Consider the following 72,089-nt stretch of genomic DNA (forward strand, 5'->3'; position numbering starts at 1 on the left):
TGCACGAAAACAAGACAGAGGAAAACAAAGCAACAGTATACAACCAGACAACAAAACAACAAAAACAAACCACTGACAAAGAACAGAACAAAACAGTTCACAAGAGAAAAGCTTGTAGTTAGTTCAGGGATCCTTTGCTGGCCCTTAGGAGCACTTTCCAGTCCAGTCTGTTGGGGCACCACGCCCTGGCCCCAAAGTCCACTTTCAGCATTCCCTGGGGACCTTGCCACTCCATTCCCTTGCTGTTCCGCTGCACTCCCCCAGTGATTTGCCTCGGTGTGGTGGGATCAGGTCAGGTGCAATTCCCACACTGTGTCTCCGGTGCTGTCCCCTGTATCGCCCTTATTCACTGAGGGGCATCATGTCTCATAGTAGGCACAGCCATGTTGTTCTCTCTGTGGACTGGCTGCTCTACTCAGGAACATCATCATCACGGCCTGGTGGGCCAGGCTGTGCTCCACTCTCCCCTCCTGCCCCTTCGTCTGCTCCCGTGTGCTCTGATCAGATATGTCCATCTCCCGGAGCTGCAGAGTCAATGTCGTCCTTTGGAACAAATTCTTTTCGGGGGAGGGGCAGGAATCCACTTAATTTATGGTGCTGGGGCCAGCCTCCCAGACCTCTCCACTGGTTCCCTCCTCCACACCGGGATATTGCATTCACACCTTGCAACACTGGGTTGAAGTCTGGTCCCACTTTCCCTGTGGAGATATAAACAATACCCTCCCTTCTTCATGAAACTTTGATAATTTATAATTATTTTTTTCAGGTCTTACACCGAGCACTGTCTCCCTTCACCTAATTTTCTATTGTCTAATGCCAGGAAGGGGGATTTTATGTAGATCATTGTGATTGGTGCCCTCTTTGTTTACCCACCTTACCCTTACCCTCCTGAAATCACTACTCTCATTATTGGTCCTGAGAGGTTTGTCTGGCCTGGATTCACCGTGTTTCCAGATTTCATCTGTACCCATGTCCATTCTCTGCTGTAACCGGGTTTGTAAGGTAGAATTGGGATCATCATACTTGTGGGTGGTGTGTGTGTGTGTGTGTGAGGGGTAGGTAGGGGAAGCATTAAAAAACTAGAGGAAAGTTGTATGTTTTGTCAGTGCTCTACTGCACCCTGACTGGCTTGTCTCTTCCTTATGATCCTTATGTAATGGAAGGTCCAATTGTATACAGATGGGATTTGGATCTTCATTCTGCACTCCCACTCATTCACATTGATATGATTTTTTGTTCTGGGTCTTTGATGCCTGATACCTGATCCCAGGATACCTTATGGTCACTCTGGTTGGTTTGCTTCTACCATGTGCACTTTGTTTTTTCTCGGCTCTATGGCTGCTTATTTGTCTTCAAGCCTTTAAGACTCCAGACGCTATATCTTTTGATAGCCCAGTACCATCAGCTTTCTTCACCATATTTGCTATGCACCCATTTTGTCTTCAGCAATCATGTAGGGAAGGTGAGCATCATGAAATGCCAGGTTATTAGAACAAAGTGCTTTTGCGTTGAGGGAGCACTTGAGTAGAGGCCGAATGTCCATCTGCTACCTTGAATCATAGCATATAAATATATGTACATGGAGCTATTTCCCTATCATTATATATAACTATATTTACATATGTACATGTCTCTATTTAAACCTCTATAAATGCCCGTTACTTCCTAGTTCTTTCCTCTATATCCTTTTACTTTCCTCTTGTGCCACTATCATGTTTTGCCTTCATTCAGACTTCAGGAATTTCTCTCGGTTACATTGCCCTTGATCAAGCCCTACCAAATATCCTATACCCTCCTCATCATTGATTTTTGATCACTTGTTTTTCCCTCGTACATGAGTTTAACACCTATTTCCTTTCCCTGCTTCTCCTCTCCCATGTCTCCCGGGAACTGCTATTCCCAGTGTTTTCTTCTCCAGATTGTTTATCCCGCCTATCTTATCTACATAGACATAGAGAGACAATAATAACCACAAAAAGAAGGCACAGGAAAACAAAACAACAAAAGAAAACCAAAATCCAAATAACCACAACCAAAATTATAACGGAAAAGAAAAGACTATAAATAGTTCCAAGTCTATTTATTTTCCTGTAGAGTCTGATGAAGTGCCACACCCTGGACCCATAGTCTATTTTTTGTATTCCCTGGTATTTTTCTTCATTATATCACACTTGTCAATTTGTGCCTCATCTACATTTGTGTCCTTCCAAATTTCCAATAACCTATGGATTCCCTGTGCCAACTTTCTTAGGTTTATCCAAATTCCCTCATTGGTGGCCTTAATAGTTTTACTTCATGGTCTGTGATCAACCTTGAGTTTATTCTCCTGTGTGGAGTGAGGTAAGGCTACTGCCTCAATTGTCTGCAGGTAGCTACCCATTTTTTTTAACCACCATTTTGTTGAAGAGGGCATCTGCTTCACATCTGATATTCCTTTTGGCCCTTCTCAAAATCAGTTGTCTGTATGCTGATTATTTTATTTCTGGGTTTCCAGTCTTTTTCCATTGTTCTGAGTATCCGTCATTATAACAATACCACACACTTTTGACAACTGTGGCTGTATAATATGTGCTAAAATTAGGTAAAGCAAGCCCTCCCACTCTGTCCTTCTTGTGGAGTTCTCTGCTAATTCTGGGCATCTTTGTTCTCCATATGAATTAGGTAATCAGTTTTTCCAATTATTTGTAGAAAAATGATGATTTTTGCATTAGTATAGCATTAACCTTATATAGTTCCTTGGGTAGAACTGACATTTTTACTATATTGAGTCTTCTGATCCACCAGCATAGGACATTCTTCTATTTGTTGAGGTCAGTTGTGGTTTCATGAAATAGTGTTCTGTAATTTCCATTGTACAGAAAGATATTTTTAGTGAATTATATCCCTAGCTACTTCGCTTTGTGATTCGCTATTGTGAAGGGTACAATCTTTGTGATCCCCTCTTTCGTGGTCTTATCTGATGCGTATGGCAGTCTGATTGACTTCTGATTGATGATCTTGTATACTGCCACCATGCCATTTTCCTCTATTGTTCCCTTGAAAAATTCTTGGGCTTTTTCCATATATAAAATTATATCATCTGTGAATAAGAATTGTTTCACCTCTTCCATCCCCAGTTGAACGAACGCCTTTGATATCCTTTCTTTGCCTTATGTTTCTAGCTAGGACTTCCAGTAGGATGTTAAATAAGTGTGGGGATAAGGGGCATCCTTGTCTGGTCACCATTTTCAGTGGCATTGTTTTTGTCTTTTCTCCATTGACTACCCCATTGACTGTTCCTTTTCCATATATAGCTTGTATTACATTGAGTAATTTTCATTCCATTCCTTTCTTCTTGTGTGTCTTAAACAGGAATTGGTGTAGAATGTTGTCGTTTGACTTTTCTGCATCTATCAATATTATCATGTGGCTCTTATAATTTTTCCTGCCAATGTGGCAAATTATACTGATGATTTTTCTTTTGTTGAACCATCCCTGCATCGCTGGTAGAAATCCCACTTGGTCATAGTGAATTACATGTTTTACATACTTTTGTAGTCTATTGTCCAGTATTTTGTTAAGAATTTTTGCATAGATGTTTGTTAGGGATATGGATCTGTAGTTCTTGATTTTTGTAGGATCCTTGTCGAGTTTTTGGTATCAGAGTTATATGAGCTGCATAAAATAGGCTTTGGGAGTTTTCTGTCTTTTTCTATGTTTTGGAATAGTTTATGTAGGATTGGTGTCAGTTCTTCCCTGACTTTATAGAATTCTCCTGTGAAGCCACCTGGCCCAGGGCATTTTTTTGTTGGTAATCCCCTGATAAACTTCTCTATTTCTTATATTGCTATGGGTCTATTGAAATTCTTGACTTCCATGTGGGTTAGTCTAAGGGGGGATTGTTTTTCAAGTATTTGTCCAGATCTTCCAAGTTGTTGCTTTCATTGGATTAAAGTCCTTCATTGTACAGTGTAATTATCATTTGATTTCATTTGGGTCCATTGTAATGTTCCCTGGTTCATCCTTCATCCTTGCTATTGAAATTTGATTAAGTTTGCCAGTGGTCTGTCGATTCTATTAATCCTTTCAAAGAACCAACTTTTAGCAGCATTATTTTTTTTCATAGTTTTCTTGTTTTCCCTTTATGAATCTCACCCCTGACTTTTATTATTTCTTTACTTTTGTTATTAGTAGGATTGTCCTTTCGACTCTGTTCTAATTCCTTTCAGTTTTGTGTCAGCAGATCAATCATAACCCTCTCTTGCTTTTCCATGTGTGCATGTATTGTTGCCAGATTCCTCTGATAACCGCCTTTGCTGTGTCCCAAAGGTTTTGGTCTGTCATATTCTCATTCTTGGTGGTTTCTAGAAAATTACTGATTGCATCTCTGATCTGGGCCAAAACCCACTCCTTTAACAATATAGAGTTATTCATCCTTCAATTGTTTTCTTTCATTTTCTTAGTAGTGCTTTTGTTATTTACGGCCATATGGCATAGTGATCAGAGAGAAGTCTTTACGATCTCTATGTGCTTGAATTTACACAGATTCCGCTTGTGTCTTATTATGTGGTCTATCTCCAAGTATGTTCCATGTGGACTTGAAATGTCTGTGAATTTGTTTGCCTTTGCGTCGTGAGCTTTGAAAATATCTATCAGGTCAATTCGTCTAATCATAATATTCAGATCTATAGCCTCCTTGTTAAGCTACTTACACTGTGATCTCTTTCTCAGACAGTGGTGCATTCAAGTCACCTATTATAATTGTGGAACCCGTAATTTCTTTTGTCATCTTTTAAAGTGTTTGATAGATGAATTTCAAGGGTCTCTTTTTGGGTGCGTATATATTTATTATGCTCACTGGTTATTGGTCTACTGGTTCCTTGAGCATCAAAGAGAGCCACTCATTATTTCTTGTTAGGGCTTGCACCTTGAGATCAATTTTGTCCAAGATTAGGATTGCAACTCCTGCTTTTTTATGTATTGCCATTTGCTTGGGTTATTTTTCTCCAGCCTTTGATTCTCAGCCTATTTTGTCTGTAATCTTGAGAAATGTCCTCCTGGTGGCAGCAGATTGACAAGGTTGTGTTTTCTAAGCCAGTGTGTTAGCCTCTGCCTTTAAACCTGCATTCAGTCCATTGATATTTATAGTTAGTACAACTACCTGTGGACTCTGATGTCACCTTGTACCTTTTGCGTTGGGTGTTTTCTTAACTCCCTTTCTTATCAGTGTGTTGTGCAGGTGTATGTGTGATTGATTTTTGCATTCTTTCCACCCTTGAGCCAATGCTGTCTTAGGGGCTGTTTTCTCCTTGGTGACCTCTGGGTGGGGTGTTCTTTGTAGTGATGTCTTATTTAGCCTCAACAAGTGCTATTCTTCTGCCCATTCTTAGTTGGCAAGGATCTTTTGCAAGGCTGGGTCTCTTTGATCATATTCTTTGAGATTTTTGTTGTCTGGGAAGACTTATTTCTTCACATAGATTGATACATAATTTTGTTGGATAGAGTATTCTTGGTTTTGCATTATTCTCACCCAATTTTTTGAATAAGTTACTCCACTCTCTCTTCTTCTTCATAGTGTCCTCTGATAGGTCTGAGCCCATTCTGATTTGGGTGCCTTTATAAGTTACTGCTTCTTTTTTCTTAGCTGCTCTTATGAGTTTCTCCTTTGCCTCAAAGTTGGGTAGCTTAACTATTATAGATGTTTGTGGCTTCTTCTTCAGATTCAGTATAGCTGGTATTCTCTCAGCCTCTTTAATGATTGGCTGTCATGCATTAAGTTGGGGAAGCTTGCCTCTAAGCATTTCCTCCCTATTTCCACTGTTCACTAATTTGTTGTGTCTTGTTCGGGTAGTCAAATTATTCTAATATTTTTCCTGTTCATAGCATCAGGCATGGCTCTCAGGTTTTCTTCAGTTTCTCTGTCTTACTTGATTGCTTTCCCCATTTGCTGAAGTATGCTTCATTATTCTCTAGGTCACTGGTGTGATTCTCTGACTCTTGAATTCTTTTGGCAAAGCCTGTGAATTTGCTACTGGCTTTGCTATCTTGTCCCTTCAGTCTTTTATTTCCCTTTGATGTGTGGTCTTTGTATTTTCTATCATTCCATCCTTTTTCTGTATTGTTTCCCTTATATCCTGTATGACTCCAGAAATCATTCTAAAGAGATCTTTCTGTGGCACATCAATAACTACTTCTTCTATGCATATCATCGGTTCAGGATTTCTTCCAACATTGCCTTTTGTTTCTCCTGGATTTTTGTTTGTTGTTGAGGTTGTTGGGGCTAATTGAAGTTTGCATTGTGTTGTTTTAGAGGAGCATTGCTCCATTCTCCAGAGAGCCATAGAACACTTGGTTGACTCTTTGCGATACTCATAGAAATGCTTCTTCAAATTGCTTGCAACAAATTACACTTTGGGATTGGGCTACTTATCTATCTTCCTGTGGGTTCACTCCTTCCCTAGCCAACCTGTATCCTGTTATTTGCAAGACAAATTGGATGGTCCTCCAAGGGGTGGTTGGGCTATTGGGTGTTGGCTGGTGAGGTGGTTGTAGCCCCAGGAGGCTACTTCTGCACTGGCTGACCTCACAGGATGCTGTGTTGGTGTGTGTCACGGTAATTTGGGGTGTCTAAGGGGGTGTTCCGTGGTGTCTTCTGCCATTGGAGTGCTGCAGATGGCAGGTGGATGTGCACACTTGACGCAGAGCACCGTGGATGATGGTCAGAACTGTTTCCAGTTGGATAAATCACTGCATAGCTCAGGCAGGGGTGGCCAAAGCAGCATGGATCACTGCCAGAGTGTTGGTGGAGCTGCCTTTGACCATATGAGGCACTATGGCGGTTTGGAGGAAGTTCGTTCATCCATGTGGGACTGTGTAGGATGTGCAGGAGTTCCCCCAATCATGTACAGTACATTGGAAGGTGAAGAGAAGTTCCCCTAGCCAAGTGGAGTACCCCAAAGGGCAGGCAGGACTTCTCCCAGCTGCTTTAATCACCTTGGTTGAGTTTCCCTGAAGCAGAAGATCGGTGGGATTTCGAAGCCGTCTGTTATACCACAGAGAGCAAGTGGGTGTGATTTCCCCCAGTCGCATGAAGTGCCTTGGAATGTAGGCATTAGCTCCCCAGTGGCAGAAGATGGGTGGAATTTCCTCAATCGCATGTTACCCCACAGAAGGCAGAGCTCCGTAAGCTGCGTGGAGAGAAGTTGTAATTGCACTAGGCGAAGGGGAGTGGCTTTGAGTCCGGGAGTGGTGTTTGAGAAGAGAGAGAGGAGGAAAAAAAAACTGAGCCCACTGAGACTGTGTGGGAAAAGATTGAAAAGGGAAAAATAAAAGTAAAGATATAGCTGAGCCCTGATCAACTAACTATGGGGCTGGAGGGATTTAAACCCTGTCCAGAAAAGCCAGCAAGCTGGGGCTATGCTGAAAAAAACACCTCTGAACAGTTGGCCAGTTGAAGGAGCCCAGCTCTGGCCGAGACAGTCACAGGGCTAAGGTGAAACCAGCCGGCCACCACAGTGGTAAGCCAAAAGCCCACAGCTCCTCAAAACCTAGTGGATCTGTGCCTACTTATCTTTATGAACATCCTCCTGTGACCTGGCAGTGTGGAATTTCCCTCTTGGTGACTCTCCTGTGCTCATTTCTGAGGAATCCCTCTGGTGTGTGTTACTCAGTCTCTGTTGTTTGTTTATTGGTTTGTTTATGTAGAACTTAAAGTCATTTCAGGACATCATCTAGTTAACAGATAACTGCACAGGCTGATAACTAACCTGATAAGGATAGGGAGGGTGGTAAGAAGAACCTGTGCCTAAAGATTATTAGAAAAATCATTTTTCTTGATAATTTACTTAGGAAAGTTGCATTAAAATAATCCTGATTTCTGTGTAGCAATTGAAGTTCTACTTAACATTTGAACTACAGGTATAGCTCTATCAATTAGTCCCGAGTAGTCTGGTCACATTCTCTTTCTTTATCTCCATTACCTTGCCATTAAAATGACGAGATTGCAACTCATATCCTTCTTGATTCTTACATTTATGGATACTTTTCATCAAGTGCTTCACTTCTTATAAAAGATCAGTTCCTCGAGAAGGGCAGAAGTTCTTACATGAGGGAACTTCTGAGAGGTCATAGCCATTGCTACACTCAAAAATTTTGAATATGCCCTTATCTGCCCATTTCAAAAAAACAAAAACAAAACTAATGTATGCTGGTGTGTTAATACTAACCCATTTCATCTTATGGCAGTATCAGGTGTAGTTCAAATCACCATATGGAAATTATCTATGAAGACAAAGATAAATGTTTCTAATTACAGGGGTCCAAATGACAATCGTTAGGCCAATGATATTTTTCATAAGGTGAATACATACTATGAAGAGACCCTAAGCTATAATCAGTTCAAAATATAATGACAAAAGGACAATGACTTAATCTCATCCTTACGTAGTAACATTGCCTATTGCCTTTGAGTCAACTGAGTCTGTCAGAGTAGAGTGTTTCAAAAGGATTTTCAATAACTGATATTTAGAAGTAGATAATTAGACCTTTCTTTTAAGGCACCATTTGATGAACTCAGACCTCTCATATTGCTAAAGCAAAAACAGTAATGATATACTTCACTCGGGGTATCCCTTATCCTAAACTGTGAAGACTGTAAAGGTCTGAAAAGCATCATAATGTGGCACTTTGAGCACTAGCATACCCCAGGTGCTTCCCAAATCTGATTGAAGATGGACAAGTTCATTCCTCCAGCATCAGGGTATCTTGAGACACAGCAAAGAAACCACACCACATGTTCTCTAGTTTTCAGAAACTACAGGTTATTGTATTTTCATTCATCATTTTTTACAATTTTTTCATGCTACTGCTTATAATAGCCAATACAAATTATGAATGTACTCACAGTCGTACGATAATCTTAGCCCGAGGTCTTCAAACCATTTTTCCCTTAGTAGCAGCACGATGACTTTTAGCTAGCTTGACTAACCTAGCCTTAACACCCTCTATTAACTTAATCGGAGAATTATTTATTATTATGTCTTCATTCTCCTGATCAAATTATTCTATTATTTTGATAGGACTTAATATATTAATTACTGCCCTATACTCCCTGTATATATTAATTATGACTCAACGTGGTACTACATCATATCATATTAATTCTCTACCACCATCTTTTACACGTGAAAACTCTCTTATAGCTTTACATTTAATTCCTCTTCTCCTCTTAACTCTTAACCCTAAAATTATTATAGGTCCAACTTTCTGTAAATTTAGTTCATATAAAACTTTAGACTGTGAATCTAAAGATGGGAAGTTATAACTCGCAATTAACCAAGAAAGATGTAAGAACTGCTAACTCTTCCCTCCAGGTATAATAATATGGCTTTCTTACTTTTAGAGGCTAGAAGTAATACATTGGTCTTAGGAACCAAAAAATTTGGCGCAACTCCAAATAAAAGTAATTAATATCTTATCTATTTTTTCTATTTTAACTCTTACAGCTCTTTTATTTCCCTTAGTCTCTTCCCTGCTTAAGACCTCTAATTCACTCTCATTTCCCCATTATGTAAAAATATCACATATTAGAATTTCTCATCTTGTTTCCTATTTTCATTTTATGTTCTTTCCTAACTCTTTTGACATCTTAACTTTGTCCTTGTACAAATGCTGGCCCTTTAATCTCAAATGGTTTTTCATATTAAGGAGTGTAACATAAAGAATATAACTATGGAAATAGAAATCCTTATATTTTTCTCATGAAGCAAATAGTGGTTTTTATCAGCTGACATTTTGGTGAGCAGACCAAAGCTCAAGCACAACAACTTTAGAGCTCCTTATTGTGGTGCCAACATACCTGAAATTCAGGTAAGCTGGAAGGAGCAGGAAACATTCAAAATTCCATTGGCTGTGTTGTGCCATCCTGAATATCTGTAGAGAATGATGTATTTCAGGTGGTCCCAGGAATATATAGGGAGTTCCTGGTTAGCTGCATCAGTCATTTTTGAAATATCAATCCATGTCACTACAATTGTGTACAGGTCTTGTCTGTAAGACTTATTCAGGCTAAATGGACACAATGCCATGAAGTAGTTGTGACTACTGGTTGGGGTTTCCATCCCAGTGCTATGGTAGTGGAACCCAAGTTATTTTACCTAATGTTATTAGAAAAAAATCTCACAAAATGTGGTAAGCCTTAGGTATTTACTGAGTATAGTTTCTATTGAATTGTTATGATTTTGTGCCATGCTCAAAAGCAGACAGGTAGATGCCGGTGTCACCTTAAAAGTGTCACATAATGCTTAGAGTCTTCTCTTATTTACCAAACAGTTGGTTTTTATTTAGTTTTGCTTGGTCTTGTTTTTGTGCGGTTTATGGTCCCAGTATGTCTGTCTAGATAAATAGATGGGATAAATAATCAAGAGTATAAAACAATGGGACATACAGTTATGGGGGGAAGACATGTGGGAGAAGGAGGGGGCAGAAGAGAAGGGGTTTCTAACAAACCCAGGGACAAGAGAACTATAGCTGATAAAAAATTGATGTCAAGAATGTTGTAGGATGACTTGAGGAGTTTGATCAAGGGTAATGTAGTGAAGAGGAATTACTGAAACATGAATATTTGCCAACCGTAGTAGTGGGACAAGATGAAATATAAGAAAGACCTAGGAAGCAAAGGAGAATTATAGGGGTCTAAATACAGGCATGCATATATGTAAATATATTTATATTTAACGATAGGGAAATAGATCTATGTACATATATTTATATGTTAAGTATCAAGGTAGCAGACAAACATTGGGCTATACTCCCGTACTTCCTCAGCACAAGAACACTTTGTTCTAATAACCTTCTATTCTGTGATGCTCACCTTCCTGACATGATCGCTGGGGAAAAATGGGTACATAGCAAAAGGCCTGAGGAAAGCTGATTGTGTCTGTCTATCAAAAGATATACCATCTGGGGTCTTAAAGGCTTGAAGAAAAACAAAAGGCCATACAGTTGAAAAGGAACAAAGCACACATGGAAGAATAACACCAGCGTGTGTGATTAAAAGGTGTCGATGGGTTCAGGTATCAGGCATCAGAGACCCAGGACAGAATGTCATATTTATGTGAATGAACGGGAGTGAAGAATGAAGGCCCAAAGCCCATCTGTAGACAATTGGACATCTCCTTACAGAAGGGTCACAAGGAAGAGTTGAGACAGTCAGGATGCAGGGTAGCACCAATGAAACTTACAACATTCATCTAGTTATGTCATGCTCCCCCCCACACACACACACCCACTATCATGATCCCAATTCTACCTTACAAATCTGGATAGACCAGAGCATGTACATGGGTACAGATAAGAACTGGAAACACAGGGAATCTAGGACAGATCAACCCATCAGGACCAATAATGAGAGTAGCGATATCAGGAAGGTAAGGGCAAGTTGTGTCAAGAAAGGGGGAAGAGATCACAATGATTTACATATAACTCTGTCCTTGGGGAAAAGGCAACAGAAAAGTGGGTGAAGGGATACATCGGCCAGTGTAAGACATGGAAAAATAATAATTTATAAATTATCAAGGGTTCAGGAGGGAGAGAGGGGGAAAATGTGGAGCTGATACCAAGGACTTAAGCAGAAAGAAAATGTTTGGAAAATGATGATGGCAATAAATGTATACAAATGTTCTCAACACAATGGATGCGTGTCTGTATTGTGAGAACAGCTGTATTATCCCCCAATAAAATAATTTTAAAAATTAAAAAGAGGAAATTACACGGGGGTTAGTTTTTCCTCCCTTGGACCTGAATAAGCCTATAGTGATGGAATCCCTGCTGGCACTGGCCTACTCTTATGTCATCTTACTGTATTAGAGATACTTCAGAATCTATAGCCTGTTCTCTTACAAGGAAAGGTCATCCATGTAAAGCTTCATAGGGATTAAACATGTAGGATGTCATCGGGAACGACTGAGACATAGCAGAGCTATTGGCAGTGCATTTTTCCAGTTCAACTGGGTTTCTTCTGTCAATTTCCTGAGGGTAGCTTTAAGTTAATTTTCTCTAATTTACCAGAATGGCGGTCTCCAATCACAATGGAGATAATAAGCTATTCTTAAGTGCCAAGCTACTGTTGGAGTCTGAGGAAGGAGTTCAGGAGAGAGTAGACAGTACCAAGTAGGAAGGAATGTGCTGGCCAACCTGCCAACATCCAACGCCAATCAGGGTTCCAGACCAGTAATGGTAATCCTTTGCTGGTGGACCATCTGGCTGGGCTGTTTCAGTCCAGGTAGCAGTTGCAGATTCGCCATTAACCACTCTGCTCTTGAGTTTTCCCCACTGGACAGAGTGCTGCCAGTGGCCAGTGTGTTGGCAATAATAGCCTAGCCCTTGTGGAGGTCTCTTTCTATTAGGGTAATCCTTTGCACAGTTGCCCAAATGCTGACACACATGACCCTTAGGACCTTGTGCAGGATCCTTTAAAACCTGGGAAGCAGTAGATGGACTCTGATTACCTATGATGACCAATACCTTTCATGTCTAGCATCTTTCCTTGTCTCCAACCAAGTCCGAGATTTGCTCTCTGTCCTTATTGTAAAAGGTATCATTGGTGATGCTTAAACATTTTTGGTCATTGGTACATTTGGAACAATCTACTTTAATGCCACCAAGTGCTAGTCGGGACATAGCTTGTCAGTACCCCAATACAAGTTATAGCAGAAGAGATGGCTCTACAGAGCTGTGCTATTTCAAAAGTAATAATTTTGAGGCAAAGGCAAACTGAAAGAGAAACAGATCTGAAAATCTGTTGGAAGAAATCATCATCTACTACAGGACAACAAATGCTTTTATATTACATCTGATTTCATATCGTAAAGACTGGGGGGGATAGTAACAGCAGAGATCAAATCCACTATAAGGAGGAGTCTTCTCTTACTCATAGTGACCCTAGCGAAAGGAGAGAACTGTTCTTATTGATTGAGCAGACTGTACCTCTCTATTGGAGGAGAAAGCTTGGACTTTCTCCTGTGGAGTAACTGGTATTTTTCAAACTGTCGACCTTGCTGTTGGCAGCCCAACTCATGAGCACTGGATAGAAAAGAATGAAAAGTTAAACAATCCCCCAAAAGCAGTCAACAATAGAAAGGGCGATTATGACTCTTACCTTCATCCTAATGAATAACCTTCCAATAAACAACTCAGAATTGTTTAAACACATTATAAATTACTTTATTTCTCTACATCCATCTACCATTTTGTAAATAAAATAGAGAGCCCAATGACAATTTCATTGTCATCGTTAAGATTCAAAAAGAAAGAAGTTGAATTTTAAAATATGAACTCTGGGTGATCAGCATATTGCCACTTATTGGCCATATTTTCCTTGGTAAAACCAATCAATTGGAAGTGAGCTACTCCATTTGTAACAAGGTTCAATTTATTTGTTAAAGAATTTATATTCTATTCTCCATGGTTTCCAATATTAATTTTTGAAATAGGTTATTGGGCATAATTCACATAATATATAACTCAGTCAATCTAGTGAGAAAGTTTGTACAATCAATAATACAATCAATTCTTGAACCTTTTCCTCTTTCTTGTAGCCCTAATTTGAGCCTCCCATGCTCAGACAATCTCCCCAATGATACTCAAGAAGTGAATAATCTGGTTACAGTGTCTTTAGATTTAATGATCCTGGATGTTCCACACAGAAATACACACACAAATAGAACACAGAGAAACAAACATGCTAAAAACAGTAATAAAATTAAATGGAGAAAATCTGTAATCACAAAAATACAGAGGGTAGTCACAATTAGAAAAACTTTCAAAATTGTCTAAGGGGGGACAAATGATAAGGTGTCCAATTGCAGCTTAAACTGATCTGCTAGAATCCATCCTCCAACACACAGTGTGAGATAGCAAGACTGTTTCCCTCCTTCATCTATGTTCAGAGGGGATCCACCAAGTTCTTAATCCAGTATTATAATAAACTCTTAACTTTTTTCTGCAGTAAAACATATATAATATTAAATTGTTCCAAAAGGTGATGATATAAGATGGCCTGTTTTCAACTAATTAGATATACTGTAATTATCTTTACACTCATTTTTATCACATAACAAAGCTATTCCTATCCCTCCACTATAGTCAGATAAGATTCCTCAGAGGCTTAATATAGGTGAGAAGGTTAGTCTTTACTTGTCAGTTGAGATGCTTATCCATAGCTTTCTACAAACCAGGTATTCAGCATGGATTCTCTGACATCAATCCCTCCTCCAGATTTGTATTACATCATTTACAATCCTTGGATCTCACTTGAAGTTGTACTTCTTCCTTATGGATTTTGTTGGATCCACATCAGATTTATGGGATATATTAGAAAATCGTTAAATACAAAAACAAAGCAAACAATGTAGACACTTTATTCTTTACAGAACAACAAAAACCATGACTGAAGAAGTATCAGGCCTTGACTAGGAGTGTGTGAATCCAATGTCCAGTGACTACATCTCTCACAGCAGGGGCAAAATCCAGTTTCCTGGGACTCTTTCACTGGGTCTTTTCCACTGTGAATCATCCTATTCTTTTGTAATATCTGCCCGCAGTCTCTCTGGGAATGTCCCTTTGCTCCACATGTAAAGAATCTCCATTGAGTTTTGTAGTAGGTTGCAAAAGCAGCAGCCAGGAGGTTGTCCCTGGGCTCATCTCTCCCTACATCCTTGCATAACCTGATATAATCTCACAGCGTGCTCTGTTCCTTGAAAGGGCGTATGGCAGCCTGACAAGATGTATTCAAGTTCTCAAATGCTAACGTAAAAATAGGATTATCTGCTGTCCTTTTATCTGCCACATTCTTGTGGACAGCATCCTGCAACCTGGATATAAAATCGATATAAGACTCATCATTCCTTTGCTTTACTGTCCTGTACCTTGGCCATCTGCTTCCTGATGGGATTAATTTCTCCCAGGACTTTAGACAGACTTTCCATACTTGTGCAAAAGTCTGCTCAAGAAATTTTAATTGTGCCTCCATTGTGATATAATTCTCATCTATCAACTGATGAAACCCTTTATCTATGCCTTCTTCTGCATTTTTGCGTGCTAGTGCAAGGGCTGCTTCGTTCCTCACCATCTGATAATGTAAAAATTCTGAAGGGGAAAAGCACTCTTTCGTCAAAGCTTTCCAGTCTGCCGGGATCCAATATTCCATGTCTGCCATATTCCTCACCATACCAATTACAAATGGTGAATCTGGAACATAACTAGGTACTGCTTGCATGAGATCTTTCCGTAGCTTAAAGGGAATGGCAGTATATAGCCTTTCTTGATTCCCTTCCGGGTGCTGCTCGTCAGGCTCCCTGTCTATAATTCTAACTGGACAAGCCATTCTGAATTCTAAATCTGCTTCTTGAGCTATACTCATCACCATCCGTGAGAGCAAAGGTGCTTTCCTATTCCCTAATCTTTGCTTCTCATTTTCTGAGACACACTTTCTAGCTTAATTCTCTCTATTTGATTTCTTTGCATGTAATCTTTTCTCCTCCAGCACTGGCTTGCTTGATAGTATTGTGATTCCCTGCACTATATTCTGGCAGGGCAGATGTTTCTACTCTGCTATCTCGATTCAAACTTATTTTTCTCAGCTACACCTAAAATCGTCCCATCTGCCTAAAATTTATTCTGCGTGCTTTTCCCCTGACTCAAGTCTGCGTAGTTTAGAGGTCTCTCACTACTCTGCTGGTCTTGCTCCTTCACTCACTCATCTTGCACTGGCCCCAACACTGCATTAATCTGCACCCACAGCTCTCAAGCTTCCATGGGTATGCTCTGTCCTTCCCTGTGAGCTTTTCTTAAGTTAATGGTTACCTTATCCCAGCTCTCCGTATCAAAGGTTCGTGACTCCGGAAAAGAGAGATTAAATTTCTTTACCACTTGAAGAAACTCTTTCTTTCTCTTATTCCTGACCACTGCAGTTGGTTTCTTCAAGAGGAGTCAAAGAGTGATACCACACTCTGTATCCTTGCTTTTTGCCTGACCCATATCTCACTTGGACTAAAAAATTCACTTAAACTTAAAAAAAATGTTGCGATTGAATCTCACTCAGTGATGAGGCCGTACAATTGTTACACGGGATGAAACTCAAAAGAGTTCATTTCCTATGAGGACTCACTAATGGGTGCCATATGCCAGGGGAAACCAGCACTTAACACATCATCACGGGTCTGGTAGGTGCAATTGTACAGCGACAATAAGTAAAGATTATAATAAAGTTATAGAGAGCATGAGAGAGAGAAGAGATATGTTGAAGTAAATGGAGTCAGGCACATTTCATGGTAACATCTTCAGCTCAGCTCCGCTTGGTGGTTCACGTGGAGGAAGAGAACAAATAAGGGAATTTTTATCATGAGGTAAAATAGTTTTTGTCTTCTAACTTAGTCTGTTTAAACTTAACTTCCTTCATACTACAGATATTTGTTTTTACTTGGTAGATAAGATGAGCTGCAGCTAATGATTCATATAACTGTGGCATCTAAATAGAGATGTGCTTTGTGAAAGCAAATAGATTTGTTTTCTCGCTTCAAATAGGAGACTATTACACTCAGGTTCATTATTTCTGTATCCTGAACTTATTTTGCTATGGGCTTTAAAATTTTAAAATAAACTGAGCATTCTGGTTTAACATTACAAAAGTAAAGCATACATTTTTAAGAAATATAAAAATTCACAAATTAGAGTAGCTCATTAGAAAAGAAAATAATTTTGGCAATGCTTTCTTTGAACTAGCCAAAGAGCAAGAACGAAAGTAGCCCCCATCTCCAGGGTCTAGGATACCCTGAAAAGTAGATAGTTTAGTATACACAGGAAAAATTCTAAAGTGTACACTGCACTACATGCACATCCTGCTTTACCTACATGTTGTTTTAGTGGGTCCGTGGCATGGCAGTATCCCAACACCATAAGCAGGAGGGATTGCTATGAAGGACGCCACTGTCTCTACAGAATTATTTCGGTGGTGAGGGAATATTTAAAGAGGTAAAACAAAAACCATGCTTATTTTGCAGAAAAACATGGGCCGTACAGGTCAACACTCCTTCTGTTTCACAGCTGACTTTCTATTAGAAGGCATTGAAGAACATGAGGCAGATGAACAATTCCACTAAAATGGTAACAGCAGAGTGGCCCAGGGGAACACTGTAGAATTGATGCTGTTGGTTTAGCAGACTGTCATGATTTAGAGGACAAGAATGCCTTGCCCTCCTGCTGTGGAGTGGCTGGTATTTTCACACTGTTGACCTTGCTGTTTGCAGCCCAACTTGAGTCAGCTGGATAGAAGAGGATGAAAGTTAAACCATCCTCCTAATCAGTTACCTCTAGGAGAGGCTAATTTGACTCTTCATCCTAATGAATAACCTGCTAATCAGCAACTGAGAGTGGTTTAACTACCTTGTAAATTACTTTTAATTCTCCAAAGTCATCTGTTGTTTTGTAAAGAAAGAAAGAAAGTCAGATGAAGATTTCATTGTTGTTCCTAAAAAAAGGCAAAAAGAAAAGTTCAATTTTCAAATAAACACTCTGGATGATCACTACCCTGCTATCTGTTTGACCAAGTTTTCCTTGGTAAATGTAGTCTATTTGGAAGTGACCTCCTTCATTTTTAACGAGAGTCAATTAATTTGTAAAAGAATTTATATATTATTCTCCATTTTCACAGTAATAATTTTTAAATGAGGTATTGGACATAAAACACAGACCATATTATTCAAACAATCATTTGCAGCAAGAAAGTTAGTACAATCAGTAACACATTCAATTCTTGAAATTTTTCCTCATTCTCTTTGTCCTAAATTTGAACATCCCATGCTCAGGCAATCTCTAAAGCGATACTCATGAAATTCATAATCTCGTTATTCAGTGTATAGATTTAATGACCTTTGAAGTCATGTACTGAAATGCACACAAAAAAGGACACAATTAACAAAAACCCTAACGACAATAACAAAATTAGAGAGAATCTTTAATTGAAAAGAAAGAAGATATTAAGAACTAGAACAATGTTCAAAAGTGTAAAAGGGAGGACAAATGATATGGTGTTCAATTTTAACCTAGCAAGATCTGCTAGAAAGCATTCTCCAATGCACGCTGTGAGATAGCAAGGCTGTTTCCCTCCATGGTCTATGTTCAGAGGGGATTCACCAAGTGCTTAATCCAGGACTATAATCTCCTCATTTCATCCCCCCCCCACCCGCAGTTAAATTTACATAACATTAAATGGGTCCAAGAGCTGATGAAATAAGTTGTGACATTTTCACTTAATTAGATATACACAGGTAATCTTTACACTAGTTTTTTTTACATAACAAAGCTATTCCTATACCTCCATGATAGTCAGACTTGATTCCTCAGAAGCTTAATATAGGTGAGAAGGTTAGGCTTTACCCATTTGTTAGCTGAGAGTGTTCACTGTAGCCTTCAACACAAGATAGCTTTGACACCAATCCATCCTCTAGATTTGTATTATATCATGTAGGATCCGTGGATCACAATGGTATCTGTATTTCTTCCTTCTGGCCTTGGTTGACTCTTCATCAGGATTATGGGATATTGTAGGGACTTGTTAATAATGAAAACAAAGCAAAAAATGTAAACACTTTATTCATCACAGAACTAAAAAACCCATGACTGAAGTAGTATCAGGCCTTGACTACGAGTGTGTGAATCCAATGGAGTGAAGCTCTTTTGCTTAAACAAAAGGAAGGGTTCCCACCAGATTGAACTGATTTGAGTGAAATTCTGGTATTTCACTTGAATATTACTTTTTTCTGTTTTTCTGGCATATTTTGCTTTCCTTGTTATTTTGTAGGTTCGCTCAGAGAAGAGAATGGTGAGTGCAATATTTTCATCCTTATGAAGAGGGAGTAATGAAAGGGTGACATTCCTAGAAGACAATAGGGTGTTTCCATAAGCATCTTCAGATATTGCAGTCTCTCATGACTTACCTCCCAACAATTTAGTGATATCAAACTTTTGGGCAGACTAAATGGTTTATTTTGTGTTTTACTACATTTGCATCTCTTAATCAACTAAAATAAGACAAAGAAAGTTGCATTTCTCGCTAACTTTGAAGGAAAAAATGTAAAAAGGAAAGGTCATGATTCCTAGTCTTTGAGACTTGTTACTCATGCAATACAATTGCTTTTATTTCTGACTTAATCTATTTAAACTTAACTTCCCTGAAGCTAGAAAAATTTGTTGTTGTTTTTTTTGGCTTATAAGATTAGCTGCATCTAACAATTCATGTATGTGTGATGTCTAAATAGAGAAGTGGGTCCAGCCTGTGTGATCATGAGGTGATTACAGGAGGAGGTAACACAAGTCCAAAAATGCAGAACCAAATTAAAATATAGGTGTTTAGATGGAGTGGAGACCTAAAACCCATCTGCAAGTATTTGGGTACTACCTGTTGGCAGGGCGACATGGAAAAGATGATAAATTCAGCGTGCAAGATGATATTGATGAACAACATAATTAATCTCCAGTTCATCAGTATTTATTCACCCCGCTGCTATTGTTTTTATCTCTTTAATGAAGTTAGATTTGCATACATCCATTTGTATATTTAAGATTTTGCAGTACATGAAAACAAGATAGCGCTCCAGAACAGTTACAGGAGTAATGGCTCCTTGAGGGTGTTGAAATGGAGAGGGCATGAAAATGGGAGAATTAGGGGATGATATTACAACTTTACTCTACGGGATTGAATAGCAGAAATGAAAGTGAATGGATATATTGGGTTGTGAATGATATTTCAAAAAACTATTACAAAACAAACAAAATAGAGAAGTACATTAAGAAAGAAATAGATTGGTTTTATTTTCAAATACGTGAATGTTACCATCTAGTTTCACTATGTGTGAATCCTGAAATCATTGCACAATGAGGTTTATAATTTGCAAATAAACCAAACATTTTTTATGTGGCATTGCAAAGGAAAAAGAACCTACATTTTAAGAATTTGAAGACAGTAATTTAAAGGATTACATGCCCCGCCTCTGTCCCCTCCCAAACCTGAAGATACAGTTTTCATGCAATAGCAATACAATGATTTAAAGGAGTATCATACCTTGAGTGTAAGGGTGTGAATCCAATGGAACGTTGGTCTGATGATTAATGGAAAGGAAGGGGTGCTTTCTATTTCTTTTCTAATATACTTTTGCTCTCTCTGTTACTTTGCAGATTCACTGAGAGAGAATAATCGTGAGTGCATTCTTTTCATCCATATGGGGAAAAAAGGGGTATTTAAAGAGAACCCCTCCTTAAGAGCTGTAGAGGATATTTATCATTACATTGGTATTGTGTAGTCTCCTAAAGAGCTGTAGAGAATATCAGCACTTTGGCATTAAATAGTCTATGATGGCCTCACCTCTTTAATTGAGCTTCATTGAACCTCTTTGTGCCAATTAGAGAGGTAATTTTGTATTTCTGTTATATTGCATCTGTTGAAATGAGTCAAAGAAAAGAACGATGCACTTGTTGTGAATTTTAAAGGTAAAAAGTATCCACGAAGGATCAAGTTTCCTAGTCTGTATGAATAAGGGAATTTTTTTTTTACACGGTACCATGCCCACCTCTGCCCCGATCGATGGTTCACCTGGAGGGAGAGAGAGAGACATTTAATGCTAGCCCAGGTTTTTATATTCTCTGGTACATGCTAGTCCCTATCACAGGAAGAGGTTGTGCTATAGGTAATGCAATAACGGGAGTGTATGATCTAGATGTATCCACACAATAGGAAGAGGAGGGCTTGGGTGGTATGCATGTGACAAGATGGGAGGATCCTAGATACAGGAGGTGGCCTATCTTCTGCTTGTCACAGAGCTGGTTTGGCTTGTTCCCTGGCTCAATTGATAGAGACCATTATCAGTAGGGTGTGAACTCTGCATACAGGAACTAAGACCATGGTGGCAAGCCTGAGGGAGAAGCAATCTATTGTCCCCAGAAGCAGGGGGCAGGCCAAATCCAGTGCTGGAGGACAGCTGTCTGGCAGCCATTGCATTTAGGGAGGATGTCTGTAAATATCTGACTTCCTCTCACAAGTCCCCCATTTTTTTATACATAGAATACAGAAGACACATGGGTGACATGGTAATTTTCTATACATTAAAAAGCTTTAAAGGCAAAACTTCATTATCCAAATAACATATCCCAAAATTCAGATTTATAGAAAAGTTTAGACTACAGATGCCGGGGGTAAAGTCCCCTTATGCTCAACTGCTATTGGAGAAATTTTTGAGAGACATTGGACTCTGTGGGGGGAAAACATAGATCCAATTGGGAATGCCTGCTTCTATATGGAGAATGAATCAACCATGTGCTCAATTTAAGACAGCACAGCACTAAGGGAAAAACTGTGGAAAAGATAGACAACCGCAGGTAAATGTATCTGGACTATATCTCCAACTACCAGAGTGGCGGTCTTCCAGCATTGGAATACTAGTCTTCCAGATTCCCTCGGTACCAGACAGGGAATAAGTCCCGGTTTTATCTCCCTACAATGCTAGTGTCCCACATTTGCCTTTACTGACTTGCTTTTAAGATTTGATGGTGTCACGGAGGCAACATGGTCTCTCTTCATATCTCTCAACTTCCTATGGAAGCGACATGAGACTGTGAGCATCAAAATTATGATGAATAGCAATACAGTCAAAATGGAGCTTAAGCTGTGTGAGATACTTTGAGCCCAATCTCAGGGGTCCAACACTTCCATTTCACTCACCAACTGCTTAATCACCTCAGAGCCAGAAGATGCCTCTAGACTGTATTTGAATGTATAGAAAATAGCCATTTAACCAATCTTGCAATGTTACATTATATAGGTTAGGAGTTACAAAAAAATCAGTTACATTCCAAACACATTATAGCATTGACAAATCCAGAATCTTGTTTTTTCAGCAAGACTGTCTGCAGTAATAGTCCAGTCACTATTTTATAAAATGTTCAGTTAAGATAGATGCCCAGATCTTCTCTTACACAGCCTCAGCAAGGGAAGAAATATCTCAGCAGTCAGCAATCACCATGCTCAGGAATCTGCCAAGTCTACTTGATCTTTGGAATAACTTCAGTAACAGGACAGGAGGGTCAGTCACATGTCAGCTAACTTACTTCCTTCTGGGCATGCTGGCTGAAGAGACATCCACCTATCTCCTTTGCCTATGAAAATATAAACAAATAGCCCCTCTCTTTGGGGTGTCATTCATGTGAAAAGGGAATGATTATTAAGCTTTTGCATTTCTTCATGCCCTTTATATCCTTCTGTCTCCAAATGTGCTTGCGTCCTTCTAGAGGGAGTCCATCAGCTTTATTCTGCAAAAAAATTAGTACACAGCTCTTTCTTCAGGAGTTTGTGAATCTAATGGAATGTTGCTCTCTTTCTTTAACAAAAAGAAGGGTTCCCACCAGATTGAACTGATTTGAGTGAAATTCTGGTATTTCCCTTGAATATTACTTTTTTCTGTTTTTCTGACATATTTTGCTCTCCTTGTTATTTTGCAGGTTTGCTCAGAGAAGAGAACGGTGAGTGCAATATTTTCATCCTTATGAATAGGGATTAATGAAAGGGTGACATTCCTAGAAGACAATAGGGTGTTTCCATAAGCATCTTCAGATATTGCAGTCTCTCATGACTTACCTCCCAACAATTTAGTGATATCAAACTTTTGGGCAGACTAAATGGTTTATTTTGTGTTTTACTACATTTGCATCTCTTAATCAACTAAAATAAGACAAAGAAAGTTGCATTTCTCGCTAACTTTGAAGGAAAAAATGTAAAAAGGAAAGGTCATGATTCCTAGTCTTTGAGACTTGTTACTCATGCAATACAATTGCTTTTATTTCTGACTTAATCTATTTAAACTTAACTTCCCTGAAGCTAGAAAAATTTGTTGTTGTTTTCTTTGGATTATAAGATTAGCTGCATCTAACAATTCATGTATGTGTGATGTCTAAATAGAGAAGTGGGTCAGCCTGTGTGATCATGAGGTGATTACAGGAGGAGGTAACACAAGTCCAAAAATGCAGAACCAAATTTACATATAGGTGTTTAGATGGAGTGGAGGCCTAAAACCCATCTGCACGTATTTGGGTACTACCTGTCGGCAGGGCGACATGGAAAAGATGATTAAATTCAGCGTGCAATATGATATTAAAGAACAACATAATTAATCTCCAGTTCATCAGTATTTATTCACCCCTCTTCTATTGTTTTTATCTCTTTAATGAAGTTAAATTTGCATACATCCATTTATATATTTAAGATTTTGCAGTACATGAAAACAAGATAGCGCTCCAGAACAGTTACAGGAGTAATGGCTCCTTGAGGGTGTTGAAATGGAGAGGGCATGAAAATGGGAGAATTAGGGGATGATATTACAACTTTACTCTATGGGATTGAATAGCAGAAATGAAAGTGAATGGATATATTGGGTTGTGAATGATATTTCAAAAACCTATTACAAAACAAACAAAATAGAGAAGTGCATTAAGAAAGAAATAGATTGGTTTTATTTTCAAATACGTGAATGTTGCCATCTAGTTTGACTATGTGTGAATCCTGAAATCATTGCACAATGAGGTTTATAATTTGCAAATAAACCAAACATTTTTTATGTGGCATTGCAAAGGAAAAAGAACCTACATTTTAAGAATTTGAAGACAGTAATTTAAAGGATTACATGCCCCGCCTCTGTCCCCTCCCAAACCTGAAGATACAGTTTTCATGCAATAGCAATACAATGATTTAAAGGAGTATCATACCTTGAATGTGAGGGTGTGAATCCAATGGAACGTTGGTCTGATGATTAATGGAAAGGAAGGGGTGCTTTCTATTTCTTTTCTAATATACTTTTGCTCTCTCTGTTACTTTGCAGATTCACTGAGAGAGCATAATCGTGAGTGCATTCTTTTCATCCATATGGGGAAAAAAGCGGTATTTAAAGAGAACCCCTCCTTAAGAGCTGTAGAGGATATTTATCATTACATTGGGATTGTGTAGTCTCCTAAAGAGCTGTAGAGAATATCTATCAGCACTTTGGCATTAAATAGTCTATGATGGCCTCACCTCTTTAATTGAGCTTCATTGAACCTCTTTGTGCCAATTAGAGAGGTAATTTTGTATTTCTGTTATATTGCATCTGTTGAAATGAGTCAAAGAAAAGAACGATGCACTTGTTGTGAATTTTAAAGGTAAAAAGTATCCACGAAGGATCAAGTTTCCTAGTCTGTATGAATAAGGGAATTTTTTTTTCACGGTACCATGCCCACCTCTGCCCCGATCGATGGTTCACCTGGAGGGAGAGAGAGAGACATTTAATGCTAGCCCAGGTTTTTATATTCTCCGGTACATGCTAGTCCCTATCACAGGAAGAGGTTGTGCTATAGGTAATGCAATAACGGGAGCGTATGATCTAGGCGTATCCACACAATAGGAAGAGGAGGGCTTGGGTGGTATGCATGTGACAAGATGTGAGGATCCTAGATACAGGAGGTGGCCTATCTTCTGCATGTCACAGAGCTGGTGTGGCTTGTTCCCTGGCTCAACTGATAGAGACAATTATCAGTAGGGTGTGAACTCTGCATACAGGAACTAAGACCATGGTGGCAAGCCTGAGGGAGAAGCAATCTATTATCCCCAGAAGCAGGGGGCAGGCCAACTCCAGTGCTGGAGGACAGCTGTCTGGCAGCCATTGCATTTAGGGAGGATGTCTTAAACATCTGACTTCCTCCCACAAGTCCCCCATTTTTTTATACATAGAATACAGAAGACACATGGGTGACATGGTAATTTTCTATACATTAAAAAGCTTTCAAGACAAAATTTCATTATCCAAATTACATATCCCAAAATTCAGATTTATAGAAAAGTTTAGACTACAGATGCCGGGGGTAAAGTCCCCTTATGCTTAACTGTTATTGGAGAAATTTTTGAGAGACATTGGACTCTGTGGGGGGAAAATATAGATCCAATTGGGAATGTCTGCTTCTATAGGGAGAATGAATCAACCATGTGCTCACTTTAAGACAGCACAGCACTAAGGGAAAAACTGTGGAAAAGATAGACAACCGCAGGTAAATGTATCTGGACTATATCTCCAACTACCAGAGTGGCGGTCTTCCAGCATTGGAATACTAGTCTTCCAGATTCCCTCGGTACCAGACAGGGAATAAGTCCCGGTTTTATCTCCCTACAATGCTAGTGCCCCACATTTGCCCTTACTGACTTGCTTTTAATATTTGATGGTGTCACGGAGGCAACATGGTCTCTCTTCATATCTCTCAACTTCCTATGGAAGCGACATGAGACTGTGAGCATCAAAATTATGATGAATAGCAATACAGTCAAAATGGAGCTTAAGCTGTGTGAGATACTTTGAGCCCAATCTCAGGGGTCCAACACTTCCATTTCACTCACCAACTGCTTAATCACCTCAGAGCCAGAAGATGCCTCTAGACTGTATTTGAATGTATAGAAAATAGCCATTTACCCAATCATGCAATGTTACATTATATAGGTTAGGAGTTATAAAAAAATCAGTTACATTCCAAACACATTATAGCATTGACAAATCCAGAATCTTGTTTTTTCAGCAAGACTGTCTGCAGTAATAGTCCAGTCACTATTTTATAAAATGTTCAGTTAAGATAGATGCCCAGATCTTCTCTTACACAGCCTCAGCAAGGGAAGAAATATCTCAGCAGTCAGCAATCACCATGCTCAGGAATCTGCCAAGTCTACTTGATCTTTGGAATAACTTCAGTAACAGGACAGGAGGGTCAGTCACATGTCAGCTAACTTACTTCCTTCTGGGCATGCTGGCTGAAGAGACATCCACCTATCTCCTTTGCCTATGAAAATATAAACAAATAGCCCCTCTCTTTGGGGTGTCATTCATGTGAAAAGGGAATGATTATTAAGCTTTTGCATTTCTTCATGCCCTTTATGTCCTTCTGTCTCCAAATGTGCTTGCGTCCTTCTAGAGGGAGTCCATCAGCTTTATTCTGCAAAAACATAAGTACACAGCTCTTTCTTCAGGAGTTTGTGAATCTAATGGAATGTTGCTCTCTTTCTTTAACAAAAAGAAGGGTTCCCACCAGATTGAACTGATTTGAGTGAAATTCTGGTATTTCCCTTGAATATTACTTTTTTCTGTTTTTCTGACATATTTTGCTCTCCTTGTTATTTTGCAGGTTTGCTCAGAGAAGAGAACGGTGAGTGCAATATTTTCATCCTTATGAATAGGGAGTAATGAAAGGGTGACATTCCTAGAAGACAATAGGGTGTTTCCATAAGCATCTTCAGATATTGCAGTCTCTCATGACTTACCTCCCAACAATTTAGTGATATCAAACTTTTGGCAGACTAAATGGTTTATTTTGTGTTTTACTACATTTGCATCTGTTAGTCAACTAAAATAAGACAAAGCAAGTTGCATTTCTTGCTAACTTTGAAGTTAAAAATGTAAAAAGGAAAGGTCATGATTCCTAGTCTTTGAGACTTGTTATTCATGCAATACAATTGCTTTTATTTCTGACTTAATCTATTTAAACTTAACTTCTCTGAAGCTAGAAAAATTTGTTGTTGTTTTCTTTGGCTTATAAGATTAGCTGCATCTAACAATTCATGTATGTGTGATGTCTAAATAGAGAAGTGGGTCCAGCCTGTGTGATCATGAGGTGATTACAGGAGGAGGTAACACAAGTCCAAAAATGCAGAACCAAATTTATATATAGGTGTTTAGATGGAGTGGAGGCCTAAAACCCATCTGCAAGATATTTGGGTACTCCCTGTCAGCAGGGCAACATGGAAAAGATGATAAATTCAGCGTGCAATATGATATTAATGAACAACATAATTAATCTCCAGTTCATCAGTATTTATTCACCCCGCTGCTATTGTTTTTATCTCTTTAATGAAGTTAGATTTGCATACATGCATTTATATATTTAAGATTTTGCAGTACATGAAAACAAGATAGCGCTCCAGAACAGTTACAGGAGTAATGGCTCCTTGAGGGTGTTGAAATGGAGAGGGCATGAAAATGGGAGAATTAGGGGATGATATTACAACTTTACTCTATGGGATTGAATAGCAGAAATGAAAGTGAATGGATATATTGGGTTGTGAATGATATTTCAAAAACCTATTACAAAACAAACAAAATAGAGAAGTGCATTAAGAAAGAAATAGATTGGTTTTATTTTCAAATACGTGAATGTTGCCATCTAGTTTGACTGTGTGTGAATCCTGAAATCATTGCACAATGAGGTTTATAATTTGCAAATAAACCAAACATTTTTTATGTGGCATTGCAAAGGAAAAAGAACCTACATTTTAAGAATTTGAAGACAGTAATTTAAAGGATTACATGCCCCGCCTCTGTCCCCTCCCAAACCTGAAGATACAGTTTTCATGCAATAGCAATACAATGATTTAAAGGAGTATCATACCTTGAATGTGAGGGTGTGAATCCAATGGAACGTTGGTCTGATGATTAATGGAAAGGAATGGGTGCTTTCTATTTCTTTTCTAATATACTTTTGCTCTCTCTGTTACTTTGCAGATTCACTGAGAGAGAATAATCGTGAGTGCATTCTTTTCATCCATATGGGGGAAAAGGGGGTATTTAAAGAGAACCCCTCCTTAAGAGCTGTAGAGGATATTTATCATTACATTGGTATTGTGTAGTCTCTTAAAGAGCTGTAGAGAATATCTATCAGCACTTTGGCATTAAATAGTCTATGATGGCCTCACCTCTTTAATTGAGCTTTACTGAACCTCTTTATGCCAATTAGAGAGGTAATTTTGTATTTCTGTTATATTGCATCTTTTGAAATGAGTCAAAGGAAAGAATGATGCACTCCTTGTGAATTTTAAAGGTAAAAAATATCCACGAAGGATCAAGTGTCCTAGTCTGTATGAATAAGGGAATTTTTTTTTCACGGTACCATGCCCACCTCTGCCCCGATCGATGGTTCACCTGGAGGGAGAGAGAGAGACATTTAATGCTAGCCCAGGTTTTTATATTCTCCGGTACATGCTAGTCCCTATCACAGGAAGAGGTTGTGCTATAGGTAATGCAATAACGGGAGCGTATAATCTAGGCCTATCCACACAATAGGAAGAGGAGGGCTTGGGTGGTATGCATGTGACAAGATGGGAGGATCCTAGATACAGGAGGTGGCCTATCTTCTGCTTTTCACAGAGCTGGTTTGGCTTGTTCCCTGGCTCAACTGATAGAGACCATTATCAGTAGGGTGTGAACTCTGCATACAGGAACTAAGACCATGGTGGCAAGCCTGAGGGAGAATTAATCTATTGTCCCCAGAAGCAGGGGGCAGGCCAACTCCAGTGCTGGAGGAAAGCTGTCTGGCAGCCATTGCATTTAGGGAGGATGTCTGTAAACATCTGACTTCCTCCCACAAGTCCCCCATTTTTTTATACATAGAATACAGAAGACACATGGGTGACATGGTAATTTTCTATACATTAAAAAGTTTTCAAGGCAAAACTTCACTATCCAAATAACATATCCCAAAATTCAGATTTATAGAAAGGTTTAGGCTACAGATGCCGGGGGTAAAGTCCCCGTATGGTCAACTGCTATTGGAGAAATTTTTGAGAGACATTGGACTCTGTGGGGGGAAAACATAGATCCAATTGGGAATGTCTGCTTCTATAGGGAGAATGAATCAACCATGTGCTCACTTTAAGACAGCACAGCACTAAGGGAAAAACTGTGGAAATGATAGACAACTGCAGGTAAATGTATCTGGACTATATCTCCAACTACCAGTGTGGCGGTCTTCCAGCGTTGGAATACTAGTCTTCCAGATTCCCTTGGTACCAGTCAGGGAATAAGTCCCGGTTTTATCTCCCTACAATGCTAGTGCCCCACATTTGCCCTTACTGACTTGCTTTTAAGATTTGATGGTGTCATGGAGGCAACATGGTCTCTCTTCATATCTCTCAACTTCCTATGGAAGCGACATGAGACTGTGAGCATCAAAATTATGATGAATAGCAATACAGTCAAAATGGAGCTTAAGCTGTGTGAGATACTTTGAGCCCAATCTCAGGGGTCCAACACTTCCATTTCACTCACCAACTGTTTAATCACCTCAGAGCCAAGACTTGCCTCCAGTCTGTATTTAAATGTATATAGACAACAGCCTTTTTAAGCTGATCAACATCTAATGAAATGTTTCCCTCAAACGCTTGAAAATGTGTCTTAAACAAATCCCAATCATGCAATGTTACGTTTTATAGGTTAGGAGTTACATAGAAATCAATTACATTCCAATCACATTATACCATTGACAAGTCCGTAATCTTGGTTTTTTCAGCAAAACTATCTGCAGTAATAGTCCAGTCACTATTGCGTAAAATGTTCAGTTAAGATAGATGCCCAGATCTTCTCTTACACAGCCTCCGCAAGGGAAGAAATATCTCAGCAGTCAGCAATCACCATGCTCAGGAATCTGCCAAGTCTACTTGATCTTTGGAATAACTTCAGTAACAGGACAGGAGGGTCAGTCACATGTCAGCTAACTTACTTCCTTCTGGGCATGCTGGCTGAAGAGACATCCACCTATCTCCTTTGCCTATGAAAATATAAACAAATAGCCCCTCTCTTTGGGGTGTCATTCATGTGAAAAGGGAATGATTATTAAGCTTTTGCATTTCTTCATGCCCTTTATGTCCTTCTGTCTCCAAATGTGCTTGCGTCCTTCTAGAGGGAGTCCATCAGCTTTATTCTGCAAAAACATAAGTACACAGCTCTTTCTTCAGGAGTTTGTGAATCTAATGGAATGTTGCTCTCTTTCTTTAACAAAAAGAAGGGTTCCCACCAGATTGAACTGATTTGAGTGAAATTCTGGTATTTCCCTTGAATATTACTTTTTTCAGTGTTTTTGGCATATTTTGCTCTCCTTGATATTTTGCAGGTTCACTCAGAGAAGAGAATGGTGAGTGCAATATTTTCATCCTTATGAAGAAGTAATAAAAGGGTGATAGTCCTAGAAGACAATCGGGTGTTTCCATAAGCATCTTCAGATATTGCCATCTCTCATGACTTACCTCCCCAAAATTTAGAGATATCAAACTTTTGGGGAGACTTAATGGTTTATTTTATGTTTTACTACATTTGCATCTCTAAATCAACTAAAAAAAGAGAGAAAAAAGTTGCATTTCTCGCTAACTTTGAAGGTAAAAATGTAAAAAGGTAAGATCATGATTCCTAGTCTTTGAGACTTGTTACTCATGCAATAAAATTGCTTTTGTTTCTGACTTAATCTATTTAAACTTAACTTCCCTGAAGCTAGAAAAAAAATTTTTTTTGGCTTATAAGATTAGCTGCATCTAACAATTCATGTATGTGTGATATCTAAATAGAGAAGTGGGTCCAGCCTGTGTGATCATGAGGTGATTACAGGATTAGGTAACACAAGTCCAAAAATGCAGAACCAAATTTACATATAGGTGTTTAGATGGAGTGGAGGCCTAAAACCCATCTGCAAGATTTTTGGGTATTCCCTGTCAGTAGGGCGACATGGAAAGGATGATTAACTCAGTGTGCAATATGATATTGATGAACAACATAATTAATCTCTAGTTCATCAATATTTATTCACTTCTCTGCTATTGTTTTTACTTCTTTGATTTAGTTAGATTTGCATGCGTTCATTTGTATATATAAGATTATGAAGTACATGAAAACAAGGTTGATGACCCTCCAAAAAAAGTTAAAGGAGTAATGTGGCTCCTTCAGGGTGTTGAAATGGAAAAGGAAGGAAAATGGGAGAATTAGTAGATCATCTTACAACTTTACTCTATTGGATTGAACAGCAGAAATGAAAGTGACTGGATATATTGGATTGTGAAAGATAATTCAAAAAACTATTTCATAACATATAAAATAGAGATGTGCGTTAAGAAAGAAATAGATTAGTTTCATTTTCAAACAGGTGAATGCTACCATCTAGTTTCACTATGTGTGCATCCTGAAATCATTACACAATGAGGTTTATAATTTGTAAATAAACCATGCATTTTCATGTTGGCATTGCAAAGGAAAAAGAACCTATATTTTTTAGAATTTAAAGACAATACTTTAAAGGAAAACATGAACCCCCCCTTTGTCCCCTCCCAAACCTGAAGATACAGTTCTTCATGCAACAGCAATACAATGATTTAAAGGAGTATCATACCTTGAGTGTGAGGGTGTGAAACCTATGTACCACTGGGGTTATGGTTAATGGAAATGAAGGTGTGCTGATACTTTTATATGAATGTCTTGAGTTTCTCTTCTTCCCATTGAAAAATAATTCTATTTGCTTTCTAATATAATTTTGCTCTCTGTTACTTTGCAGATTCACTGAATGAGGATAATCGTGAGTGCATTCTTTTCATCCATATGAAAAAAAGAGAGTAATAAAAGAGAACCCCTCGTAAAGAGCTTAGAGTTTTTCTATCAGTACCTTGGCATTAAGTAGTCTATGATGGCCTCACTTAATAATTGAGCTTCATTGAACCTTTTGTGCCAATTAGAGAGGTAATTTTATATTTCAGTTGCATTGCATCTGTTGAAATGAGTCAAAGGAATGTATGATGCACTTCTTGTGAATTTTGAAAGTAAAAAGTATCCACGAAGGATTAAGATTCCTAGTCTATATACATAAGGGAATTTTTTTCTCATGGTACCATGCTCTCTTTGGCCCCGCTTGACGGGTCACCTGGAGGGAGAGAGAGACACTTAATGGTAGCCCAGGCTTTTATACTCTCTGGGGACATGCTAGCCCAATCACAAGAAGCGTTGTGCTATAGGTAATTCCATAAGGGGACAGGTGATCTAGGGGTATCTACACAATAGGAAAAGGAGGGGTTGGGTGGAATACATGTGGCAAGATGAGAGGATCCTACATTTAGGAGGTGGCATAGCTTTCCATGTCACAGAGCCAGTTTGACTTGTTCCCTGGCTCAACTGATAGAGACCATTAGCAGTAGGGTGTGAACTCTGCCTACAGGAACCAAGCTCATGGTCTCAAGCATTAGGGAGAAGCAATACATTGTCCCCAGCAGCAGGGAGCAAGCCCACCCCAGTGGTGGGATGCAGCTGTCTGGCAGCCATTGCCTTTAGGTAGGATGTGTGTAAACATCTGACCCCCACAAGTCCCCATTTTGTTTTATATGTAGAATTCAAAAGCCACATGGGTCACATGATTATTTTCTATACATTAAAAAACTTTTAAGACAAAACTTCATCATCCAATTAATATAGCCTAAAATTCAGGCTTATAGAAACATTTAGAATCCAGGTGCAGGGGTTAAAGACCCCTTATGCCCAACTGCTATTGGAGGAATGTATGAGAGAGACTGGATGCCTTGGCGGGAAAACATAGATCCAAATAGGAATGTCTGCTGCGATATGGAGAATGAATCAACCATGTGCTCACTTCAAGGTAGCACACCTTTAAGGGAGAAACTGTGGAAAGGACAGATAACCACGGGAATATGTACCTGGACTATGTCTCCAACTACCAGAGAGGCGGTCTTCCAGCCATGGAATACTAGTCTTCCAGATTCCTTCGGTACCACTCAGGGAATAAGTCCCAGTTTTATCTCCCTACAGTGCTAGAGTCCCACATTTGCCCTTACTGCATTGTGTTCAAGGTTTGATGGTGTCACGGAGGCAACATGGTCTCTCTTCATATCTCTCAGCTTCCTACAGGAGCGACAGGAGACTGTGATCATCAAAATTATGATGAATAGCAATACAGTCAGAATGGAGCTTAAGCTGTGTGAGATACTTTGAGCCCAATCTCAGGGGTCCAACACTCCATGCCACTCAACAAATGTTTAATCACATCAGAGCCAGAAGATGCCTCCAGACTGTATTTGAATGTATAGAAAATAGCCATTTACCCAATCATGCAATGTTACATTATATAGGTTAGGAGTTACAAAAATATCAGTTACATTCCAAACACATTATAGCATTGACAAATCCAAAATCTTATTTTTTCAGCAAAACTGTCTGCAGTAATAGTCCAGTCAGTATTGTGTAAAATGTTCCATTAAGACAGAGGCCCAGATCTTCTCTTACACAGCCTCAGCAATGGAGGAAATGTCTCAGCAGTCAGCAATCATCATCCTCAGCAATCTGCCAGCTCTACTTGACCTTTTGAATAACTTCAGTAACAGGACAGGGTTGGGTCACATATCAGCTTCTCTCCTTTCTTCTGGGCATGGTGGCTGAAGAGAAATCCACCTATTTCCTTTGTCTATGAAAATATAAACAAGTAGCCCCTCTCTTTGTGGTGTCATTCACCTGAAAAGGGAATGATGATTAAGCTTTTGCAGTTCCTTCATGTCCTTTATGTCCATCTTTCTCCAAATGTGTTTGCATCCTTCTAAAGGGAGTCCATCAGCTTTATTCTGCAAAAATATAAATGCACAGCCCTTTCTTCAGGTGAATGGCCCCGGATACCAAACGCGATTTCCATCTTCTTGACATTTCTTAGGATTGATTTTCTCTGTAGAAGTAAAAATTTGTTTTATCTACCCTAATAGTGTTATAAGCTTCTAGTAAGGAGGAAATTTTTTTTTTGTTAAATTGACCAAATGAAATTTGTCCTACATAAAATTCCTCTTCTCCCCCTTCGGTTTTCACAATTTAGATCTCAAAACATTGCTGGCAATCTCAGTTAACTCACTTGGTTTTGAATCAGTAAAACCACTACTCAGATAGCCTTCATTGTTATGTAAATTCTGGCTTTCTGCTCTCAGAGAATTAACAGGGCTAACTAATTGAGAGAACATCTTTCCATACCTTGAAAGACTGAATCATTTTTTAATAAATTTATTCAACTGTTCTTTAAGTAACTTACAAAACACATTTTAGCTCCAATAAGGTTATAGGCTCAATTAGGACGTTTTGCCTTTCACGCTTCTCACACTGTATGCTTTTACAATCTTGCAATAGTCTCTCTTGGTTAACTTCACACATTCCTTCCATGCTGGACTTAGAGGAAGTTAATGGGAGGGTCTTAGGCCCTCCTGAATGCCCTAAAGAAATGATTCCACATCCAAAGTTTAAAAACCTTTTCCCTTCAATTTTTAATTCCACGTGGGACGCTGTTGTTTCCACCCACAGCATTACAGAACACCCCTTGATTTAAAGGGTGCTTGGCTTCTCAACTACTCTTTCCTGGTAGGCATACATTTTGACTCTAGAAATGCAAGGAAGCAAAAATTGGCTTAAGGGATCTTCCTTCTTTATAAACCATGGTATATCAGAATCCATCACCGCCCTTACTCTTTCATAATCCTGTTCAATAATTCCAGCAATACGTTGAGAATTCAGCTTGGACTTTCCTAATGAACATCCTATATTTGTTTTAGGTAGTGAACCCCAATTACTGCTCTTAATAATTTCTGATTCAATTACAGCCTTTGGCTTTTCCTCACAAGTCTTATCACTCCAGTATCAATTTGAATTTCTTGAGTACTTAGGTTAAAACTTCCTGATAAAAACTGTAGTACTCTTTCAATCAGAGGCTGTTGCTCTTTAGAATCAGCAAACTGCTGCGAGAGTTTCTGAGGCTTCTCTTGGTTAACCAGAGTTATAGCAGCCAGAACAGGGACTATTCTTTTGCCTGTTTTGTGAGGTTTGGTCTTCTCCGTGAGATTAGGGGATGCCTGTAATTTCTCTTTGAGATCTTTGCTCTAGCAGGCAGACACCTTGCCTCCCATGTTCTGCTGTGCGGAGTCTGTACCAAACTCCTTCCTCAATTACCTGTGTTCCATTCAGAGGGCCTCAGAGCATGCCCATTTATACCTTTTTTGGCTGAACGTTACTTCCATTTAAATGTCTTCTATTGCTAAAATTTGAATGGCCACTCATTGTCCAGTGACTACATCTCTCACAGCAGGGGCAAAATCCAGTTTCCTGAGTCTTTTCCACTGTGAATCATCCTATTCTTTTGTAATATCTGCCTGCAGTCTCTCTGGGAATGTCCCTTTGCTCCACTTGTAAAGAATCTCCATTGAGGTTTGTAGTAGGTTGCGAAAGCAACAGCCAGGAAGTTGTCCCTGTGCTCATCTCTCCCTACATCCCTGCATAGCCTGATATAATCTAACAGCGTGCTCTGTCCCTTGAAAGGGTGTATGGCAGCCTGACAGATGTATTCAATTTCTCAAATGCTAACATAAAAATAGGATTATCTGTTGTCCTTTTGTCTGCCACGTTCTTGTGGACAGCATCCTGCTATTTTATTTATTTATTTATTTATTTATTTTTGAACATCCAAAACGTTTTAATAGCAGGACCGGATCTGGGGTTAGTTTTTGTAGCCTCGGCTGGCACGTCGGCCTCTGGCCCGCTCGAACTTCCGGCCCTTGGAGCGAACATAGGGTTTGGTGTGACTGTGGGGGGTCCCTGGCGCTTTGCCGAAATGCCTGTATACCTCGCAGCCCTTGCGTGGACCAGACAGCAGGACAGTGCCACAGCCCTTGGGAGAGTCCAGGGCCAGCTGGTCAAAGGTGAGAATCTTGCCCCCGGCCTTGAGGATGCGGCTGCGGGCCCGGCTGCTCACTCGCAGGGCACACACCTTCAGCTTGGGCACCTCTTGCACCCGCACGTCATCCGTTATGGTCCCCACGACCACAGCGGTCTTGTTTTCTCGGCCAGGAAGCTTCATCTTCCGGATCATCCGAGAGAGCGACAGGGGCGGCTGGTTGGTGCGACTCATGAACAGTCTCTTCAGCACAACCTGGTTGAAGGTGGAGTTGTTCCGTCGGGCCAGAAACCTGTATAGCTTGACCAGGAGGCGCAGGTAGATGTCCTGGCTCTTGGGTTCCTTGCGACGAACCTTTCGGTCCTTGTTGTGGCGGATGTCCACTCCCATGATGGCGCCTCCTGCTCAGCCGGGTCCGGAAAGAGGCATCCTGCTATTTTAATTGTGCCTCAATTGTGATATAATTCTCATCTCCTAGCAACTGATGAATCCCCATATCTATGCCTTCTTCTGCATTTTTGCGTGTTCGTGCAAGGGCTGCTTCGTTCCACACCATCTGATATTGTAAAGATTCTGAAGGGGAAAAGCACCTCTTTGTCAAAGTTTTCCAGTCTGCCGGGATCCAATATTCCATGTCTGCCATATTCCTCACCATACCAATTACAAATAGTGAATCCAGAACATAACTAGATACTGCTTGCGTGAGATCTTTCCGTAGCTTAAAGGGAAAGGCAGTATATCGCCTTTCTTGATTCCCTTCCAGGACCTGCTCGTCAGGCTCCCTCTCTGTTATTCTAACTGGACAAGCTCTTCTGAATTCTAAATCTTGAGCTATACTCATCACCATCCGTGAGAGCAAAGGTGCTTTCCTACTCCCTAACTCTTTGCTTCTCATTTTCTGAGACTCACTTTCTACTTTAATTCTCTCTATTTTCATTTCCTTTGATCTAATCTCTTCTCCTCCAGCACTGGTTTTCTTGATAGCATTGTGATTCCCTGCACTATATTCTGGTGGGGCAGATGTTTCTAGTCTGCTATCTGCTGATTCAAACTTAGTTTTCTCAGCTACACCTAAAATCTTCCCATCTGCCTGAAATTCATTCTGCCTGCTTCTCACCTGACTTAAGTCTATGTAGTTTCAAAGTTTCTCTCTGATCTCATGGTCTTGCTCCTAACTTTGAAGGTAAAAATATAAGGTGTAAAAATGAAGGATCATGATTCCTAGTCTTTATGAATACAAGAGACATATTACTCATGCAGTAAATTTTTTCCTTCTGATTTAATCTATTTAAACTTAACTTCCCTGAAGCTAGAAATATTTGTTTTTATTTCGCTAATGTGATTAACTGCATGTAAAAATTCACATAACTGTGATACCTAAGTAGGGAAGTGCTTCCTGCCAGTGTGATTATGAGGTGACTACAGTATTTGGAGTGCAGGCAAACATAAAGAGATATAAAAACCAACAACAAACCCATAATTTTTAAAGGAAAGCACCATCCACAACAGGTCAACAGTTCTTTTTATTACAGCCGATTTCATATCTGAAGGCATGGAAGAAAATGAGGCGCATGAACAAACTACTGAAACACTCACCGCAAATATGTATTAAACCAACTGTGTCTGCACAAATGTACTACCCTAGAGGTATCCTTTCTGATGCATAGTGACCTTGGAGAGCATGGTCAGATTGCTTCTATTGGTTTAGCACACTTTCCCTCTGTGCAGGAGGGGAAAGCCTGCTGTTTCTACTGTGGAGTGGCTGACAGTTTCAACTGCTGATCTTGCTGTTAGCACATCAACTTGTGACCACCAGAGAGAAAAGGATGAAAAATTCAGTAATTCCCTAATATATAACAAAATTAAATAGAATATTTAATAAAAAGAAGTCAGAAGTTATTAAGAATTACAACAATGTTCAAAAGGGGCAAAGAGGAGATGAAATAATAAGGTGTTCAGTTATAACCTGGTTAGAACTCTAGATTCCACTTTCCATTGCACACTGTGAGACACCAAATGTATTCACCTACATGGTCTATGTTCACAGGGGATTTACCAGGTATTAATCCATGACTATATCCCTATCAATATTTGGCCAATTAAACTGATATAATTTTAAATGGATCTAAAAGGTGATCAAATAAGATGTTTCATTGTTACCTAACCAGATATACTCAAATGTTCTCTACAATAATTTCTCTCTGATAACAACTCTGTTCCCATCGCTGTATTATGGTCAGAGGTTATTCCTCAGAGGCTTAATAGAAATATAAAGCTTTCCTATGACTTGTTTGCTGAGACTGTCATCTATGACCTTCTCCAAAGCAGTGTTTGGTATGAAAGCTCTGGTATCATTCCCTCCTCAATCATTTACAATCCATGGATCACAAGTCCATGTGGTCTTTCTTGACTCTTCACCTGTCCTTTCAAGTGTTTGAAAGGATTTGTTTTCAACAAAAAATATCCATGGGAATATAGACACTTTATTCTTAAGACATGTTTGAAGTAGGATCAGTCTTGACTATAAATATGTGATCCAATGGAATGGTGGTCATTTGCTTAAATAAAAGGAAGGGGCTCTGGCACATTTAACTTAATTGCTTGAATTTATGTTATTCCTTTTGAGAATTACTTCTATTTGTTTTACTCATGTAGTTTTGGTCTCTTTATTATTTTTAAGATTCACTGAAAAAGAGAACAGTGAGAGTAATATTTTCATCCATTTCAAACGAGAGTCATAAAATAGCAACATTCATCAAATTCTGAAGAGAATATCTGTCAGTACCAAGGGATTGTGTAGTCTACAATGGCCTATTCTCTTAATAATTTAGTGTCATTGAACCTCTTTATGTTGACTGGGAAGTTAATTTTGTATTTTAGTTTATTTGCATGTTGTTGGAGTAAAAGTAAAGAAAGATAGATTTCTTGCTAACATTTAAGGTGAAATGTATAAATGAAAGATAAAGTTCATTTTTCCTTATACTTATAATCTGTGCAATCAATTGTTTTTTATCCTGTTTAATCTATTTAAAGTTAACTTATTTGAAACTAGAAATATTTCCTTTGCTTTGACTACTAAAATGAGTTTGATCTATATTTTACATAACTGACATATCTAAATAGAGAAGTTCTTTGTGAAAATCAATTGTTTTCTCGTTTCCAATAAGGGAATATTAAAGTCAGTTTCACTATGGAATTATTCTGAATTCATTAAAGTATGGTGTTTATAGTTTACATGTAAGCCAAACGTTGTGATTTTTACATTGCAAAAAAAAAATGCATAAAATTTTAAGACTGAGAAAATTTCACCAAAAAAGCATAATTAGAAGAGGAAACATTATTGTCAACCCTTTCCTTACTCTACCTAAACAATGTAGCTTTCTGGCTCATGGTGACCCTAGAGAGCAGGGAGAACTGCCTTTGTTGGTTTAGGAGAGTATAACTATTACAGGAGAAGAAAGCCTGATTTTTCCTCCTCTGGAGAGGATTGTGGTTTCAAACTGCTGACCTTGCAGTTAGCAGCCCAACTTGTAACCACTGGATAGAAAAGGTTTGAAAAGCTAAACAATTTTAAAACTCAGTCAAAAATAGCAAAGGGGAGAGTAAGACCCTTGTTTCCATCATTTATGAAGACATAGCGTGTAACCTACCATTAAAGAACACACTGTTATTTAAATTCATTGTAAGTTATTTTATTTCTCTAAGTATGTCTAATTATTTTACTCAAAATAATCAAGGAACCCAAACAGCAGTTTTATTGTTTTCACTAAGATAGCAAAAGGAGATAATACATTTTTGGAAAATATGGAATCTGTCCTGTTAGTACTGTGCCACTACATAGGCCTTATTTTTCTCCTGGAAAGCCCACCTATTTGAAGATGAAATGCTGCATTTGTAACTAGCTTCAATTTACTTGTAAATTAATTTTAACACTATTTATCATGCTTTCCAATAATTATTTTTAAGACAGGTTTTTGGAACACAGAGCACATATCATATAATTACAGCAGTAAGGTTTGTGCAATCATTACCACAATCAATTCTTAACCATTTTCTTCTTTCCTACACTCCTTATTAGGAGTTCCCGGTCTCCATTCAATCTACTGCAGTACCCCAAAACTATGTAATTGGGTTATGCTCTCTATAGATTTATCCATCCTGGATGTAACGTACTGAAAAATACAAAAAAGCACAACGCAAATAAACAAAAACCTCACAATCTGCAATAGAAAAGCAGACAGATGATATTAATAGCTAGAAAAAATTTTTAAATGTTGAAGGGGACATCAAATGATAAGGTGTTTAATTTTAATCTAGGTACATATGCTATCATCCTCTCTCTAATGCACAGCGTGTAATAACAAGGGGAGCCACCATCTTGTTCCATGATCAGAAAGTATTCACAAGGGGTTTAATCCATTTATATATCCTCTTAACTTTTTTTTCTTCTTTTAAATTGGAAAACTTTCAAATGGGTCAAATGGGCTATCGAATCAGTTGTTACATTTTCACCTAACCAGATCTCCTGTAGTCTACTCTACAATATTCTCTGTCTGATAACGAGTCTATTCACATCCCTGTTCAATGATCAGAGCAGATTCACCAAAGGCTTAATATATACCGTATATACTTAAGTATAAGCCGACTGAACTCAGGGATTGTTGACTAAAAAAGAAACCATCCTTCATGGACTTCTGCAAACCGGTGTTCACTCTGATATCATTCCCTCCTCAGATTTCCATTACATTATCTACAATTCATGCATCATACTGGGGTGTGTGTGTTACTTCCTGCAGACTCAGCAGACTTCTTCACTCCCACTTTGAAATGTTCTAATATACTTTCCTTTCAGAAAATTGAAGTAAGGGAAACATAAACACTTAAGTCTTCACATAAACACAAAGCCCGTGATTAAAGTAGTGTCAAGCATTCGAAATGGAATAATTCACATGACTGTTATAGCTAACTAGAGAAGTGTTTTATGACTGTAAGTGGGATTGTTTTCTCATTTCAAATTGGTGAAAACTACAGTTAGTTTTACTATGTCAGTGCCCTGAATTCATTAGAGTATAAAATTTATAGTTTAGAAGCACACAGAGCATTTTGATTTCCACATTCCAAAGCAAAGTATAATTGCTACCATTGAAGAAAACTTTATAATAATAAAGACCATGAACCTGCAAAATAAGAGTGGTTTGAAAGGTCCAAAGATTACATTAATTGAACACCATGCTCACATCACTCCTAAATGTATGACAATGAAATAAACATGAGTGAGACTTTGACTTTTTGGTACATAAAAGGGCATATTGTTTGGTCTTTAAAAATTTTTTTTTTAATTATGCTTAACTAAAGCAATACTTCTCATAAAAAAAACTTACAGCCATCGATGCTGGGATAATATTTTCATGCTTTGAGAATGATGAGGGAAACAAATATACAAAAGTTCTTGACCCAATAGATGTATTTGTGAATTGTGATAAGAGTTGTACAAGCCCCCAATAAAAATATTTAATTATAAAGAAAAGAAAAGGAAATTATCTTGGAAAGAATTGTACCTATCACAATTCTTTCTTCTTTCTTGACAATAACACTTCCAAGAACAGCTCTTATCCCAGACTCCATAGGAAGCTTTTATCCTATAATCCGTGACTGCAAAGCATAAATTTTCAAGACATAAAATTCATGAAAAAGAGTAGCTTATCAGAACAGGACACAATTTTGGCAGCCCTTTTCTTACATTAGCCACACCACAGAAATGTAACCCTCACGTCCAGTCAGAGTTGCCCAGAAAGGACGTAAATTCCACTTAACATTGGCAGAATAAAATCAGTACACTGTACTACATGCACATTCTACCCTCATTCCACCCTGTGTTAGTGGGGACCTAGCATGTCAGCACCTCCCTAAGAACAGCAGGAGAAATGCAAGTCATCCCTCTGCCTTTTCTAGAGAATTGATTGTGGGAAATGGAAAACCTATAGAGAAGCAACTCTGGACAGTAGCAGATGGAAAACCACGTCTCTTCCAGGGCAACAATGCTTCTCTGTTACAGCTGATTCCCTATCAGAAATCACGGAAGAAAAATATCCCTAAAATGTTAAGAGAAAAGCTCTCTCAAATGAATCGTCTCTATCTAAACTCACTGCTCTGGAGAGTTCATTCTGAATCACCGTGACCCTCAAAGACAAGGTAGAACTGCCCCAGTGAGTTTTGGAGTCTGCCTTTCTCAACAGGAAAGCATGGTCTTCTCCAGAGAAGGGGGTGGTGGTTTCCAACAGGTGACCTTGTCGTTAGCAGCTCAACTTGTGACCACTACAGTCTGTGTACAGTGTGAATGATGGCAGTGATGAAGGTCATATGTATATTCTTGAATTATGGAAAGCTTAGAAAATTGTTTCATTGTAGATTTGCTTTAAAGACATGCTAGTGAGAGTTATGCAATGTGAAAGGGTGATAACACATTGAGTGGAAGAGTGCGCACAGGATATGCTGAATATAATAGAATGAAAATTCAGTCAAATATAGAATCAAATTAAACAAGGAATAGTATGCTTCTTATAGTCCTCAATATATAAGGACACAATGACCAGTTTAAGGATTTTTGTTTTCCCTTTAAATATACATTTAAATTATCTTTATTTATTCTAATGAATAAGTATGCAATTTGTTTCCAGATAGAATACAGGAAAATGAAATATATTCATAATCTTGATTAGAATCAAACCAAAACCAAACCAGAAAACATGCAAATAGGGCTCAATATACTTTACCATTATGTAAAATCTTTGAATCTGTTATTCAATTTGTTATTTACTTCCATTTATCTTTAATAAATTTTAGCCATTTTTCCAAAAATATTTTATTGATCCCACTCACTATCTTGATTATATGTTTCAAATAAAAATAGGTTTAGGGAACACATTATTGAACTTTATTTTAGTCATGAGAAAGAATGTCAGAAGGCAGTCCTGGCTTGATTAATGTGATTGTAATGATTACAGAAAACCTTCAAGCTAATGCATGTCTTTGCTTCTGCACCTTGGTCTTTTGAATGCCCCAATTTATGCGTGTATTTCTTTTCAGAGGAAAGGAAGACTTTATTCCGGAATAGTAAGTATTAATTATTTCAAAGATTACTTATTTCAAAGGACCAGATAGCAAATAGGACTAGACAGATTTTTTTCAACCTTATGTCCCTGAGGGTAAAAAAAAAAAGCTAAATATACTGTTACCTATGCTCCCTCTAAGGATCGCTGGTGGTATTACATGCTCAGGTACTAACTAAAAGTTGGGCAAATAGAACCCACCAAACCTTCTCTGGGCAGAGGGGACAGTCGGCTTCCTTAATGGTGTGCAGTCTTAGAATCCCTTTGTGACAGTTCCACCATGGTCTGCAGAGTAGCTTGGAGTTTGAATGAACCCCATGACGTGAGTTAAGATCACTTTATAGGAGTGTAAATAGAAAGGAATCTGGAAAAGATATTGAATGCACTTTTTTTTTGAAGTTGGAAGTGTTGCACCGAAATTATCGAGAGAAAGAAACATTCCTATTTTAATCTTTTATTACCTTTTGTCTCCTTTCTTTTATTTCCCTTCTCTTTTCTGTTTCCCTTTGTCTTACTCTCTTAAACTTCTTTGTCTGGTGACTCGATATCTATTCCTACCTTTTCTCCACCTTTAAAAATGTCTTCTTTCTTTTACTCTTCATTTTTGGACTTTTACATCTTTCCTCACTTCTCTTTTGTTACTGTCTTTCTTTTTTTCCCCCTCTTTGGTTGTAATGCCCTCTTTCTTCTTCTTTCTTATGTTTACACACTTACACACAGATTCATGGTATTTTACTCTTTTGTCCACTTGCAGGCTGGCAGAATTCTTTTTTGTACCCTGGTAAGTGACATCTTTCATTTGTAAATTTCTCAATTCTAAGTTATTCTATGTTTTTTAAAGATATTTTCTTTATTGTCATACCTTTCTATAATTCTTTAAACATACTACAATTTAGCCTTTTAAACATACTTACTTCTGCCAATTTCCTCTTTAATCCGTTATACATAATTCCCAACAATTTTTTGGATCAATTTCCTCGGGACTCGTACAACTCTATCACAATCCATCCATTCATCCACCATTCATCCACGTGTCAAGCACATTTGTACATTTCTTGTCATTATCATTATAAAAAATTTTTCTTTCTACTTGAGCCCTTGGTATCAGCTTTTCATTTCCCCCCTCCCTCATCTACCCTCTCTTCCTCATGAACCCTTGATAATTTATAAATTATTATTATTTTTTCATATCTTAGGCTGACCAATGTCTCACTCTACCCACTTTTCTATTGTCAAACGCCCTGGGAGGTGGCTATAGACAGATAGCTGTGATCAGTTGTCCCTTTCCCCCACATCTCCTACTTACGCTCATGGTATCACTACTTTCAATATTGATCCTGAGGAGTTTAATCTGTCCTGGATTGTCTGTGTTCCCAGCCCTTATCAGTACCTGTGTACCCGTTTACATGGCCTAGCCAGAAATGTAAGGTCGAATTGGGGTCATGATAGTGGGGAGAGTAAGCATTAAACAACTAGAGGAAAGTTGTATGTTTCATTGGTGCTGTATGGCACCATATCTGGCTTATCTCCTCCCCTCAGCCCTTCTGTAGTTGGATGATCGATTTATTACAAATGGGCTTTTCGGCTCCACACCCCACCCCCTCAGTCACAGTGAAATGAATTTATGTTCTGAGTCTTTGATGCCCGAAACCTGATCCTATCGACACCTCATGATCACGCAGGTTGGTGTGCTTCTTCCCTGTGGGCTTTGTTGTTTCTCATCTAGATGTCCACTTATTGATCTTCAAGCCTTTAAGACCCTAGATGTGATATCTGTGATAGCTGAGCACCATCAGCTTTTTTCAATACATTTGGTTATGCACCACTTTGTCTTCAGTGATCCAGTCGGGAAGGTGAACATCATGGAATGCAAGGTTGATAGAACAAAGTGTTCTTGCATTGAGGGCGTACATGAGTAGAGGCCAATGTCCATCTGATACCTGAATCCTAAACCTATAAATATATGTACATAGATCTATTTCCCCATCATCATATAGAAATATATTTACATATGTACATTCCTATATTTAGACCTCCATAAATGCCCTGTGTCTACTAGTTCTTTCCTCTATTTCCTTTTACTTTACTCTTGTCCAACTATCATGTTCAGCCTTCATTTGGGTTTCAGGAATTCCTCTCCATTACATTGCACTTGATCAAATCTACCAGGACTCCTGCACCCTACTAGCCATCGATTTTAGATCACTTGTGTTCCGTTGTCCCTGGGTTTGTTAACAACCAATTCCTATTCCCCTACCTCCCCCTCTTCCATGTTCACCTGCAAGTGTGGCTCCAGTTGTTTTCCCCTCCAGATTTTTTCCCCGTCTATTTTATCTAACTAGACCTGTAGAGATAACTATATGCAAAAAAAATACAGAGGAAAACAAAGCAAAAAAAAAAAAAGCCAAACAGCAACAACAAAAACCAAGGACCAAAAAAATTCCAACAATTGTTTTACTCAAATATTTTTCATAATTCCTGCTTTTTTGAATACCTCATCTTAAAAATGAAAACAGAAAATTATTTAAAATATATTACAGCAGATTTTTCTGTTTTCACGGTGCCAAAATGTATTTTCTGTGTTTGCTTTTGTTTGTTTAATGACTTTCTTTAAATAATTCTGTAAAGTATGTTTGTATCCTCAGTGAAGAAGCTCATCAAAAGGTTTATGAAAAACATAATTGAAAGAAAATGGAATTTTCCTATGAACTTATTGAAGTCACTGTGTAAATGATTGTAAAAAATCTGCTCAACATTCATTGAGAATGTGTATGCATATAAATTGAATGTCAATTTGGTATACAAGTATCAGCACATCTTCTTGGTCAGAAAATTATTAATTGGAGATTGCAGTTAAAAACTTTGGACAAGTAAGGTTTCCATCCTTCGTTGACAATTCTCTTTCTCCCTGATAACTCGTTCTAATTTCAGGCATTAATAATTCATTAAAAGCCTTCATCCATAAACTTTGGCAGTTTCATGGCCTAAAGCACAACCTGAGATCATGTGGCTATTCAAAGATGGATGATGAGAGAAGGAAGATCATTGTCTTTGAGCCATAATGGTGCTTCTAAGTGAGGAGCAGAGCTGAAAGGATGCTGTCCAGACAGTGCCATCACGTGTGACCTACTTCTCAGGGTCATCAAACATGAAAATGACACTCAGTCTGGATGGTCAAAATTCAATCCTTGGAGAATGCAAGTAGAGGAAAAAGGAAAAAAAGAGGAAGACCATTGGTGTTCTTCATTCATGAGGCATAAAGAAATGACATATTGTGGGAGTTTCCATGCTTCCTGGGGAGCTTTTGAGGGAGACGGTACAGCTAGTGTTGAAAATTTTCATGTAGTATGCTTTCAGTTTTCTATGACTAATGACCAGTACAGCTGTGGGTCCTTCAACCCAAAGAGGAACAGAGATTCTCTCTATATAGGTACCAAGAGATTAAAAGATTGACCTGGGACCAATTTGAGAGACATCATTTTATTATAATTGAGGATTTAAAGACAGGAATGCAGTACTGCTTTGTCTGATGAGGTTTGGGCTGAACAGAATATTTTATGCTGGGGGGGGGGGGTCACTCTGGGGGATCACTTTTATACTGCCAGTGAGCTGGGTCTGGGGAAAGGGGCTAAACATACCTCCTAATGTCATCCACATTATGGTGCTAAACAAAAAAATCTCACTGCCATGGAGTTGATTCTGACTCACCGGGACCCTATAAGAAATAGTAGAACTGCCCAGAAAGGGTTTCTGAGTCAGTAATTCTTTGTGGAATTGGAAAGTCTCCTATTTATCCAACTGAGCAGTTGGTGGGTTTGAACAGTTGTTCTTGTGATTAGCAGCCCAACTGAACTCACTACTCAACCAGGGATAATTAATGTAATGCTAACATTCCTGACCCTCAGATAAGGGGAATGGCCAAGAAACTTCCATGATGCCTCTGGCTTTGCTGTGCACCTTGGAGATTGGGAAAGGTATCCTCTAGGTGGTGCCAGAGATACACAGGAAGTGCTTTGTTGGTTGCAGTGGCTATGTTTGGGACACTAGCCTATGTCCCTACAGCTGTGTACATGTGTGTAAGATTTGATCAGACTAAATAGATATACCAATAGATATACCATGAAGTAGTGTGACTCCTGGGTGGAAGTTTCTTCCCAGTACTGTGGTGTTTGCTTGGAATGAAGAAAAAGCTGCTAAGAAAACTCCTCTGTCCAACACAACAGACATTTTCTTAAGTATATGTGCAGTTTTATACACAGATGCAACCTTCCATGATCAGCCGTATATGATTGATCAGAATTCACTCTAGCTTTCTTGTTCCATGGACCTTCTTGCAATGTCTGTTGGTAATTATTGCTACTGACAATTTATATAGGGCTGCATTTTCAGTGCATGGACTCCAAATCTGATCAGCTATGCTACTGGGCCTTATTGTGTGACAGACCTCATTGCGTGGCCCATCCTTTTTAACTTCCAGCATGACAAATTGAAGGATGGTAGAGGGGAGCATCTCTGAGCTAAAATGCTAGTTTAAAAACATTTTTATTTACTGAGGTTCATGCTTTTCACCTTGATCCATTCCTATATTTTCAAAGTGATTGTTTTAAAGTATTACCCATTTTGTTATTACTTTTTCAAAAGTAGATCTGGTAAGTCAAGTATCTGTCATTCCAGAAGTGTCTCTCATGCAATTTTGACAAATTATTTTCTTCTAAATTAAGAAACTTCTCAAATATTTCCGTTAAATTACTATTATGTATCAATAACTACATTCAAAGATTACTTCAAATATTGTATCTGATTTTATATGCTTCTATAGTTCTCTTAAATATTGCTATATTGAAACTAACTGGAGAAAGTGTCAAATATGCTTATAGATTTCTCCTGATGATTGTGATAGTGAAGCTAACTAGAGAAAGTGTGAACTTCAACCATTCTCTGTTTTATTTTCCCTAACTCATTTTGATATTGTACTATTTGTTGTTACTAAGAAGCTATTTTAAAATTTTATCTCACTTTGGGAGCTCTAGAAGAGAGCTTTGAACATATTTCTGTAAGAGTCTATATATTTTCTGAAGTATGGCATTTATGGTCACTATCAAAACTATTCAAAGTTACCCTCATAGGATAGACAATATAAAAATGATTTACAAATTGTATGTTCAAAAATAAGTTTATCTAGAGAAATACGGTGAGCTGATTTATGTCTAGGACCCACAGTTTGTATTATTTTCCTAATGCCAAAGAAATCATCCTTGAAACAAGCTATTTCCCCATTTCTGGAATCTTTCATTTCACTTCCATGAAAACAGGGAGTTAATTATATTATATAGTTAATTATAGTTATATATTAAAAGGAGTTGGAGAATTGTTTTGCAACAACATGTCGATGAATGCTTTCTTGTAAAATACTTCCTTCAGATTTAGTCACTTTAAGTTCATAACACAGTTTCAAAATATCATAGGCAGTACGTTTAGCAAATAAAAATATTATGGCACAACCTGCTCTTATTTTTGTTGTTGTTGTTGTTGTTAAGTGCAACTGAGTTGGTTCTGACTCATAATGTACCCATTTACAGCAGAAAGAAATACTGCCGTTTCCTGTAATATCCTCACTATTGTTCTTATATTTGAGTTCATCGATGCAGCCACTGTGTCAATCCATCTTGTAGAAGGTCTTCATCTTTTTCCAAGCGCTGCTACTATCCCAACCATGTCACTCTCTACTGACTGCTTTCTTCTCAAAAAGCAACATCCAAAGTGCATGAGACAAAGTGTCACCATACTCTCAGAAACAGTCTGACTGCACTTCTACCAAGACAGACGGTTTATTCTTTTTGCAATCTGTAACTTTCAACTTTCTTCACCTATATCATAATTCAAATACATTCATTCTTCATTCGTCTTCCTTACTCAATATTCAACTTTCAAGTGCCCAGGAGACCACTGGAAATACAATGGCTTGAATCAAGCAAGACAAAACCCTTGATAACTTCAATCTTTTCTTTGTTGATCCTCAAGTTAGCCACTGGTCCAGGTATGAGGATTTGGGTTTTCTTTACATTGAGTTGTAATCCATACTGAAGGCTGTAATCCTTAATCTTCCTCAGCAGGTGCTTCAAGTTCTCCTCACTTCCAGCAAGCAAGGCTGTGTCATTTAAATATGCAGGTTGTTAATAAGCCTTCCTCCAACACACATGAGGAACCAGGCTTGTACATGAGGCTTATAGTTTTGGCTTGGTTCACAGATCACACTTATCCCCTCTAACGTGCTTTTTCCTCTGTGACTATGTAGTGTTTAAGGAAAGAAATAAATGAGATGTGGATCAAGAGTACTTGCAGAAAAATGATCACATTTAACGTAAGAGACTTTAGATAGCTGACTGATTCTGAGAAATCCCTATTCAAGTACAGGTAAATGTCTTCAGTATAAATTTTACCTGCTCTCTCTGAAAGGACCCATACTTATAATGAAAAGAATAAAACAGGATGATAACTCAATATGTATTTAACATTTATTTTATTGTCAGGTTTACAAAAATTAAACACTTATTTTAATTGTATATTTCTATTGTTTTTTAAATACAGCACTTTAAATATTAAAACAAACAAATGAACAAACTTGGTTAGCAGCCCTTCTGGAAGGTTACTAAAATGTGATAATTCACTTAACAGCTTCTCAATTTTAAAAGTCCATGCTTCCAACCTCATAGAGCTAGGGAGGAATAGAGTTTTATAAATAGAATGAGAATATAAGATGAAGGGAAGGGACTGGGAATATGAAAGATTTATTTCCAATCTAGCATTGATTTGTGATTTTATTTGCTGTTCTCTTTTAAATTGTCTCCCTTGAGACAATTTATTTGTTGCTAACAAAAGGAGCTATATTTATATTGGTAACACTTTCTGTACACCAATAGATTATGCCACATAAAATGCAAACTGGATGAATTATTTTTATGGAACTGTTAGCTCATTAAGAATGATTAGGTCATTAAGAAAATTTAGTGAAGGCAAAAATTATCAAATCAAGAAAGCTAATGGTACCCGGCTATCAAAAGACATAGCATCTGGGGTTTTAAAGGCTTGAAGGTCGACCATTGGCCATCTAGCTAGGAAGCCACAAAGCCCACAGGGAAGAAGCACACCAGCCTGTGTTTACACGAGGTGTTGAAGGGATCAAGTAGTAGACACTAAAGAACAAAAACCATCGTTGTGTGAAATGCTGAAGACAAATGAGTGCATAAATAAGTGTGGTGAAGACGTTGATGGTGCATGGCTATCAAGAGATATAGCATCTGAGGTCTTAAAGACTTTAAGGTAACTAACCGGTCATCTAGCCCAGAAGAAACAAAGCCCACATGGAAGAAGCACACCAGCTTGTTTGATCACAAGGGGTCGAAGGGACCAAGTATCAAGCACCAAAGAACAAAAAAATCATATCATCATGAATGAGGGGGAATGCGGGATAGGGACTCAATGTCCATCTGTAGACAACTGGGCATCGCTTGCAGAGAGGCAGTGGGGAGGAGATGAGTCACTCAGGTTACAGTGTAGCATCGATGAAACACACAACTTTCCTCTAGTTCTTAAATGCTTCCTCCTTCCCCCACTATCATGATCCCAATTCTACCATACAAATCTGTTTAGTCCACTGGATGTCAGTGGTACAGATAGGAACTGGAAACACAGGGAATCCAGGGCAGATGAACTCCTCAAGACCAATATTGAGAGTGGTGATACCAGGAGGTAGAAAGAAAGATGTAGGTTAGAAAGGGGGAACTGATTACATATAACCTCCTCCCTGGGGGATCGACAACAGAAAAGTGGGTGTAGGGAGATGTCGGTATGTGTAAGATATGATAAAATAATAATTTCTAAATTATCAAGGGTTCATGAGGGAGGGGGGAGAGGGAAGGGAAGGGGAAAAAAAGGAAAAATGAGGAGCTGGTTCCTGGAACCCAAGCGGAAAGCGGATGTTTTGAGAATGATGTATAAGTGTGCTGTACAAAATTGACCTATGTCTGGATTGTGATAAGAGTTGTATGAGCCTCAATAAAATGATTTTTTTAATTATCAAATCAATTTGAGACAAAGGCAAAAGGAAATATTTGAAAAAATTTTGACAGAAAATGTGAATACTAGCTCTACTAATGCTTATCAATAGGATTTTGTTTTGTTTCGTTTTTTTTCAGACTGGATGAAAGAAGTTTTTCAGGCTGGTAAGTCATTGCTTGATAGTTTAGGAAGGAATTTACTTCTTAAACTCATTCTCAGTCTCAGAGGAAGGTGTTGGAGCAGGGCTGATACATTATCTTTGTTTTGTTCTGTACAGAATTATCACAGATTTCATAACTTAAGGAACAAAACCTGTTTTTTTTCTTTTTACAATCCATGAAGGCACAGATATAAAAGTAGTGGACTGGCCAGCCTGACGTCTTTCTGAAGGTCTAAAGGGAGATTTGTTACATTGGTTTTTAGCTACTAGATGCGGCCTCCAGTTACTACCTTGTGGCTCACTTCCAGCAATCTTCAAAGATCATCACTCCAACCTCCAGTTGCTGTCACATCCCCTTTCTCTGACATTCATGCTCCTCCTCTCTCACATAAAGCTCCTTCTTATATTAAAACTACTGGGCTGGCCCAGGGTAACCTCTGCTTTTAAAGATTTCTTTCCCTTATTCATATATTAAATGTACTTCTTACAAATGTAATGTAACACATTCACATGTTCTGGAGATTTGAATGTGGACATCTTTGAAGGCATATTATTTAGAATACCACAGCAGAAAAATACTTCCCACAAGAACATATATATCGCACAGAGGTTCTGAGATAATGCTTGATAATAATCTTTGTTTCCAAGCCATTCTATTCTTTCAAGAGAGTAGAAATCGTATTGTTTTTGCAGGGAAGGTGATCCTGGATGAAGACACAGCCCACCGTAACCTCATCTTGTCTGAAGATAGAAGATGTGTAACCTGGATAGAAAATCCTCAAGACTTACCTGATAACCCACAGAGATTTTATTCCCTTCCCTGTGTGTTGGGTCAACAGCACTTCACCTCAGGGAACTGGTACTGGGAGGTGAAGGTTGATGAGAGTCGATCCTGGGACCTGGGGATTTGTAGGGATAATGTAATGAGGAAGGGGAGGGTTCTCCTCAAACCTGATGATGGATTCTGGGCCATCAGGTTTTATAAGCACAAGTACTGGGCACTCACCTCTCCAGAAACACAGCTTACTCTAAGACAACGTACCACCAAGGTGTGCATTTTCCTGGAATATGAGCGTGGATGGATCTCATTCTACAATATGACAGATAATTCCCACATTCACACCTTTTCTCAGTGTTCCTTCTTTGGATCTCTAAGGCCTCTCTTCAGGCTTTGGTCCAGTGATTCAGGGCAGCTGAGCATCTGTCCAATGTGAATCAGCACAAATTGATGACAACCAAAAAATTTTTTTAGTGATAAACTTTAACTCCTGTCCTTCCCTGTATTTATAGATATAATATAACTTGTCAGTTAGTGAAGATTGAAGCTTCTGGTTATAGAGCAAATATTCTTACATCAGAAGCAAACTAACTTATGTTTGTTTTATTGCCATCGTTTTATCTTCTTCATAATTTGCTACGACAAGTAATATGTATTGCGCAAAATACGTGTTTCTTATGGTATGTTTCATTGCCTAATGTTAGCAGAAACATTCATATCGATCAGAGAAAGTTGAAATTGTCTGTACTTGTAAAGACATACTGCTATAGAGACTCTAGAGAACAGTTTTACTCTGCAGTAGAGATCATTATGAAATAAAGTCATTAGACAGCAGTGACTTTCATTTGGAAAACTCATATTCCAAAATAACACAGAGAAATCTATTATCATATAGATTAATCATGGTAAACACATATGATATACTAGAGTATGTGATTGCATAATGGTGTTGAAATTTTTTGGAAATGTAGTCCTTGTAGCACTGTGTCGACCTGTCAATCACAAGGATGATGTAAAACTCACGAGCTGATCCAAAGAAAATGAGACTCTCAGTGCTGATCCACATTTACAGTGGGAGACCCTGCTTAGAGTTTATGAGAAAGAATTAGCTCCATGTCACCGATTTCTGGACCATAGGGTGCTAGGTAAGAGGATAAATAAAGAGATATTATCTTTTTATTTTTATATCCTCTGTTTTTATCTATTTTTATGACATTTTTGTGTTTTATTCAAAAATAAATTTAGATAGCGCTATATGTATAAATAATGACAGTCTTCTCTGATATCTAAGCCAGTATGACAACCAGGAGAAGACAAATGGTTATGAGTTTAACCTTCAGTTTCTGTTATGTGGCTTCATTATATTTCATCCTTAATTTTCTCTGTCTTTTCCATTTTCTCCTGAGAAAAGAATTCACTCTTGTCTTTTCTTTCATACATTTACATTTTGAATATATCCATGCTGTAAATTGTAAATGTTTAGTACAGTTATATGAATTTTAACATGTAGAGATTCATAAGTTCCACTATTTCAGAATTATAATTCCTATTATACTAGTATATTCCCCAGTGTAATTCCTTATAGTTCTTTTAGCATTTCCATTCTGAGCACTAGGTTTTTGCAAGGCTACAGAGAACAGAGAAAGCTCAAAATCTAAAACTTTTTTCAGTTTTAACATGGCTTGATTGGAAGGCCCTGGGTCAAGTTGTAAGCTCTCAAGTCTAACATATTCTATAAGTCACAGTCATGGTTCCATTCCCACTTTTGTGGCCCCCATCTGTAACTGTGATGTATTGATCTTCCACCAATCATGTTTTTCTGTGACAATTTCCTTTACCCTTTTGAATCGTTTTTAAATTTCCAAATCTCACCAAGCCCTTGGATGCATTTTGACCTCATGCTAATGTTCTCATGCAACCAGATGATGGATCTTTATCTTTGTTTTGTTTTTATCCTGTACGGCACTAATAAAAGTTCTACTTAAATTATATTTGAAATTTGGTACAGTAAGCCATAATCAAACTCTCCTCCAGTTCCTAACTTACAGTGATCTAAGTGAGTTTTCTATGGTTTTGTATTTTCCAGAACTATCATATAAATGTAATCAAACAATTTGTAACATGTTGAGCCTGCCTTTCTTCACACAGAATGAGGCACATTAGAGTGCATGTTAACAGTTAATTCTCCAATTTTCCCCTCCCCCACCGAGTATTATCTTATGGAACAGATGTACCTATTGATGAAGGAATTGAAGAATTCTACCATGTTTTTCGTGTGAAAATGATCAAACATGCAATCAAGTTGTGTTGATAGTTACCAGTGATAAGTATGTGAAAGCTGTAAACAAGAGCAAAGAAAACTAGCTGAAAAATATGGCCTGGGTGATAGAAACCATGCTGAAGATCTAATAATAGAATTGTACAAAACCAATGATTTCTCTTTGGCAAATATCTTTTTTCAACAACATAAATGTGTGTTGTAAACATAGAATTAAACAGAGTAAATATAGGAATCAAATTGATTGGATCTGTGGGAAGAGTTGATGAAGAAGCTCAATATAAGCAGCCAAAAGAAGGCCGGGACTGACTGTGGAAGAAAGCATAAATTGCTCACATGTAAGTTAGAGTTAAAATTTGACAAATTTACAACAAATTCACAAGACCAAAAACACAAACCTGAGTGTATCCTACCTTAATTCTGATAACATCCCAAGAATAGATTTAAGTCTGTTAACAATCCTTAAAGGAATGTAAACACAAATACCTTATGATCCACAATGCCCTCTACTGGTTGAATATCTTAAAGAAATAAACAATGTTAAACAGATAATTATATAAATGAAAAAACCTATGTTTATTATAGCAATTTCCACAATAGTGAAAACATTGAAACAATAAAAAAATTTGAACTATATAAGAATTGATAAACAAGCTCTAGTACATTCATAGCACGGGATTTTGCTCATTCATAAAAATTATTACTTTCTTAAACACTGAAATAAAGGGACAAAACTAATATGGCTAGAAAACTCAGACAATCTTACAAAGGTAAACATTTAATATTGCCATTGTTATAAAGAAAACAAAGAAGAAACAGCTTATAATATTAAGATAGCACAACCTTGCTTGTTTCAAGGTAAAAGGTCTGGAGGCTCATACTAATGAAAATCCAGGACTGAATTCTCCAGTATAGACTACAACTCAAGGTAAAGAAATCCAAAATCTTCACAAATTGACCAATACACCATATCATGATAAACAGAGAGAAGATCAAAGTTATGAATAATTTCTTCCCACTTAGATCCCCAATAAATTCTAATGGAAGCAGCCATCAAAAACTCAAATAACTATAATAATATATAATTGATCAAGAATTCACTATGGTGGGAGTGTGGGGGAGGGAGGAGAAAAAAGAGGAGCTGATACCAAGTGCTCAAGTAGAAAGAACTTGTTTTCGAAATATTGATGGTAACATATGTACAAGTGTGCTTAATACCACGGAGTAATGAATTGTTACAAGATTTATAAGAGCTCCTCAATAAAATGATATTTAAAAAATTCAAATGTGGGTTTCTGGGGCAACATGGCCAACTGAACACATATAGGTTAATACCTTTATTATAAACAGGAGAAAACTGGCATGAAAGGAAGTTCAGGGAATGTGTGAGCTCAGAGAATGGCTTGAACGTTTTTACAAAACAGACTTGTTTTTTCTATGTATTCAAACTTACTGCTATTAAGTCAATGCTAATTCATAGTGACTCCCTGTGGGTTCCTCAGACTGTCATTGTTTATGGGAGTAGAAAGTCCAGACTTTTGCACCTTGAGGTGCTATAATCTCTAACAGCTAACGAGGCAGATTGCAGCCCAATATATTCTTTTGGCAGTCCACGATATTTTAAATATTCTTCTCTGGCACTAAAGTTCAAATTAATCTATGTTTCTTTGGTCTTCCTTATTCAATGTCCAACTTTCACATGCACGTGAGGCAATTGAAAATATTTTAACTTGGGCCAGCGATACCTTAGCCGTCGTCGTAACATCTACAGCTCTGCAGCTTCTTCTAGTGTTATTTTTTCAATTTTTATTTTTAACACTTTTGTCGCTTGCTCTTACCCTCTTTAATTTTAATATCTGAACTTTTATTTGACAGACCATTATATATATATATTTTCTCTTTCTTTTTAATTCTTCACATTCCTTTACATCCTCATAAAACCAAAAGCTGACACTTCTCTTACAATTATTCCCTTTTTCCTTGTTTTCCCCCTCAAATATTTGTCCATTATTGCAAATCAAGGCATTTGGGGGCTTTTCATTTCCTTTCTTTTAACCTACCAATGAACACCTCTTGAACATTCCCATTTTTTCTTCCCCTTTTATTTCCCCTTACTCTACCACTTCCTCATCCATTGTTTGATCTCTTTCCTCATCCTAATCTAACACACTCCCACAGGCACTTAATATAAACTGTCTACCACCCCGCTCCTGTAGCACCTAACAGAGTCACCAAATCCCAAACAACACCATGTTCCTAGCACCCCTAATAGTGATGCCCTGTTGTCAAGTAAACAACAGAAGATATCACTTCACACACACAAATGAGACGTGAACATAAATAACCAAATACAAACCAGACCTAAGTGAAATGCCTGAAATTGAACAGGTTTTGGAATTACCAGAAATGAACTTAAAGAATGATGATTGCACTCATATGAAAGATGAAAAAAGAGTCTGATAGGGGGGAAAAAAGCAAGAAATCTCATTACATGCCTTATAAGACAACCTCCAAAAGGGAGCACAAAAATCATGCATTACAGTAGCAGAATAACACAATACTATAAAATAAAAGAGAAAAAGAATTGAAGCGATGGAAACCGAAATTAGTGAGCTTCAAGACAAATCTACAGACTACAATCTAAAAGATGATTAAAAAGAAAAAAAATGCTAGAGACCAAGAAAAGTTTGAGTACAATTTAGGACACAATTAAGAGGAACAACCTGTCTCACAGGGACTCCAGAAGAGGAAGAAACAAAGAAACAGAAAATCCACACATAAACTATTCCAAGAACTTTTAAAAAAATAAGAATAAAAAGAAAATTATTCATGTAGCAAAATTACCCCAATCAGGAGAGATACCAAAATGAGAATTCCTCAGAGTATGCTAGTCAAGAGGTCTAACATCAACAAGGAAATAATTCTAAGAGCACCCAGAGGAAAAGAACAATTACATACAAAGGTTCAGCAATTGGAATAACTTCAGATTTCTCATCATACACCATGAAAGCCAGAAGACAATGTTGTGACATATACAGTACTGATGAAAAAAAGTCTGTCAACCAATTTTTACCCAGCAAAAGTATTCAAATATGGAGAAATAAATGTATTTCCCTACAAGGGAAATTTTGAAAATTCACAAAAACAATCGTTCACTGTACAAAAATTCTCAATAAATAACTGTGGCAAAACAACAACAACACATAAACATACAAGTCGATTCCTCACTAAAATCAACAGCCACAGATCAACCTTCAAAGCAACGAAGTAAGACAGGGAGAGCCAAGAAACTAAACACAACACATAGCATGCACAAATATAAAGCAAAATGACAAATACGTACACATTACCATATATACTCGAGTTTAAGCTGACCCAAATATAACCTGAGGCACCTAATTTTACTACAAAACTGGAAAACTTATTGTTGAGTATAAGCCTGGGGTGGGAAATGCAGCAGCTACTGATGAATTTCAAAATAAAAATAGATACCAATAAAATTACATTAACCTAAGCATCAGTAGGTTAAATATTTTTGAATATTTATTTCAAAGAAAAACAGTAAACTAACTCTGTAAGTGGAAAAGAGGGTCAACAAAAACAATATGATATCAAGAATAACTGTAAAAATACAAAAAACATAGTTCAATCAGTAACCAAAGTTAGACACAAGAGTTAAAATCCTTCAAAACTGGATTCCTCATCATCATCTGTATGTTCAAACAGAGCTTCAACTTTAGCTGAATATAGCAGACTAAGTACTGTAAATGCATGTACTCCACATCCAAGACCGGAGACACACCAGCACTTGTATTCAGCAGTCCTTGGGTGGGGCAAGGGGGCATGACAAGCACAGGTAAGACTGTAAAGGCTATGTCATTGGTCACAGGTGTGGAGAAGAGTGGGAGAAGAAGAGCGGCTGCATCCGACATTCATCTGAAAAGGATGCTGTGCACCCCAGGTACCAGCACACAGAAGCAGGCATGTTCTTGCCCAGTATGGCTTGGACAACACAGAGGCTGCAGGCGTGCAGAGAAAAGAAAAGCAGTGATATCAGCAGTCATCGGGCCTCCCACAGAGGCTGCAGGTGACCACAGATGAGAGGGAGAGACCGAAGAACAAGTAAGTAGAGATCATCACTCAAGTATAAGCAGAGGGGGACTTTGTCAGCATAAAAAATGTGCTGAAAAACTTGGCTTATACTTGAGTATATACTGCAATAATCTCAATGAATGAGAATGGACTAAATAAACCAATAAAGAGACAGAGAGTAGGGGAATGGTAAAAACAGCAAACTCCATCAGTATGTTGCCTTCAAGAAGCACATGTCCCAAACACAGAATGAACAGACTAAAAATCAGAGGCTGGACAAAAGCATACCAAACAAACAGCAACCACAGAAAGCAGGGGTAGCAAGATTAATCTCTGAGAACTGACTTTAAAGCAAACAACATAATGAGAAACAAGAACAGACACTATATAATGATCAAGGTAACAACAGCCCAGTAAGACATAAATATAAAATAATATATGCACCCAATGACAGACCTCAAAATACATCAATTATATCCTTACAGATTTGAAAAAGGATATCTACACCTGGCAATAATAACAGGAGACTTCAATATGTCACTATCAAGGAAACACAGAACATCAAGAAAAGAACTCAATAAAGACACAAAAATACTCAAGAAAACACAATTGACATGAGTTCAACCTGATAAACATACAGAATGCTCCATCTAACAAAAACACAGTGTAAATTCTTTTTCAAGACACAGGGAACATTTTCAAGAATAGACCACATACTAGGTCACAAAGCCTGTGTCAAATTAAAAACAAGTGAAATCCTACAACCTATCTTCTAAGGCCACAATGCTACAAAATTAGAAATCAGCAATAAATCGAACAGAACTTAAACACAAAGCCACAGAGATTTAATATCATAATACACAGAGATTTAATACCATAAGACTTAAAAATGATAATAAAGCATATAAAGGAAGGAATAAAATAATTTCTTGGGACAAATGAAATGATAACACGCATATCAAACATTTGGGACCCAGCAAAAGTGGTAATCAGAGGTGAAGTTGTAGAAATCTACACACACATGAAAAAAGAGGGAAAATCCATAATCCCTAATGCAGCACCTTCAAGAACTGAATAAGTACAACACTATAAACCCTCCAAAAATGAAGGAAAGAAATCATAATGATCAAAGCAGGAATGAAATTATATGGAAAACATCAACAAGACGAGAAGCTGGTGCTTTGGGAGGATTAACAAGACAGACCACTGGCAAACATTACTAAGGGGGGTGGGGTGGGGAAGGCCAGTACCAAGAATAAGAAATGAAAGGCTTGACAACATAACAGATCCAAATGAAAATAATAATAATAAAAACACACTCCTGTGAAAACCGCATAGAAAAAAAATCAATCCTCTAGAAGAAATGGGAAGAGACCAAGAGAAATGCACCATCCACTCAAATTAAAGCAGACAGAAAAAACCTGAACCAGACCCATAACAAAAGAAATAGAGCAGATCATTAAGAACGCACCAACCAAGGAAAGCCCAGGACTGGATGTTTTCACAGGTGAATTTTAACAACTATTCCAAGAAGATCTGACACCAGTACTACTGACACAATACTACATAGAAAAAGCCAATAAACTCATTTTATGAAAGAAGCATAACATTGATCCCTAAAACAGGAAGAAGCCCCACAAAGAAAGAAAATGATAAATCACTGTCCCTTATGAACATAGATGCTAAAATCCTTTTTTAAAAATCATTTTTATTGGGGGCTCTTACAGCTTCTATCACAATCCAGACATATATCCAGTGTGTTAAGCAGATCTGAACAAATATTGCCAATAGCATTTTCAAAACATTTTCCTTCTACTTGAGCTCTTGGTATCAGCTCCTCAGTTTTTCCTTTCCTCCCTCACCCTCCCTCTCTCATGACCCCTTGATAATTTATAATTTTTTTTCATGTCTTATACCGACCCCTGTCTACCATCACCACTTTTCTGCTTTCAGCCTTCCCTTCTCCTTCTAATATCACTACTCTCATTTTTAGTTGTGAGGAGTTTATCTGTTCTGGATTCCCTGTGTTGCCAGCTCTTATCTGTACCAATGTACATGGTCTTGTTTAGCCAGATTTGTAAGGTAGAATTGGGGTCATGATCTAGGGGGAAGGGAGGAAGCATTAAAGAACTAGCAGAAAGTTGTGTGTTTTGTTGGTGCTATACTACACACTAACTGTCTTGTCTCTACCTGTGACCCTTCTAACAGGGGATATCCAATTGTCTACTGATGGGCTTTGCGTTTCCACTCTGTCCTCCCCCTCATTCACATTGATATGAGTTTTTTGTTTTGCTTTGTGTCCTTGATGCCTGATACTGATCCCATTGATACCTCACGATCACACCAGCTTGCATGCTTCTTCCACGTGGGCTTTTCTGCTTCTCAGTTAAGTGGCCACTCTTTATCTTCCAGCCTTTAAAACCCCAGACACTATAACTTTTGATAGCCAGGCACCATCAGCTTTCTTCACCACATTTGCTTATGCACCCATTTTGTCTTCAGTGACTTTGTCAGGGAAGGTGAGCATCACAAAGTGCCGGGTTAATAGAACAAAATGATCTTGCATTGAGGGAGTACTTCAGTGTAGGCCCAATGTCTATCTTCTACTTTAATACTTTATAAATACATATATGGAAATATATCTATTCCTCTATAATTATATATAAATATATTTACACATATACACATCTGTATTTGACCTCTATAATTGTCCTTTGCCTCCTAGTTCTCTCCTCTATTACCTTTTATATTCTTCTTGAGCCACTGTCATGTTCGGCCTTCATTCAGGTGTTAGCTACATTGCCCTTGATAAAGCCCTCCTAGGCATCCTATGCTCTTGTAATTGATTTTAGATCACGTGTTCTTCCTTTGTACCTCAATTTTTTGGAACACCCCTACCTTTATCCCACCTCCCTCTCTCCCGTGTCTCCCAAGAACCGTCAGTCCATTTTATCCTCCGGATAGTTTATAGCACCTACTTTGTCTACATAGACATGCAGAGACAATAATACTTACAAAAAGAAAGCAAAGAGAACCATGACAATAAAAGAAAACAAAAATCAAAACAAATTAAAAAAAATCCAGGAAAAGCCTGTAAGTAGTTTCAGGTTTGTTGACCTTTATGAGTGTTTTCCAATTGTTGGCTGGGTTGCCACATCCTGGTCCCAATGTCTATTTTTGTTATTCCTTTGGGACTTTGTTGCTTCGCTCCCCTGCTGCTCTGCTGCACACCCTTCTTGCTTTGCCCCACTGTGGTTGGGTCAGATTGGGCACATCTCCGGCACTTTGTCCCCAGTGCTGTCCTCCATAGTGCTATGGGTTAATGAGGGATACCGTGTCTCATGGTGGGGCTGGCCCTATGGTTCTCTTTTAGCATTGGCTGCTCTGAGCTGGAATATTACCCTCAGAGCTTGGTGGGCTGCGAAGTATTCCCCTCTCTCTCCTTCTCTCTTATTTGGCTCCTGATCCAAAATGCCCCTCTTTCTGAGATGCAGCTTCAGTGCTGGCTTCTGAAGTGCATTCCTCTGTGGTGGGGCTGAAGGGGATGTCTGCATAATTGAGATTTGAGGCTGGCACCACAGGCCTCTCTATTGGTTGCCTGCTTCATGCCTGTATGTTACATTAAGGTCTTGGTGGACCTGGTTGAAGTTTAATCCCTCTCTCCCTCTCCTGTGGAGATATAAACAATACTCGCTACTTGGGTGGGTTAGTGCCCTCTTTCCTGACTGTCCCTGTCTCTCTTTCTTTTTATTTTTCCCACTCCTTTTAATTTGGCTGCCATATGTATTCCTGGGTTGGGATTGGCCCCAGTCATAGTACCTGGACCTAAACTCAGGTATGTTTGTTTACAGTAGCTTTTCCCTATGCCCCTTTTGCATTTTTTAAAGCTTACCTCAGTGGACTTAGGTTGTACTTGTCTTTTGTGCTTGGTTTACTTCGCTTAGCATGATTTTCTCCAGTTCTTCCCATGTAGCGATGTGTTTCATGTGTAGTCCACCATTGTACATATGTACCACAATTTTTAATCCTTTCATCTGTTGATAGAAATGTAGGTGTTTCTAACTCCTTGTGATTGTGAACTTTACCACAATGAATGTTGGAGCACAGATTTCTGGCCGGGGTTTGTTTCTTGTCTCTTCTGGGTATATGCCCAGTAGGGGGATTGATGGCTCATATAGTAGCTCAATTTCCATCTGTTTTAGATATCACAAAAATGATTTCCATTATGGCTGCACATATCTCCAAGTCCACTAACAATGGACAAGAGTTCCTATCTCACCACAGTCCCTTCACCATTTGTTGCTTTCTGATATTTTGAACTGGGCTATCTTGAGGGTGTTAGGTGGTACCTGATAGTTGTTTTAATTTGCATTTCTCTTGTGGCTAATGATCAGGAACATGCTCTCATATGTTTATTTACCAATTTGATTTTGCATTGTGAAACTTCTGTTCATGTCCTTTTCCTATCTCCTCAGTGGCCAATTATTTTTCTTATTGTAAGGTAGCAGAGTACTGCAGCTTTTTAGTAATAAGGCCTTTGTTTGATAAGTTATTGCTAAAGTAGTTTTCACAGACAGGGGCTCTCTTATTACTCTCTTGGCGAATTATTTTGATGCACATAGGTGTTTTATCTTCAGTATATCCCATTTGTTATTTTGTGCCTCCTCTGTTTGTGTCCTTCCCTATTACCAATTGTCTCTCCCCTGAGCCAAAGTTCTTAGGTTTCAACCAATTCCCTCATTGTTGACCCTAGTAGTTTGGGGTTTCCCTCAAGGTCTGTGATCCACCTTGAGTTTATTCTTGTGCATGGAATGAGGTAAGGGTCTTGCTTCATTTTCTGCAAGTAGACATCCATTGTTTCCAGCACCACTTGTTGAAGCGGGCATGCAATGCAAAAATCCTTAAAAATATTCTGGCCCATATAATCCAAAACCAGACAAAAAATTCACCAAGACCAAGTAGTATTCATTCCAGGGATGTCAGGATGATTCAATATTTGAATGTGCTAGAGCAGGTCCTGCACATGCACCTCCACCACTTAAGTGGATGTCACCATGGCTACCATCCTCCAGTTGTCCACTAGTGCCCAACCTGCCAAACCCTAAGTTCACCGGAGGCTTTCATAGCTGAGGTTTGACACCCCAAACCACCAACATCAGCACACAGGTTTTGCTCCTCTGCTTAGGACCCTTCTCTGTTTGCTGGTGAATCCTTCTTCCATGAACAGCAGAGCAGCATTCTCCTGCCCTTACCCCATTGTGTTCAGTTCTCTCCTGCTGTCAGCTTTGGCTGGGGCCTCCCCTGTTCCTTCCCCCACCCCACTCCACACACTCAGTGCCTCTATCTGTGGAAGGACCACTTGGCACTATCCAATTGCCTCCCCCCTTCACCACAGCATCTTGTTCTCCAGATAGCAGTCTGTGCCTTTGATCTGTTTCCACAGCCGCTAAGAGAACATGACTTAGTCTGGCCATGGAGCTTGAAGCCTGAAAGGGCCATCCAGCCCTCCCTTAAAACAATCGAATCCTGATAGGCTAGAGTGAGAAGGACAAAGCAGTAGCCAGACCCACCAATGGAGTTGGCTACCGGCATCCACAGAAGCATTCCTACCAGGCCACCAAAGAGAGCCCATCGATGTATCTGAAAAAGCTAGATCACACGGAAAGAAGGGTAACAAGGAAGCTGCATAAGTAAACTCTGCAATTAAGAGACTTGACCTAATAGATATTTTCAGAGCTCTCCACTAAAATGCAAAAAAAAAATTATATTTTTCTCATACCCACATGACACTTAATGGATGATATACCACATCCTGGGGCACACGTGTGTAAATTGAAGTACATAGTGGTCACTCAGATTTCCCTCTCAGAACAATATGCCATCATGCTGGAAGTCAACAAAAGGACGATTAAGAAAACAAAGACAAACATTTTGAGGATGAATAACTCTACCACCCCCCCCAAAATGAGTTGTTACTGGCCCAGATCAGAGATGAAATTAGAAGTTTTTTTTTAAACCAAAAAGCATGAGAATATGACATACCAAAACCTTTGGGACACAGTGAAAGTAGCTATCAGAGGAAGTTTGGTAGCAATGAATGCATACATGAAAAAGGAAGAGAGACTTATGAATGATATGCTGGCACAAAACCTCCAGCAATTAAAGCATAGTCAACAGGACATCCCTAAAAGAAAAGAAATAATAAAAATCAGGGCTGAGACACGTGAGAGAGAAAACAATACGTGAGAGGGGGAAATCAATGCATCTAAAAGCTGGTTCTTTGGAAAGATTAACAGAATTGACAGACCATTGGCAAACCTAAGCAAAGAAGGAAGAAACAAATTTCAATAGCCAGAATGAGAATTGAAACAGAGGACATTACAATAGATCCTAGTGAAATTGAAAGGCTAATTTCACAGTACTAAAAAGCCCTGTATTCCAATGAATCCAACAACTTGGAAATCCAATCCCTCCCTAGACTACCCAAATAGATGTCAAGAACCTCAACAGACTCATAAAAATAGAAGAAATTGGCAAAGTTAACAATGGATTACCCTGCACCAAAGAGCGTCACAGGAGAATTCTAACTAGTTTTCAGGGAAAAACTGAAACCAGTCTTACACAAACTCCTCCAGAGCATCAAAAAGACAGAAACTCCGAAACTCTTTCTATGAAGCTAATATAACACTATACTCAAGGTGGGCAAGGATCCCACCCAAATTGAGAACTACAGACTGATATCTCTAGTGAACATCAATACAGAATCCTTAACAAAATACTGGCCTATAGAATACAAAGGTATATCAAATGAATAGTTCACAATGACCAAGTGGTAGTCCTTCCAGGGATGAAGGGATGGTTCAATATCCAAAAGTCCATCCGCATTATTTGCCACATTGACATGAAAAATGATGAGTCACATGATAATATAGATAGATGCAGAAAAGGCATTCGACAATATTCAACATCCTTTCCTGTTTAAGACATTCAAAAAGATAGTAATGGAAGGAAAATTCCTCAATATAATACAACATATAAATAAGCAACAGCCAATATGGTAGTCAATGGAGAAAAGACAAAAACAATCCTTCTGAAAAAAGCGACCAGACGATGATGCCTTTTATCCCCACTTTTATTTAACATCATAAGGCAAAGAAAGACATCACATGTATTCTAGTTGGGGAAAGAAAAGGTAAAACTATTATTTTCAGCTGATATGATTTTATATATGTAAAATCCCAAAAGCTCCACAAGAGGTGTGCTGGAAACTATAGAGGAATATGGCAGAGTGGCAGGAGACAAGATCAACAAAGCAAAGTTTATTGGACTGCTATATAGATCAGATGATACTACAGAAGAGGAGATCAAAAAGTAGCACATTCACAATAACCAAGCTCAAACTGAAATATCTAGGGATACACCTAACCAAAAATTCAAAAAGATTTGTATGAGGAAAACTAAAGAACAGAACGCTATTTGAAGAAAACAAGAGTGACCTTTGCAAATGAAAGAATATCCCATGCTCATGAATCAGAAGATTTACTATAATGAAGATGTCAGTCCTACCCAAGGCTATCCCAATACAAATACCAACTTCTTATTTATCCCCAAATGATTGTAAAAACTGACTACCAACTTCATATGGAGAGGGAAGAGGCCCAGAATTAGGAGAGAACTTCTCAAGAAGAAAGACAAAGTCAGAGGGATCTCTTTACCTAATTTTAGCACCTATTATACAACCACAGTGGTCAAAACAGTGTGGTACTGATATAATGACAGATACTCAGACCAATGGATGAGAACTGAAATCCCAGAAATTAAATCATCAGCATACCGACAACTGATCTTTGTCAAGGGACCAAATAATTCCAAATGGGAAGGGGATGCCCTCTTCAACAAGTGGTGCCAGAACAAATTAATATCTATCTGCAAGAAAATGAAGCAAGACCCTTACCTCATTCTATGCACACAAATGAACTCAAGGTATATCACAGATCTTCAGGTAAAACCCCAAACTATTAGGACTAATAATGAGGGAATTCAGATAAACCTAAGAACTTTGGGCTAGGGAATACATAGACTATCAGAAACAGAGAAGGACACAAACACAGAGGAAGCACAAATCCACAAGTAGGATATCATGAAGAAAAACACCTGTGCACATCGAAAGTCTTTGCCAGGAGAGTAATAAGAGACCCCACAGACTAAGAAAACATATTTAGCAACCACACACCAGAAAAAGGCCTTGTTACTACAATCTACAATACTCTGCTAGCCTACAATAAGAAAAAAAACCACACAAATGCCTCATTAAGGAAGTAGGCAAAGTCCTTGACAGAAGTTTCAGAAGTGCAGAAATCCAAATGGCCAATAAACACCTGACAAAATGTTCCCAATCATTAGCCATAGGGAAATGCAAATTAAAAAAAACACTATGTGATACCACCTAGTACCCTCAAAAACAGCCCGATATAAAAATCAGAAAGCAACAAGTGTTGGAAGGGGTGTGGTGAGATAGGAGCTCTCATCCATTGCTGGTAGACCTGTAGGTATGTGCAGATATAATGGAAATAGATTTGGTGATACATAAAACAAATAGAAATTGAGCTCCCTAAGAACTAGCAATCCCTCCATTGGGCATATAACAGAAAATGTAAGAAACAAACCATGGCCAGACATCTGCTCTCCGGTGTTCATTGTGGTGCAGTTCACAATCACAAAGAGTTGGAAACAAGCTAAATTTCCATTAAAAGATGAGTGGATTAAAAAGCTTTGGTACATACATACAATGGAGAACTATACATCCCTAAAAAAGCAGTGATGTGCACTGAAACACATTGTCAGATGGGAAGAGTTGGAGGAAATTATTCTAAGCGAAGTAAGCCAAGCACGAAAGGACAAGTATAATATGAGTCCACTTAGGTTACCTTAAAAAACACAAGGGGTATAGGAGAAAAGCCACTAAATGCATAATTTCCCGAGGCACTTGGGCAGGGGTTTGACCCAACTCAGGAATGCATATGGCAATCAACTATTGAGTAGGGTGACCTGGAAGAGGATGTGTAGAGTGGGGGAATAGGCATTTACTCCCCATGGGGAATGTGTTGTTTATGTCTCCACAGGCAAGGGAGTGAGGGTCCAGACTTCAACCTGGTGCACCAAGATTTGAGGGCAACATATCTGGATGAAGCAGCACACTAACAGAGAGGTCTCCAGGGTGGCCTCTATCCAAGCTATGTCAACCCCTGCACAGAAGAAAGCACTGAGGAGGGAAAGATACAGCCTGGGAGAGTGATGGGTTTGCCCACACCACACAGGATCCAACTAAGAAGGAAACAGAGCGTGTGTTGACTGCATCCTGGCCCACCAAACCTCAAGGATTATTTTTCTGCTTGGAGCAGCCACTACACAGAGAGGACCATAGGACCAGCTACACCAGAGACACAAGGTTCCCTCAGTGACCCACAGTGCTATGGGAGACAACACTAGAAACAGAGTGCGGGAATTGTGCCAGGTCTGACCCCTCCCAACATCAAGCATAACGTGAAGGGAACACAACAAAGCAGCAAGGGTATCAGAGCAACAAAGTCCTCAAGGAATCTGGAGTATAGGAGTCAGGGGGCAGGGCTGGGCAACTCATCAGACCTGATCGGGAAACATTCATAAAGGTCAGCAGATAGCCTGGAACTATTTATTAGCTTTTTCTTTTTCCTTTTTAGAAATTTCATCTTGATCTCCATAACATATGAAGGATAAACAATCCCCATGAGAAAACAACGGACTGATGGTTCTGAGGAAATATGGGAGAGGCGGAGATGGGAGAAAAAGAGCAGAGAGCCACACACCCTGAGACAGGGAACAACAAGAGATTTAAAAGTGATGACCAGGAGGGTGTAGAAGGCCCATTTGGGTTTACTCAAGTACAATGTAGCTGAGGGAAATTGCTGAGAGATGAATGAAAGTTGAGCATGATAGTGGCACAGAAGGAAAGTAAAAGGAAACAGGAAAAAATAGGAGGCAAAAGACATTTGTATAGGTATAAATGTAGGCATGTACATATGTAACTATATTAATCTATAACAGTAGGGATGTAGGTCTATGTACATATATTAATACGTTAAGTATTACAGTAGCAGATAGACATTGGACCTCTACTCAAGTCCTCCCTCAACACAAAACCACTTTGTTCTAATAACATGGCATTCTGTGACGCAAGCCTTCCCGGCATGATAGCTGTAGACAAAATGGGTGCACAAGCAAATGTGGTGAAGAGAGCGGATGGTGCCCAGCATTCAAAGATATCTGGGGTCTTAAAGGCTTGAAGTTAAATAAGCAGGCCAGCTAACAGGGAAGGAATAAATCCCACATGAAAGAAGCCCACCAGACTGAGTGATCATGAGGTGTTGACGGCATCAGGGATCAGGCATAAGAAGATTCAAAACAAACAACCATATTAATGAGACAAGGGGTGTCAAAGTGTTGAACCAAAGTCCATCTGTAGACCATTGGACAGCCCTTCACAGAAGGGTCACAAGTAAGGGGTGAGTCAGCCAGGGTTCGATTTAAGCACTGATGAACCACACAACATTCCTCTAGTTCTTTAATGCTTTCTTCCCACCACTATCATGATCCCAGTTCTACCTTACAAATTTGGCTAGACTGGGGCTTGTAAACTGGTACAGATAAAAGCGCTCAACATGTGGGATCCAGGACAGATAACCCCCTCAGGAACAGCCAAGGGAGTAGTGATACTAAGAGGGTAAGGGGAAGGTGGGGTAACAAGAGGTAGAAAGAGGAAAACAATCATAATGATCGATGTATAACACCCCCACTCCCCCAGGGGGATGAACAACAGAAACGTGGGTGGAGGGAAACAGGATGGTGCAAGATATGAAATAAATAATCATTTCTAATTTATCTAGTATTCATGTGGAGAGAAAGGTGGGGGAGGGAATGGTAAAAGAGAAGCTGATGCCAAGGGCTCTAGTAGAAATAAAATGTTTTGGAAAAAATGATGGTTTATGTACAACTGTGCTTGATACAATTGATGTATGTATTGTTATATGAGCTGTAAGAGCTCCTGATAAAATGATTTATAAAAAACTGGGAAAAAAGTCAAAAAATAAATGGCACGTGATCATATCAATAGATGCAGAAAAGGCATTTGACAATATCCAACAGCTATTTTTGATCAAAACACTCAATACAATATGAATCGATGGGAAAATCTTCAACATAATAAAAGTCATATATGAAAAGCCCACAGTCAACATCATGATCAACGAGGAAAAGTTAGAAACATTCCCATTGAAAACAAATAACTGACACGGATGTTCCCTACCACCACTCTTATTCAATATCATTCTGGAAGTGTAGTGCCATCAGACAAGAAAAAGAATCAAGGGAATGCAAATAGGCAAATAAGAAGTGAAACTCTCGATATTGCAAACAATTTCATTCTACACATAGAAAACCCAAAGGCCTCTACAAAAGAAACTGGAAGCAATCAAGGGAATTGGCAAGGAAGCAGGATACAAAGTTAACAACTGCAAATCAACCTGATTCTTGTATACCAGCAAAGAGAGTTAAAAAAATGTATTAAGAATACAATGCCTTTTATAATAAGCACACAAAAGATGAAATAATGAGGAATAAACCTAAATAAATAAACAAAGGTCCTATATAGAGAAAACTATTTAACATTACTTCAAGAAACCAAAATGGACCTACATATGTATATACTGTGTTTACGGACAGGGAGACTTAATATTGTGAAAATGTCAATACTACCTAAAACTATCTACTACTACAAGGCAATTCCAACCAAAATCCCAAATATATTCTTTAAAGAAGGGGGAAAACGAATTACAATTTCATTTTAGTAGGTAAAAGACTCAGGATATGCAAATAAGTTCTTTTAAAAAAAAGGACCAAGTAGGTGGCCTCACACTACCTGCACAAAAAAACTATTCATAACCACAGCAGTAAAACAGCCTGTTACTGGTACAATGAGAGATACATAAACCAATGGGCCAGAAGAGAAAACCCAGACATAAATGCTTCAGCCTACTAATCTTTGACAAAGGACCTAGAAATATCCAATGGGAGAAAGACTGCCTCTTCAGCAAATGGTGTTAGACAAATTGGATTTCTATATGCAGAGGAATGAAACAAGAACCATGTCTCTTCCCATGCACAAACACGAACTCTGGATAGATTAAAGACATAAATTTAAACTTCAGAGCTATCAGGATCCTCAGTGAGAAAGATGGAACAAACTTAAGGAGTGTATTTCAGGACAGACATAGACCACTAAGTATAATGAAGAAGGCACACAAAGTGGAAGACAAGATAAATGATGGGGATGTACTGAAATAGCATCACTTACGTGCATCAAAAGACTATTTCAGAGAGTAAAATGACAGCTCACAGACTGGGAAAAATTTTACCAATATCATATTGTACAAGGGTCTAATGATCAAGATATATAGAACTACAACAGCTATAAAAGAAAATAACAAACAACCCAATTAAGAAGTGGGAAAAAGCCGTGAATAGACAGCTCATCAAAAAATGATGTACAAGTGGGTAACAAATATATGAAAAAATGTTCACAATCATTAGTCATCAGGGAGATGCAAAGAAAACCACAATGAGATACCACTTTACAGCCACAATGCTACCCCAATTCAAAAGCATAGAAGACAACAAATGCTAGAGAAGATGTGGACAGTTTGGAACCTATATACGCTGTTGGTGGATTTGTAAATACACACAATCACTATGGAAAATGGCATGACAATGGTTAAAACAATTGGGAATTGAAAATGCATACTACTCAGTAGTATCACTATTAGGCATATATCTCCAAAAGTAAGATACACAACACATGTTTGTTATTCTATGTACATAATAGCACAGTTAAAATATTAGGGAATTGGAAGCAACCCAAATGAACAACAGTGGAAGAATAGATAAAGAAACCATAGTACATACACATATATGAATACTTTACATCCCTAAAAAGCACTGATGAAAGCTTGAAACACTGCATGACATGAAAGGTCCTGGAAACCATTATGCTGTCTGAAATCAATTTAAAAAGTACAAATATTTTATGCATCCACTAATATAATATGCATCCACTAATATAATTGGTCAAATTCTGGGGGCCAATTCCCAACCAAAGGTATGGAATGTCTTCCCACCAGCCCCAAACCATACATCACCCCACTTCATAAGAACAGTACAATGGGCACTATAATGACCTTAGAGAATGGCCTTACATGGCATTCCCCAAAGGGCAGACTGGAAAGACTTGGCATGGAAGCTTGATGGAAGGAACTGCGCCCTTCCTCAAAACTACTTATTCCTTTGGACGTAGGACAGAAATACCCAGAGAGAATATGATTCAAAGGATGTCCACCCCAAGACTGCAGTAATGGTAGTTGCTGGATCTTGGACAAGGCGCCTGGATTAGTGAATGTTCAGTGAAAAGAGTGCCAGAACCATCTGAGAGGCAAGGAGTGCCCTCGTAAGAGATGATGCACGGAAATTTCCCCTAGTGAAAAGGGCACTAACCTCCCCAAGGGGAAGGTATTGTTCATATCTCCTCAGGGAAAGAGAGACTAGACTTCAACCTGGTGCTCCAAGATATGAATGCAACATACTGGCAGGAAGCAGGGAGCCAGTAGAGGGGTCTGAGGGGCTTGAGCCAATCCCAACTACGTGGACAGCTGCCCCTCCCTCCAGAAGAATTCACTTCAGAGGACAGCCCTGAAGCTACAGCTGAGGTAGAGGGACATGTCTGATCAGAGCACACGGGAGAAAATGAAGGGGAGGAAGAGAGAGTGGTGCACATACTGACCCACCAAGACTTGAGGATGATATCCCTGTTCAGAGCAGCCAATGTACAGAGAGGATCATATGGCTAGCCCCACTATGAGACATCACATCCCTCACTGACCCATAGCCCTATAGGGGACAGCACTGGAGACAAAGTGTGGGAATTGCACCCAATCTGACTCCATCACACCAAGGCAAAACACTAAGGGCGTGCAACAGAACAGCAAG

General features: G+C 38.5%; 1 protein-coding gene across 1 annotated transcript; it reads right to left on the reverse strand.

Annotated features, from left to right (window-relative positions):
- Positions 1–35,309: 35,309 nt before the first annotated feature.
- Positions 35,310–35,963, reverse strand: LOC142453044 (large ribosomal subunit protein eL18-like). The gene has a single exon (XM_075554171.1). It carries the CDS (start codon positions 35,929–35,931, stop codon positions 35,365–35,367), a length of 567 nt encoding a protein of 188 aa, XP_075410286.1. The 5' UTR covers positions 35,932–35,963; the 3' UTR covers positions 35,310–35,364.
- Between the last annotated feature and the right edge of the window lie 36,126 nt (positions 35,964–72,089).

The sequence above is a fragment of the Tenrec ecaudatus genome, chromosome 7 (assembly GCF_050624435.1).
Source record: "Tenrec ecaudatus isolate mTenEca1 chromosome 7, mTenEca1.hap1, whole genome shotgun sequence".
In the NCBI taxonomy this organism is placed as follows: Eukaryota; Metazoa; Chordata; class Mammalia; order Afrosoricida; family Tenrecidae; genus Tenrec; species Tenrec ecaudatus.

Excerpts from the sequence above, each read along its gene's own strand:
- LOC142453044 (XM_075554171.1), bottom strand. The coding sequence starts at position 35,931 with ATGGGAGTGGACATCCGCCACAACAAGGACCGAAAGGTTCGTCGCAAG.